General features: G+C 39.0%; 1 protein-coding gene across 1 annotated transcript; it reads right to left on the reverse strand.

The window, feature by feature from the left end:
• Positions 1-498: 498 nt before the first annotated feature.
• Positions 499-34,422, reverse strand: GPR156 (G protein-coupled receptor 156; the record flags this gene model as incomplete). The annotated part of the gene is made up of 10 exons (XM_083353466.1): positions 499-717; positions 1,774-1,923; positions 4,162-4,326; positions 6,873-7,109; positions 9,617-9,712; positions 19,610-19,756; positions 23,808-23,918; positions 28,993-29,128; positions 32,763-32,968; positions 34,288-34,422. The coding sequence occupies 10 exons, from the start codon at positions 34,420-34,422 to the stop codon at positions 499-501; spliced, it is 1,602 nt and encodes a 533-aa protein (XP_083209592.1).
• Between the last annotated feature and the right edge of the window lie 16,392 nt (positions 34,423-50,814).

A 50,814-nucleotide genomic window follows, 5' to 3' on the forward strand; every position in this document is an offset into this window, starting at 1 on the left:
CGAATCTGGTAATTTTGAATTATATTTCTGTCTTCCATGGTATTCTCCCTTTCAATTTTCTATCTGCAACTTTAATAATTACTTCTGCCTCTTCATCCAAATCTTTAATCAAAAGACTGAAAAGTAGATCCAGAAATTTTCCTTATGGCTGTTCACTTGATGCCTATCTCTAATTAGTCAGGAAAGACTTCTTGATAAACCATGCGGGTTTCTGGTAATTAACACATTGAGAGTAATTTTAGTTTGCTCACAAACATGCTTCTTCCTTATGCACAGGCATTAGAAAAAAGTAATGAATGGGTGATGGATACTGAACTTTTTGGAAGAGGTCTAGCAAATCACAAATGAAATTGGTGTTATTCTATATAGAAAATATATTACCTAGGTTTCTATGCAACTTAATTTTTACAGGCTCAAACAACTTACAGGAGAAGCCATGCTTTTGAGGATATTCTCATTTACTACCAAAAAACAGAAATGTATAGCAAACTCAAATTTTTATACATAAGTGGGTTCCAAATCTTCATTGAAATTCACAATTTGTTTAGCTTTGCTATAAAGTTTTGCATAATCTAATGTACTATATTCAGGATCTGTGTCAATCATGCAGCTGTCACTAGAAGAAGAGAGACTGCAATGGCAAATTTCACAAGCTTGTGTTTGGTGGCAATAGGCTCCCTCCCCAGAAGAACTGCTGCCAGAATCAAAGTAAAAATGCTGGAAGGGAGAAAGACCTGGAATAGCTCTTGTCAGAAAATCTTTCTGCTGATAATGAAAATTCCTCGTGTTTGTGGGATACAATGTGGATGCATAGTTCTCTACTAGATGATTGTCTAGCAGCAAGCCATAGCCTTCATTATATAATGATTCAAACCCACTGTCAGGCTTAGTTTGCAGTGGGTTCTTAAGCACCAGTGATGGCAAAGGAGGAAGCTGATGCAAAGAATCTCCATCCTTGGTGCCTCTTGGTGCTGATGAAGGGTATTCTATTAATCTGCTCATTCTTTGCATTCTGCTGGCTGATTTATTCACATCACACTGAATACTGGAAGCCGTGGAACTAGAAAAATTGAAGGGGACTTTCTTTTGAATCTTCTTTGGTTGCAACATCATTCTCCTTTCATAATTGTATTTGGGTCCCCTGGAAAACGGCTGCGTTATAGTAATATGATTCTCACTCAGGTCCTGCAAGATTTCTTGAATTTTTTTATTGTCTGCAGAACTTACTTCTGGGCTTTGCTTTTGGTTCAGTGCTGAAAAATGTCGTTGCCTTGCTCCTTTGCTCAGCGTGCTGAAATTGTGTTCATGTAGCCTCTCCCTAGTAAGTAAAGTGCTGGATTGGGAAAACCATTGATCTTCATCATACTTAGCACCTGAATTCTTCTTATTCACTAGTTTGCACTTAGCAGTAATGTCTAATGATATGCTCTCTTGATCTGTATGTTCTAGGTCATCAATAGACCTTTTTTTACTAAGTAATCCTGCTAAGTATTGTGAATTTGAGAGCTTAGAATTCTGCCATGGTTTCAGCTCCTGGCTAAATGAAAAGGGTAGATTTTCAGTTGCCACTGAAGAAAAATTATCTGTAGAATGAGAAGGCAATAAATGGGATGTAGAAAGAAATGGAGAACCAGCAACACTGTGGTAATGCTCTATAGCAGAGGTCCCCAACCTTTTGGGCACCAGGAATCGGTTATGTGGAGAGAGTTTTTTCCACAGACCGGAGGGGGCAAGGTTTTGTGTGCTGCCTGCATCCTGCAGATGGGGCTTTGCCTGTTTTTGCGGAACGGTTGTGGCATGCCACGGCCCAGTACTGGTCCACGGCCCGGGGGTTGGAGAGTCTTGCTCTATAGCCACCAGTCTCATCAACTTCTCCTTAACGGTGTTCATTTGTTCTTGAAGATTTGCAATTGCTGTATCTTTCTGTTTTAAATAAACTATAATAAATATTTTGACTTAAAATGCACCAAAACACAAAGTTTGCATAAAAGGAATGTCTGAAAAAAACAGACAGGCCTGCTATGCAAATGAATGAGCTAGAATAAATAATAAATGTCATACTTCAACAAAAATTATCACGTTGGCTAATAATGATACACATAATAAAAGCACTTAACAAATAAGAAACACAGGAGGAGAAAAGCAGAATATTGCTTATCAATCTTATATTAAAAGCCTTTCCAAACACAAAACATTAACGTATGCACTGTTAATGAAATGCAACTATAAGATACAATGGTACCTTGGTACTCATTCTTAATTGGTTCTGGGAGGCAGGATAAGTACCAAAAGTGATGAGCGATTTTTCCCCATGTTATAATATAGTGAGTCAAAAGGCAGATGATATCAACAACTTCTAGCTTATGCACTGAATACCAAACAAATGATGAGTACTGGGACAAATTGTTCACGTCAAAATGCATTGCATACCAAATTTGATGAATTTCAAAGCAGTTGAGTAAAAAGGTACCACCATTTTGCCTTTTAACCTCAGTCTTCAAATATTTGGCATGTACTGGAAAAAAGTATTCCTTTCATCTAGACCTAATCTGAAATGCCACAAAATGGACTCTATTACTTCAGACTAAATGGCAAAGCAAATGCTGAAATCTCCACTTAATATGCGAGGCTATGATTCCTCTTTATGAAGTGCTTCATTTATTTCATAAGCCAACTAGATTTGCTTGATTAAAGTGACATAAGCATGCAAAGATTTACCTACAGTACTCAATTGTCCCAAAGGTGCTTTTTCAAAAAGCAATTGGACTTTTGTTTTTCCTTGCAGACGTTTTGCTTCTCATCCAAGAGGCTCCTTCAGTTCAGAATCGGAACTGAAGAAGCTTCTTGGTTGAGAAGCGAAATCATCTTCAAGGAAAAATAAAAGTCCACTTGCCTTTTGAAAAAGCACCTTTGGAACAACTATGACCTGAATCTCAATTGATAATGACTCAATTTTTTTTTAGTATTTTAAAAAACTTTTAAAAAGGAAAACACAAGATAGGAACATCACACAGCTCATATGTAAGATCAGGTTGCATGGCTTTGGGGATTTTTCCCCGCTAAAAATTACTCAAGTATTCTTCTGACATGTTTCAACCAAATGCAGCCAAAGCATATTCTAAGAATGGTTCTGCTTGCTCAGGAGAACTATCTGTTTAACCTAGGGTTCTATTCTTGGAAATGTTGCTGTAAAAAATACCTTTCTACTTCTTTTATTCCAAGGATATTCTATCTTGTTTACTAAGTGAAGATAGTTGATAAAATCTTCAGTGAATTGGTTATATGCCATATCTGCCAGAGAAGTGGCTATATTTAAACCATTTCCATCTTGGGAGCAAAAAACATAGAGTATTTGCTCAATTCCTCTCATACTACTGGAATGATAATGAACTATTTTTTTCAGTATTCATTGAAAGATCCTATAAAAGGCTAACTTCTCAATTTTTCCTCCACTTAATAGGTATTGGGAAATATGAAAATAGTCCATCTCCATGCAGAGATAGGTGTGCACAGCAACTGCCTTCTTGCACAATTTCTTATTCAGCAATTTGTATCTATATCCTCTTTCAAATGAGCATGTACTTTTATGATTTATGACATCCAGATAGCATTTTTTTAATAATATAGATTTCTGGTCACCTGTACATTTTTCCTACCATTCTAAAATGTCTGACGGGGGAAAAACAAACCATGGACTATAGTAGTTTTTCCCCTTACGTTTGCCATACTTATCACTCCCGTTACTTACTCCAGCTCCTGCCCACCTAGCAGTTCGAAACAATGCAAATGCAAGTAGATAAATAGGTACCACTTTGGTAAGAAGCTAACAACATTCCGTACACCTTTGGCATATAGCCATGCTAGCTAGCCACATGGCCACAGCAATTGTCTTTGGACAAACGCTGCCTCCCTTGGCCAAGAAACGGAGATAAGCACCATGCCCTAGAGTCAGACACGACTGACGGAAAACTTTACCTTTTAAATCAGTAGTTTAAGGATGAGGTAGACTTAATCCTTTTTCTTGTTTTTATCCCATTTTATCTGAAGCTCAGTTTTTATTCTATGAGATACTTTAAATATGTTCATACAGCATGTGAGAATGGTTGCACAGTGAGGAGCTATTGTATTTTCATTCTTTTTACTTATTTAAGTATTTCCCACCTCTGCAAGCTGCTGCATCATAGTATTTTTTTCACCGAGCAGCTGGTATATCTCTTCATCACTATACATTGTAGAATGGAAATTCTTGTTGGAACCTGTAAAATATTTGGCCACATTGCTGGTATCAACTTCTTGTTTTTCAAAAGTCTTCCACTGTCTGATCTGCTGAACATTGAAATAGAATTTTCAGAAGTAAGAATCAAGATAGAGTACAGTACACAAAAAGTGAAAGCTATGGAGAAATAGGGGGGGGCATGTCTTGAAACTGCTGGGTTGTTTTATTCTCATAATAAAGATCTCATTCCTTTGTACACATGCACACATTTCATTTGGAAGGCAAAGTTCATTTCCTTTGTCCACATCTCACTCTCTGTCTCTTGAACACACCTTTCTGGGCCAAAGTCTTTCATTGCAGGCCTTTTCACTATTTAAAGAAAGAAGGCAACAAAGCAATGGAGCAGCTTTGTCAGTTGGCAGCTATAGCATCAAAACGATTCACAGTACAATATAAAATGTTTGAATCACATATATGAAATAAACTCTTACAAGTTTTTTAATCACTGTGGAATACGGGCATGCTATCCTAAGTTTGGGATAAGATTAATATTACTTATTTATTACCTGTGTTATATCATTTGTCAGTTATTACCACACAAATTATGGAAAGAAAAGATCTACCTGTGATCCCAGATTCAAAGATGGCCCTCAAAGCCTCTCCAGGTGTTTTGAGGTGAAAACACATCAAACTTGTTGTGAAATAATTTTACTACAAATTTTTAAGAGTATAACCCCTATGCCTCGCCTCAGTATACTCTCACAATGTGGCCTCTCACATTTTGCATCTTTGCCTCACTCACCATATCTCCCAGCCTCCTAAAACTATTTAAATCTGCTTCCTCAGCATGAGAAAATTCTAAGCTAACTCTCACTCCTAGAAGTATTTTTGCTTTAGAATCCTAAAACGCTGCTTTAGCTCTGCTTCAATTTTCAATCCACCTACTCTAGAAAGATTGCCCAACTTTTTATAATCTGCAAGGTCCTGGAATCTCTTTTTTTTCCTATTTCACAGTGGTGGTTTTCTAATAAGTAATTTGTTAAATCTAATATTTTAATTTAAAATACAAAAATCTGATCATAAGGAGAAAAATATTCTGATATTCTATTGAACATGATGGTGGAACATGACACCCAGAATGTGGCTGGGTGAAGAGAGATATTTTTCTGTTGTTTTGTTTTTTGCATTATTCTGTAGTCTTAGTTTATAGGCATAGTTATTTTTAGCTGTTTTTACTTGTTTGATACTGTAAACTGCCCAGAATCTTCTCTACTGGGCAGCCACAATACATTTATTAGAGTAAATATTATAACCTATCGTTTGAATAATACTAAAAGTTATATACTGTTAGGGATAAAAATTGTTTATCAAATTTTGACCACAACATAAATTATGAACAAAATACTGCTGAAACTGGGAAACAAATTCCTTAATTGCTTTCTAGAAAATGAGCTCACAAACTCATTCTAGATTTCACTGTAACCTCAAATTCAGTGGGATTCACTCATATTAAACAATCTCCTGTCTCCCAAACTTTATTGCATTTTACAGATACAGGACATAAAGCCAAATATTTAAGACATATTCAGATAAAATAGGCCACACTAAAATACATGAATATCTACACTGAAATCAACTGAGGATAGCCCATGGTTTCCATTAGGTTATCTGACAGTGAATTGGAATTGAACCTTCTTTCTGCCAAAGCTCAATGCAATTTAGTTGCTCTTAAGCAAGTAATGTCACATTTTATAAAGGTTAATGACTACTACTCACAAGTAGCATTCAAGGAATTCTGATGTTATAAGGAGGCACAGACTGCTTTGCAGTATAATCATGACTGTTGGATTTAATAGGACAGATTTCAGGTTTTAAATGATTTTTTATTATTAGCAAAACTCTAGATTTTTGCCGTTGGTATCTTGAGCTGACCTGAACTTTACTTTTGCAAAATTGGTTCAACCTTATTTCCCTTTACAGTGTGGAAGCACTGAACAGAAGAGTACTGGCTCATGAATACACAGTCCAATTCAACTGGCATATTATTTCTTTCTCTTTCTGTGCTTTGTCTATCCTTATCTTACAAGTCAAGGACAGTTGCTCACAAGAGGCAAAGTGTGTGAGTTTATGTGCTCATTTAAATTGTATTTGCATTTTTTTTCAGGCTAAAAGAGATACTTCACCTTTGGAGAAATCATACTCCAAAAATGGTAATATAAAGGAACAAGAACTAGATTTAAACTATTGTAATGAAATCCTGACATTAAAATCAAAAAGGTGTATGCTATGAGGGTTTTTAATTATTCCTCTTCTTACCATTCTACAATTCTACAACTATCTATGTAGTACTAAAATAGGTTATGTGGTATGGCACCCAACCATATAAGTCCTTGAATCTGTACAGCACAGCTAAGAAAGTGTATTTGCAAGTTCCAGTATGATGAGAGTCCTGCTTATTGGAATGCGAAGCAGAATACATTTATTATGAGCTGAGGATATATAATTGCATTTTCTTGCCAAGTAAACTATAGTTATCTTACCAATGAGATTAACCATTTTTAATTAATTTGTATATTTATTTTATGTATCAGGAATTCCATGTATATGCAAAACTCTGGGGAAAAGTAATTTGCAATACTGCTCATCGCTTTCTTACCTGTGGGATAAAGATCAAACAATTTATTGAAGACATACAGACAAAGATTCCTCCTGAAGTTAATCCATATATCAAATTGTGCCACAAATAGAAAAAACTATTAATCACCAGCATAATTCCAATAAAGAGGAAAATAATGGCTACTGCACTTATGAGTGTCAGGGATTGATTAACTGGTGGGCAACTGAGATTATCTGTTAGACCTGCAAGGTAAATTCCATACATCAGTAGGATTCCCTGAAAAATAACACAGAAATTTTTTTTAGTAGGTTCAAACATGAATTAAGTCTAAAGTTCCATTTTGTTAATCTAATCCATACATTGATAAAATTTAATAAAATATCCTTACTGCTCACTTGATTCAAAATCAATGATGGAACAATAGCAGCCATACTCTAGTAATCATCCCTGGGTAATATTAGGAGGGATAGGCACCCAGTTCACGTGTGATGGAGCTGATGCTGCCCTGAACCATATCCTCTTCACTGAAATTGCCACATGGAATGACTTCCAGTTCACTTTGCAAGATTCTACTTCTGCCAGGTTCATACAAACTGCCCATACAGAGCCTAGACTAAATTTGATCCCTGTTGTGGCAAAATATTGACCAAATTTTCATAAGAACCTGTAGGCAGACCTTGCTAACTCTCAGACCCCCCAAAAAGAAGTTACTAGAAGGATGACGTAAGAGTGTTTCTCTGCCTTTTATCACCTCCAGGTAGGCATTCATACAAAGGTTTGGTCAAGTTCCAGTCTTTCTCCATCCCTCTTATTTTCCAGTGCTTCTTGTTGAACCAAGAATCCTCTCCATATTTGTGGAAGGGGATAAGCCACCAAGGAGCGTTCTCATCTTGCACCCCAGTTACAGGGGTTAACTAGGTGCTTGACAGAACTGTCTGCAATTAGCAGGAAAACTCTCCAAATGCCTATCAGGACCCTAAGGGGTCTGGAGATTTAATAGAACCTCCCAACTAGTAAGGATTCTAGGCAATCATTTGCCTCAGACTAACCAGGGAGTGATTTGAATACAGCAATGGACTCTTCATAATGTCCTCTATCTTCAAATCACATAATAGCTGCTGTAATAAAGACTAGATCTGAAATAATGCCATTACATGCCCAACACATCTGCCTAAGATAAACTAGTTCAAACCTATGACTGCCATGAATTTCTAGATTATCCTAGAAACCTAGCAAAGAAGTTCCACAACATGGTAACTGAAGTCCCCTGGCAGTAAAAGCTGGAAGGACTCCAACACCAGCCCAGCCATGAGATTTGGACAGCCAGACAGCGACTGTTTTGCAGAAGCCAGGTGATACATGAGTAGAATTCCTAGCTTGTCTGTACTACCCAATATCACATAAAGGTATTTACAGCCCACCACCATATGATCAGTACTCCTGAATGCCACCAAACCTTTCCCCCTATCCTGGCATTCAAAGCAGATGTAAACTCCGATGTGGGCCAGCAGATTTCAGAGAGGGTGATTTTGCTGCAGTTGCTGAACCAGGTTTCAGTAATGCATGCCAGATCCATTGTTCATTAATATGGACTTGGCATTTACTAGCATCAACCAAAATCCAGGGCCTCCAGCAGTCTGGCCACCTGGCTCTTGTAATAGGTTCTTTTATTGCCACATGGAAACCACTTCTAAATTTTGTGCTTGTGATGGGGAAAAATGAAATTTTGATTGTGGGCTTTACCAATTGAATAGATTTGATGTTATTGAAATGGCTAGCTTATATTATTTTGTAAAAGTAAAAAGTTGAGGTTCGAAGTTGATACTCTATTGCACGAAAGAAAGTCGGAAGTCAATGTTTCCCCCTTTTTTTCCTCCCTTACCTCACTTTTCTACTCCCTTTTCCCTTCCCCATCTTTTCCACTATTTACTTTGTATTTCGACTGTATCCTATATTATAAACTGATAAAACTTTGTAATAGGTTCAGCAAGTAACTAGCAGCCAACTGAAGGTAGCCTTTCCCATGACCCATGTTTTTCTGATAAAATAGCATTCTTAATGCAAAAGCAAAAGGATACTTTCCAACAACCATGATATCTGAAATAACTCTCCAATTTGATGATGGAACCTGGGTACTTTGGGTAGTAGAGGGCAGATTGGGAAGGAAATTACACTGCAGTCCCATAACTTAATGCTTTTGCATTATGAATGCTATTTTACCAGAAAAACATGGATCATTCCAAGGGAAAGGATACTTTCAGCTGGATGCTAGTTACTCACTGAACCTATTTCAAGGGCCAGGTGGCAGATTGCTGGAGGCCCTGGATTTTGGTTGATGCTGGTAAATACCAAGTCCATATTAGTGAACAAAACACAGTTTTGTCTCTAAATTTTGGTGCTATAGTTTGGGGGGGGGCTACTTTGGTGACCTATTATTCCCCTGCCCTTTATATAACTTACGTTGTAGCTGGATGAAAAAGCTGGATGGTAGCAATTATTTTAAGCTTGTCTTATAAAGTTTCAAGATATACTACAAGTTGCTTTGAATTCAATGTCCGTATAGAAGTAGAAGGAACGAAGCATAAGAAGTGTTTCTCGTCTTGAGGAAGCAACACCTTCATCAATCAGAAGTAACTTTCACAACTGAGCATAATGAATATAAGAATATTTATACAAAAAGATTGTCCCTAAATTAAATAAATCTAATCTTTAAATATCTAGGTATAACGGACAATGAACTTGTAAGCCTTTCTTTTATCAGTGAGATACTGGAATGAATGTACCTTAAATCCCAGAAGAAGAATAAACCAAAATTCAGAATAGAGCGATTTACAGACGTATCCATAACTCAGTGTGCAACTGAAGCCTTTGTCAGTGACCTGCCGAAGATTAAAATAAATAGCTAAGAATCTCTTAGTTTGCAAAATGTTCAAAATCATTAACACTTTATTTCCATATTCTTATCATAGAATTTAATTCTAAGATATTGTTTTTAAAGAAAGAAATTAAAAACTTGGGAAGGAGGACTTCCGGTTTGCCATCGCCGCAGCACAGACGCTAGAAGACGTATCATAAAAACTTTGGACTTAAAAAACTTTAAATGGCATCAGTGACATCTTGTGGTGATGTATGGTATTACAACTTGCTATTGCGTAAAAGAGACTTGGCTTGAAGCCCAGACTCTAGAAAAAAAACTACTCTGACTGACAGCTACCACCTGTGAAAAACTCAGTTGCAAAGAAGGAACTGGTTATTTTAACATTCAGTCTTTATAGACAATCAATGTCCTAATTAGTTTTCCCCAATTTTTAGTTTTCCGTTAATATTTAAATTTATTTAATATTTATAATTTCCAAGTTTTAAGTAACCAAAGTTCCCTTTATCACAATTCATCACAAAGTCTAATAGGATACACGTCTTATCTATTTGAATATATTCTATTTCTCACCATCTTACATTATCTAATTAATAATATAGTATTTTCTACTAATTTCCAAATGTCTTAAATTTAGTAACCAAAATTTCCCTTGTTTCAACATCAAATACTTTCTCTCTTTCTCTCTTAATGTCTACTATCTCATATTTAAGCTAGTACAGTTATTATATTAGCTAAGTAAAAACATGTTTATTACATTTTTCAATAGATTTTTAGCTTATATATCTTACTTTTACATATTCTATTTTAATCCTCACTAATGTCAAAACCCCAATTTTCTTCAGCCTTATTCTAGCTTTCTTTGTCAACTCGCCTTCGATATCTGTGCTTTTAAGTCATCAAATAGATATCCCTCTGCTATTATATATATTATTTGAGATAAAAAAGGCCGTCCAGTTGCCAATTTTTGGGAGGGCTAACAAATCTTCTAATATTCCATCTCGACATAGTTGTCCTGAAATGTTTATTTTCCCTTCAGTCTGTTCTTCTTAATCCTCAGGTTTCTTCTGGTTTATATAGAAAGTCTTTTCCATTTTCAGTGTTGTCAGTCCCTTTTCTGGGTTTTCTGGTTTTGTTGATCAGTTGAATCTTCTGTCATAGTATTTGATTGATCCACTTCTTCTATTATATCCTGAATAGTTGATTCTTTGGTTGTAATCAAAGTTTGGGTTCGAATATCTAGGCTGACATCTTGTTCTTTTCTGTAATATCTTATTTCATCAGAAGCTGTAAGAATAGTTTCATAAATTGCTTTCAACACAGAGAGAATCTGTTCCTGATCTTCATCCATGTTCTCTTAGTGGTGTGTTAAATTAAAAGCTTTACAATCAAGAGAATGAAAATATTTTTGTCACTGAGTATAGAACACAGCTGAACTTCTCACAGCTGATATCTGCCAAGGTTGCAAAAGCCTTATCTATAGTCTGGGCTTCAATAACAAGTTGTAAAATTAGACAATAACAAGTTGTAAAATCAGGTTTAGCCACAAGATGTCACTCATACCGTGTGTTTTTTAAAAATTCAAGTCCAAAATTTTTATAATCCTTTTTCCAATTTTACTTTTTTGTAAGTAAAAACCCAAATCTTCAATAAGAATAAAATATATTTTAGTCCTCAAATTTTAAAAAGATAGAAATCCAGTTAAAATCAGGTTATTCTTTCAGCGTTTTAAACTCCCCTGGATAGTCAGTCGCCGCTGTTTATCGAGGGTGGGATAATATTTCCCTTCCCTCTCTCCACGGGGGGGAGGAATACTTTGGGCAGCTTATACAGGTAGAAAAAATAGTTAGGATTGAAGAGAGGTTCAAATCTCACCCAGTTTTATCCGCACTGCTTTATAGGTGCCTGGTGGTAAGTTTGACTTCAGCTGTCTGCAGCCTAGTGACGGGCAATATTTCTATGGCCAGTCTTTCATCTGCCAGTTTGGAGAGCTGCCCCGGATTGAGCGGAAGGGCTACTACTCTCCCGCAATCAAGCGGGGATCCCCTCCTTGCTTGTCACCCCTATAGGGTGACTTTCGACCCTTTCCAGGGTCCCCCAGTGGTGCGAAATCGGACGTGGAAGACAGAGCTTGTTTTGCAGCAGCTGCGGCAGCAAACTAGAAGTCCTGAAATTCTAGTCTTTCCTGCTTCCCTTTCAAGTCAATCGACTCCTAGTCATTCTTGTCCTGTTAAGTATTGAACTGATCTTAGGCCGCTCAGATTTAAGACCATATAACATGGCTGACAGATGGCTCACCAAAAAGGTAGAGGTGACCCAAAATAAAAGGTTAATTTGGGCCAAAGTTGATACTAAGGCAATATTAGAATGCCTTAAAACAGAGAATGCTACTAAGTGGGCTAGAACAATACAGTCATCTACTACTGACTGGATGTCAGCCTTCAATGCATTTTCCAATCTTTGTAACATACTGAAGAAACACCTAACAGCTAAATCTACTACAAAAAGAGCCCAAGTGGGTAGACCTCGCTGGTTTGATCCTGATTGCCAGCGACAGAAAAAGAAATTGAAGGCAGCCATGAGGCTTGCCCAGAGGAATCCTACTGCCCATATACAAGCTAAGATGCTGCACACAAGAAGGGAATATAAAAAAAACCTATAACATTAAAGAAAACGTTTTGCCATTTCAATCTGGTCAGAACTTGAGTTGGCTGCCAGAAGTCATAATTCAGTATTATTTTGGCACTCTGTAGCAGGTATTCTGAAGGAACGGAGATTTGCATTTGACATACCAATCTCTGCTGCAGACTGGGAGAATTATTATCAGTGCTTGTTTGCCCCCACCGAACCGGTAAAGAAATTATTTTTAAACAGTGATTTGGTAAATCCTAGAACTCTCCCCCCTTGGCCACCAGTCTCAGAAAAGGAGATACAGTCCATCATTAACAGCTTAAAGAGCAATAAAGCCCCAGGCAAGGATTTTTTACCAGCAGAATTATTTAAGAAATTTCCCAACTGGTGGGGCCCTGTATTAGCAGGTCTTTTTACACACATAAATAACACCTGCCATATACCAGACGGGTGGAAGATGGCAATAGTTGTCCCCATATATAAAAAAGGGAATAAAAAGGATCCTAGTAATTATAGGCCCATCAGCCTGATTAACATTGTAGCAAAAATATATGCTAGGTACCTTTTGAACAGAATTGAAATCTGGGTAGAGGAAAACAACATCCTCACAGAAGAACAAGCAGGTTTTAGACAGAACAGATCTACTATTGATAACTGCTTTGTTTTGAACCATCTAATTGCCAAATATGCCTATAAGAGGAGACCCCTGTTTGCTGCTTTTATAGACCTTACAGCACCATTTGATATGGTAAATAGAGACGTACTATGGAGTAAATTGACATCTCTTAAAATAGAGCCCAGACTTCTGGCTTTGATTAAAGCCCTTTACACAAGTACCTGTTTGAGGGTGCGGTATGGGGTTAATGGGGCCCTGACTAACAGGATTCACACAAATAAAGGGATAAGGCAAGGGTGTATCCTGGCCCCATTATTATTTAATTTATACATCAATGACTTGCCAGGGTTACTGAAGGATACCATGGTACACATGCCGATGATCCTAAATACTTACTGTAACAGTTTGCTTTATGCTGATGATATGATTTTATTATCATACTCACAAGTAGGATTATGTAGGCTATTAAGAAGATTCAGCTCTTATTGCCAGGATAACTCCCTAATTATTAGCAAATCCAAATCAAAAATAATGGCGTTTGGAAGAAACCATCAGAGACATAAGTGGCAATTAGATGGTGAACCAATTGAGCAGGTTAATACCTTTGTATATTTGGGAGTAACTTTTTCCAAGACTGGATCTTGGGCCTGCCATCATCAACGAAGTACATTTAGAGCAAAAGCATGTTTGAATTTATTGCTCAAACTAAAGAACCATAGTTACCCAGGGTCCCTAGCTCCACTACTCAAAGTTTATAAGGCTAAGGTTACAACAATGCTCTTGTATGGTGCAGAAATTTGGGGTCTTTATTCAACCACAGCTTTAGAACAAACACAGTCCCAGCATCTGAGATGTATTTTGGGTGTAGATCCAAGAACATTTGCTGCAGCAGTTAGAGCTGAATTGGGAATTCATACAATTCAGGCATTATCTAAAATTAGAGCTTATAACTACTGGTGCAAAGTTAATGAAATGGAGACTGATAGACTCCCCAAATTATGCCTACTAGAGCAAATAAAACTGCAATCACAAATCTTCTGGATCACCAAACTAACAAATTTTGTAAGAAGCTGTGGCCTTCCTGTTTCTTGCGTGACAGGAGAACAATCTAAAAAAAGAGATGCCCAAAGAATTAGAAGCACAAATTGATATAGCTATCCTTAGTAAGGTGGGTAACTTGAAATGGCTAAGTAAATACAAATGTACTTTTCAAGTGGACAGTTATTTGAAGTTACAACTCCCAAAACATCTTAGGGAGATATTTACGAGAGCGAGATTCGAACAGCTTGATACAATGGTCAGATATGGGAGATTTCATGCTATATCGTATAATGAGCGTCTCTGCATTTGCGGAGCAGCAGAGGTAGAGGACCTGGCTCACATCCTATTTGACTGTTGTTTGTATAAGAGGGTGAGAGACAGGTATCTTGGTCTATATACCAAACGAATGACCCATTGGGATCCCCATATCAAAATAACTTACCTTATGTCCGGCCAGAACTTGAAAATAACATTCAACGTAGCACAGTATTTAAACAAAATGATCCAGTTAAGATCTGCATATGTGGGACTGATTGGTGTAGATTGTAAGGGCGACTCCGAAATATAATGTTACCATATTTTATCTATATTTTAAATTTGTATTTTATTACTATTTTAACTTAAATTGTATTTTAATTCCATTTTAAATTGTATTTTATCAAATTCCATTTCGGATTGCTTTTATCTAGTTTTGGTGACGGTTTGTTGCTGGAACTTTGTACTTTGATATGGCCCAAGGGCTAATCAATAAAGTTGTTGTTGAACTGATCTTGCTTCATGTTTACCTAACAGTTCTGTCTAATCTGAAAATACCTAATCCCTACTTCACAAGTTTTACATGTCTATGTAAACTATGTAAACTACAGGCTTTTGTAACATGTTGTAACATTCTTTTCACTCTTTTCCAAGCAGCTTTCACATCCTCTTTCATCAGTCTTCCATTCATTCTGCTGAATATGAAAGATCTTTTACCGGTATTCCTTTTCTATACACAACATGCTCTTTCTGTCATTCATTCATTTTTAAATCATAAAAAATCAATTGAGGCAACTTTATTCCAGTCACTGATCAACATTTTGTAAAATTACTGTCAGTTGTTACAAAACTGATTAAAAAGCAAAGTATTTCTAAAATCTTAGAAATGAGTAAAATCTATAAAAACAAATGTAGTATTAATACCATAACACTATATATGCAGACATATGATACTAAGAAATATAAATATTAAAGATATTTTGTGAATAAAAGATTGATATGTGTACTAAATACTGAGCTACTGAGCATATGTTGAGGCAGAGGGTTAGTAGGAGAGAACTTGCATAGCATGTTATAGAATTTAGTTTCTGGCTGAGCTATCAAGTTGATTGAAGTGCTTGAAATTATTTTCCAGAAAAGGGGTGGCATTTCTATCCTTTGTAGCTTGAAAAAGTCATTCCTATTTATGTGTATGTAGCACATAAAATTTTGATTCTTTTTATTTGGTTTTGTAACCTGTTTTAAGGTCAAATAGCTGATTCCTGAGTGGGACAGTTACTGAATTTGTAATGTTTGAAAGTTATCACCAGATCTACCATAACTTGCAGACAGTTCTAGTCTAGGGTTTCTGCCTAAGACAAAAGCTCACAAGATGCAAATATGTTAATAATGAACTTCAGAGGTTGTATATCAGAACATTATATTAGTTAAGTCATCATGCTGTAAGAGATAACTGGTTCCTTTTCAAAAGGACCAAGCAATATTTTCTTTGTGTTAGTGAAACATTTATCTATACTTCCTGCTGTCAAGGTCAGAGATAAGGCAGAAGAAATCTGACAACTGTCCAAAGTAGAGAAGGCATCTTGAAGTGTATGAGCTGATCTAATGTTATTTAAAAAGGTTCTCGCATTTTGATCTTAAGGACCCAAACGGGGATAATTTCAAAAATCTTCAGAAAGATCCTCATTTTTAAACGACGGATGATGATGGTAATGTTAGATTTCTAAAAAAAACCATCTGAATCATTTGCCAATTATAGTTCAGTTTAATATAAACAAAGGTCAATGGCTATGAAATACTTGGCTTAGAAAAAAAGGACAAAGTCTTTGGATATTCATCTTCTTAGTTATACCATTATTACAAAAAGGCAGAACTTAATTTTATTGTAGTGTAAATTTGTTTAGGTGAGATGGGTGGTGTAGAAATTTAATAAATAAATAAATGTTTATATTGATATATGAGGTTCCTTTTATTATATGAGCTTAAGAGAACACAACATTTGGTGTTTACTGGCTGCTTATTAATTAAAGGGTTGGGAATAGTTTGCTTGTATTTTTCTTGAGAGTATCCTCTAAAGACATCAAAGATTTTCTTGAGATTCTCTCCCCACACACACACACTCAAGCAGGAGACCCTGTATCATTTCAGACAAGTGGCTGTCCAGTCTCTTCTTAAAAACCTCCAGTGATGAAGCACACACAACGTCTGAAGACAAGCTGTTCCACTGGTTAATTGCTCTCACTGTTAGGAAGTTTCTCCTTAATTCCAGGTTATTTTGTTGCTTTGACTGGTTTCAAATGTCCAGAAGCTGGTTCTTTGTTTCTTTTTCCTACCCATAGTGTCAGATGCTTTTAAGTTGCAGGTCAGGAATGAGAAAACAATAACAGAAGCTGAATAAAATGAAAATATCTCCAGAGCTAGGTAAAGAAGCTGCTAGTCCAACACTATTTTAAGGGGGGGGGAACCAATACTTTCCACCTCATTCCTTGCCCAAATGTATGCATGAGATTTTTGTTTAAATCATGTATTCAAAACCAAAAGCCCTTTTTCTAAGTTTTGCCAGTCACAATTCTCATTTATTCTTGGGTCTACAAATGGCCTAATGACTTTATTTTTGTATTATCTAGTTTTGTTGTATCATTCATTCGTATCTTCTGAGTACTTTTTGATTCTTTCATTATCATTCATTGGAGTACAGCAATACAACTATGACCAACCAATAGATTCCTTCTGTCTAATACTCACAAGAACCTAGATGACACCAATTTATTATTTCAAGCATACGTTTAGCCCTTTCATTCATAATTAAAACTAAACCTACTCTTTCCTACATGTATTCAATCTCACTCCTTAAGACCAGACTACCTACATTGAGATTTATTATATTCTCTCCCATTCTTTTAGATCCACAAACACTATTTTTCATTCATACTCCTTATCATTTACTTGCCTCATTATATGATAGTGATTTCTGTAATTTGTTATTAAATGTTCAGCCAGAGAAAAACAAAACTAAGTACTGCACCTTTCATTTCAAAATGAAGCATTCTAAGGAAGAAGTATTGTACCTTTTCTAGGCCAATTATCTTTAATAGTTATATAATGTTGTTAAAATCCTTCATTGGATTTTACTGTGCTCAAAACGTTGTTGTTTTTTTGTTTTGTTTTTTGGCTTTCTGTTTGCCACTGGAAATCCTCAAAAATAGCTTTTGTGATTTACCAATTCTTAGCCCAGAAACAGGTGTCTAAGTGTGTTCCTTGGGTTCTTCCTCACTACATTCAAGAATGCAACTAGTCTCATCAAGCAAGATCACAAGGCTGCTACTGAGTTTTTTGAGCTTGGTTCAAATAGTGCACAGCACAATTTGTTCTTGCAGTTGGAGGGGATTCCTTGGGATTATGCAATAGTGATTGTGTACTACCAAGCCAGGTTTAACTCTTAGTGACCTTATAGATATTCTCCATGAACTCAGTAATGACAGAAAAATCAATATAAACATTAAGATCCAGAAATTTTAAACAGGGCATTTTCTTATAGAACTGCTTCACAGATTCTAAAATTTAAGCTTAACATTCAAATTATTTTTCTCACAGCTCAAATGTTCTGCAAATCTTGGTTTACAACTGGGAGAAACTACATTTCATAATTAAAAATTAATTTATTCTTGACATGTGCAAAGGCATTCAGTTTACTATACATATAACAACATTCAGTCCTAACAATTGAATTTCTTCACAATCCCAAGTTTAAGAACGCAGAGACCCATCATCATTAAAAGAAAGCCTAGCTGTGAACTTTCTCCTTGAGCATTTGATGGGACAATGTAACTTTAAAATGTTCGCTTCCTGGCAAATGCGGAGTCTGCTGGTCAACTAGTTTTGTAATTGTTCTGGGGAAGGGTATTTTGTAATCGGGGATAATTGATCCAAAGGATTCATATCCCTCACCTCTCTGTAGTTATGCAAAAAGCAGATCTGTAAGGTAAAGGTAAAGGTTCCCCCGCACGTGCGTGCTAGTCATTTCCAACTCTAGGGGCCGGTGCTCATCTCTGTTTCAAAGCCGAAGAGCCAGCGCTTGTCCGAGGACGTCTCCGTAGTCATGTGGCCGGCATGACTAGATGCCAAAGGCGCACGGAACGCTGTTACCTTCCCACCGTAGTGGTCCCTATTTTTCTACTTGCATTTTTTACGTGCTTTCGAACTGCTAGGTTGGCAGAAGCTGGGACGAGTAACAGGCGCTCACTCTGTTATGCAGCACTCGGGATTCAACCCGCCAAACTGCCGACCTTCTGATCAACAAGCTCAGCATCCTAACCCACTGAGCCACTGCGTCCCTTTTCCCTGTACTATTTCAAATGTTTTTCCCCCTGAGATTAGTAATGATCTATAGGCCTTTTTAAAATCTCAGTGCCTTTTATACTGCTTAAAACTGAATTCCGATGAACTTATATTTCTTTGAATGGGGCTTCCAGGGTGATGTAGCAAACTGAGGAAGGTTCTGCAAGGGCAGAGCAGACAACTATGGCAAAGACTGGTGAGTAGACAAGTTTCTTGGAACCTTCCAATAAAGACTGCCCACATGTGCTCTAGACAGCTGTTCCTTGTGAGGTTTTCCACACGTTTGAGCACCAGGAGATGATAAGACCAGTAATCTTTCTGACAATCGCAGTGGAGCTTTTTAAAGGCAAGTTTAAGTTCAAACCTTACTTTCTAATCAATTTTGGAATTGCCTATTAATTGTCTTAAAGCTATCAGAAACCTTTGGAATGACAAGTTTGAAAAGTCTTCATCAGGTAAATTTACCTTCAACTCTGAACCAAAAAAATTAATTAAAATTAAGCTTGCGAACTTAAAAGCGTTTAAAATAAACAACAAAAATCTACATACTTTTTTGGTCTAGGAAAGTTATAAATGGATTAAGGCTCCAAATAAATTTGGGATATTTTTAGTCTAAACTTTTGGAATTTACTATAAAAATTAAATCCTGGGAAACAGTCTTATTTTGGCTATTCTAATATTGCAAGTTGTAACGAAATGTGATGATTTTAGAAACTGGACACCAAAGGGTACTAAAGAGTTTAAGCAGAATACAAGCCTGATGTTAGCTAATACATAGAATAAATAAAATGGTATATTCTTTACTGTGTGTATGTGTACATGTCTTACAGATAATCTCTAGTTTGCCTTGTCAACTTTTAACTCAAAAATTATCCATGAATAACTTATGTTCATAGAAGCTTCTCAGACACATGGGGAACAGAAATATCCCATTTTTTATAGTAACAGGGCAATTTGTACATTTCCCATCATGATCCAAACAAAAAGACTAATATTTATTATTTGCTATTCAATCCTCTAATTTGAATCTTTCTGTCTTACCTTCACATCTGCATTAAGATTTTGGAGACACTGGACTGGGTCCAAGGAGATCCATATGAACAGCAGGATAATATCAGCCATAACTAACAGTGATAACATTATCAGCAGCTGAAAATCTTTGATAATCTGCAATGCAAGTATTCAATATGCCCATTTCATGATGTGTTCATAATTTATTTACAAAATACTGTATTTTTCTTTAGATTTTACAACCATTAGTCTGATTGGTTTTTTAGCAATTCAGTCTGCTTAAGGATCAATGTGAATTGTTCATCTCCTTGAAGCCTTCCTTCCAAATTCAGTTTTTTTGCATAGAATTACAGAAGTTAGAAATATAGAGTGATGTGGTATAGTGGAATAAAATATAATTCACACATACAAAATATAGGATTAATAACAATAGCAACAATAGCAAAAACTGATACAAGCATAGCTACTCTCTTTTAAGGGACAAAATATCATAGTTTTATCAATAATAGTTTTATTTATCCTTTTTGCAAAGGAACAATGAAGTAAAGGAAACATTGGATATTTGCTGAAACAGACCACACCATTATATAAACTAAAGATCAAAACAACAAGATATGTCCAAAATAGAGAGAAGTGGAACATCAATCTAAGATTAGATTGTAAGAAACAATTCTTGTTGACTTTTACTAGAAATAGTTTTTAAAATATTTTTTATTAAAATTATTACAAAGAACATAAAAACCATCACAAGCAAATAAAAAGAAAAACTAGAAAAGAAAAATACAAGTGCAAAAAGAAAGAACAAAAAGAAATAGAAAGATAAAACTTTGTATTGCCTTTCCAGCAAATATAAGCACAATTACTAAATTATCTCTTGCTTTATAATCACAAAAGAAAGCACACTCTTTTCTATTATCCCATTTTTTCTAATCAAAACTACAAATTATGTTATTTTTCCACTTTATGCAAACATTCTATAAAGGGGACCTAGATGTGACTTACTAGAAATGTTGATGATAATCACACATATATGAATAATAAGGTAAAGTAAAGGTAAAGGTTCCCCCGCACATGCGTGCTAGTCGTTTCCGACTCTAGGGGCCGGTGCTCATCTCCGTTTCAAAGCCGAAGAGCCAGCGCTTGTCCAAGGACGTCTCCGTGGTCATGTGGCCGGCATGACTAGACGCCAAAGGCGCACGGAACGCTGTTACCTTCCCACTGTAGTGGTCCCTATTTTTCTACTTGCATTTTTACGTGCTTTCGAACTGCTAGGTTGGCAGAAGCTGGGACGAGTAACAGGTGCTCACTCTGTTACGCGGCACTCGGGATTCGACCCGCCAAACTGCCGACCTTCTGATCGACAAGCTCAGCGTCCTAACCCACTGAGCCACCGCGTCCCTTATATGAATAATATGGGATATAATAAATAAAAATAAATTTAGAAATTAATTCCAATAAGGTTTATCATTACCCAGTTAGACCATAAAATTGTAAGATATAAAACAGATGAAACCTGTCATGATTTGCTATTCGGTTGGCATGCATACCTATTGTATGATAAGGTGGATAATGTGTTCAAGGTGCATATTTTAAGACATGCTCTGTTGCGAGTTTGGAAAAAGTATAGACATAAGCTAAATTATAAGATACCTTTATGGGTAATACCGAAACACGCAATAGAAAATATAAGTGTTGGGTTTAAACATGATGTGACTACATATAAGGAAATTTTAAGTTTGGAAAGGAATGTATGGCATTTGAAGCCGTATAATTTTTTACGAGAAGGAAAGATTGTTCAAACTTGGTTTCAGTATGGGCAATTACAGGCCAAGTGGAAAGAAGATCAGAAAATTGGTTTCTCAATGACTGATGAAAATTTGGTAAAGCAAATTAGAAATCAAGGTCAAGCACATATCAAACGGATATATCTTGCGCTGATAGAAATTGATTCAGAGACAGAACTTGTTAAAGACTGTATGATAAAGTGGGCTCAGAATTTTCAAGAAGTCATGGATACTTGGGAAAAGATTTGGGTGAGAAATGTAAAATTTACGCAAGCTCAAAATTTAAGAGAGAATTTTTATAAAATGTTTTATAGGTGGCATTTAGATCCTAAAAAATTTTCAAGTATGTATCCGAACTGCCAGCCTAAATGTTGGAGGTGTGGTGGTGAAGATACAACGTATTTTCATATATGGTGGACCTGTAAGAAGATTAAAGCATTTTGGATTAAAATTTGGTGGAACATGCAGAAGATATTTAAGAAAAGGATAAAGTTTTGTCCGCAATTGTTTTTACTGGGTATTATTACAGACACTACTGTTGTGGACACTAAGTTGATGTTGAATTTAAGTAGACTTTTAGTAGGGCAATATTGGAAGAAGGAAGAACTGCCGACTATAGAAGAATGGACTTTAAAACTTTCCAACTTGGCGGAAATGGCAAAGATTTCAGCGTATTTGAAAGACCATTCGCAACAGAGATATATTGTGGAGTGGAAAAAATGGATTGATTACATCCAGAATAAATATGGGACTAAAAAGTTTCATTTAGCATTTGAATAAGTACTGATGTGATATTTATATTGCTTGTAGTCATTTTATAAGAGTTAAAGTGCGATAGATTTAATAGTCTATTGTTGTTTGCATATGGTAGATTATGATTGTTTCTACTTTTATACCTTGTATTTAGCTCTGGGAAGTCGGGGAGGGGGGAGGGGGAGGGAGGGAGGTGTTGGGGAGGGTTGGGAAGAGGGGAGGGGGTTGGGAGGGGTTTTGTTTTGTTTTTTTATAAATAAAATGTACTGTAAAACTTTTCAATAAAAAAAACAGATGAAACTTATCAAGGGACCATACTCCTTAGACATTGATCTAACTTTTTGCGACTGGCGAGCAAAGGAATCTATTTCTATAAGTTAGTGCTGGCATTTGATGCAGACTGTAAATAATGTCACTGAGATAAACTGGAATTCACCACTAATATGCCTCAAACTGTATGATTCAACACAGTGCTAACAAATAGTTTTCCCTTAGGATGACAGTAGAGGAGTTCTAAAAGTCAGTTTCACAAGGCATCTTGCTCTCTCAAATGCCACAACTCCTGGACTAACAAATTTTCTCCCCTCCTTTCCACAGAAAATTAAAATAAATTGCTAACAACTCCATTCTTATTCAGTGTATTTTGTGTCCATTTATCTGTTCATTTGTCAACATAGTATGAAAGCACATCTTCCTTCCTCTGTCCTTACCACTTTCTACAGAGGGATGATCAAGACCATCCTGTCATATTGCATTACTGTCTGGTTTGGAAGTACCATTGCTTCAGACAGGAAGGCGGTGCAGAGAGTGGTGAGGATACCACAAAAGATTATTGGTAATTCACTTCCTTCTATCCAGGACATAGCATATAAGCGATGTTTGAGCAAGGTCCACAGGAATGTCTGGGACATTACACATCCTCTTCATGACCTATTTTCCTTGTTATCTTCTGGGAGGAGGCTTCATGATATCTGAAGCAGAACATCCAAATTCAGCCACAGTTTTGATCCATAAAGCGTCAACCTGATGAACTCTCAATTTTCCTCTTTCCACTATGTATTCAAAATGGACAGTGATTAATATTTATGTGGATATGCATGTATGCGGGTATATACATACATATGTATATGTATATAGTATGTATATATGTCTGTTGTGTATGGGTAGATACATATTTTCTTTTGAGAGCAGGCAACAGAATTTCATTTTTAATGTGGGCCAGTGTTCTCATAGTAAAAAATGACAATAAAGATTATCTTATCTCTTATCTTATTGTGGCAGGAAACCATTCTGCTGGGCAAAGCGCTATTGTTGCTTCTTTTAGGCTTTCAACCAGGTATCTTTTGTTTTTTGTAACTACTCCAGTTTTGAATAACATGATAGAGCCTTCCTACTTATGAGGGGAAGGAAAGTAATGGCTTGCTTGAACCAGTGACTGGGAGGAAGGATGAAGCAAAAATTGAATATTAAAACCACGATGTCTAATCAAGCCTGGTTTCTCTGTGTTTAAATAGAAACAGGTTGCAGTAGATGCTGATCAAGTTTGGGCCCAGAAGCGTGCTCAAGCAAGAGCAATTAAAAAAAACACAGCCTGCACACAAACCTCAGCAGGGCAAGAAGAATACCACCAAAAGTTCAGCTTTGCTCCTCTTTCTGTGTGCAAGACTTACCACTCTTTTGTCTGGCATCTTTTGAGTGAACACTCTGTATAAACGCCAACTCTTTCCCAGGATAGGGCCCAAAGCCAAGGAACCACTTATGTACAATATACAAATTCTCACCTGTTGGCATGGGAAAGATCCATCAGTCTAAATGTAAAATTACATGGTAGGGGAGATTTGTAATATTCCTGGATGAGTGATATGCAACCTATTCTAGAAGACACAGCACATTTTCAAAAGGGCAAGTACAGTATACAAACAGAAGATAACTGACCCAGCAAATTCATAATTAAAGCTTCAAGTTTTTCTAAAATTCAAACTGTAACCATAGCTCGATAGACAGTTACTGTAATCTGTTATAGAGAAAGCCACATTTAAAAACTTGTTTTAAAAACATGTACACCTAAGTCTGAAATGGTATAGGGCAGGGGTAGGCAACCTTGGCTCTTTTATGACTCATGGACTTCAACTCCTAGAATTCCTGAGCCAGCCATGCTCAGGTTGCCTAACCCTGGTATAGGGTTTCCTGTCTGAGCACAGGGTTGGACTAGAACAGGACTTTTCAAACCTGTGGTACGCGTACCACCTGTGGTACATTAGCACATGGCAGGTGGTATGTGGCCCTGCCCAGCCAAGTGTATTGGGGGAGGGAACGAGCCAGCACAGCACAGGACGTACTGTGAGAGAGTCCTCTGGAGCTGCAGAGTGGCTGGGGCAAGGCAAAAGCCCCAAGATTGGCACTTCCAGCTCACCCAGAAGAGAAAGGAGGAGGAGAGGGGTGGAGACAGGAGAGGCTATAAAAGGAGGCAGCTTGGGCGTGACAGGGAGAGAGAGAAAAAGAGGCAGAGTCAGCTCTAGTTGCACCAAAGGGAAAGAAGAAGGAGAGTGGGGGGAGAAGAGAGGAGATCAAGCAGGCCGGCCATGAGCCGATCTACAACTTCTGTGGCAGCCACCTGTGCTGGCAGCAACAAACAGGCAAGAAACTCAGCGGGTGAGGGGGTCACCCTTCACAAGGAATGAAGAAAGGCAGCAATGAAGAAAGGCAGCATCGGCTGGAGGTGAGGCATGGAGGAGCTGAGGCATGGAGGGAGGGAGGGAGGGAGGGAGGGAGATGGAGAATGGAAGGATTCTTTTGTGTTTTTGTGACTTTGAAATTCTGGGACGTGCAATGTGGATTTTATGTTCTTAAAGAGTGTTTGGCAATTTCTATTTGGCTGATGTCTCGTGTTAGCTTCTATTGCTCTGCTATTGTTAGCTGCAAGGGATTTTAAAGTATTTTTCTCCTGAATGGATTTTGCCTGTAGTATTCCTTTACTTTTGAATGGAGCCATTTGGGAAGGCTCCTTAGCCAGCAACCAGTACTTACTACATTTCTTTTTCTTCCTTAAGTGCCGGCTTTTGGCTCCTTAACTTTCCTTTCTAGCCAGTAGCTAATTCTTAAAGGGGAATGCGCCTTTTTAAGCTAGTTCTCTCAGTGGCTTGTCTTTTCTGTCTCTGGAGGGTTTTCCTTGTTTGATGAATATATGGAAAAGGGGGGGGGAAATTTGGGGGGGGGGTGTTCAAATTCTTCCTTCAGAAGGAGATGGGAGTGAGAAAGAGGGAGGCAGGGAAGGAAGTCCTGCCTTAGCACTTGGCCACCAGCAGCCCTGCCATTGATTTTGCTTTTCAAAAGGTTGCAGAAGGGGATAACATGACCCTGGGATACTGACCATCAAAAATATGAATCAGTTGCCAAGCATCCAAATATAAATCACATGACCCTGGGCATGCTGCAATGGTCATAAGTGTGAAGAATGGTCATAAGTCATTTCAGTGCAATTGCAACTTTGAACAGGTTTTTTTTTTTGGTCATCAAGTTTTTGACACCTTGCTAGGTGGTACTCGAATATTGCCATATCCTAAAGGTGGTACAATCGGTGAAAAGGTTGAAAAGCCCTGGACTAGAAGACCTGCAAGGTCCCTTCCAACATCATCATCATCATCATCATCATCATCATTATCATCATCATCATCATCATCATTATTATTATTATTATTATTATTATTATTATTATTATTATTATTATTATTATTATTTTCACGAGGGAGGGTTAGGGACAAGGGATAAAACAGGAACCATAACTGTGAGTCACCTATTTGCATCAGAACCTAAGTATGAGGTGAGGGGCTGCAGCACAATATATCTCTGTTATCATCTGACTGCCTGAATGTTTATTCCTAAAGCTTCTTGGGATGAAGAACCTACTGGACTATGTTCACCCAAATATTAAACTTCCATTTACTAAACAAAACCAGAATGACTGGATTCACATCAATTATAAATTATCATTACAAACTATAGTGGCTATAATTATGTAACACCAAAATTTAGTTTGTTTGCTTGTGGCCTAGTAAATTATCTGAGCCTAGCCAATGATTTAACAGATGACCAGGCATAGGAAGTGGCAGTCCTATATAAACCTGTTTCATCTGATCACTTGCTAGGACAGGAATTCTCCAATTATGAATCTGAACTCCCTCCCAGGAGACACAAGCAATTTCAGCAAAGGGTTACAATTTTTAAAAATCAGATGAGGCTTGCCCAGGCAGAGTGGGAGTCGCTCAAACCTTGCTCTGAACTTTGTCCATTACTTCACTTATGCAAATTTGAAGTAGGCAGATGCAATATTGCAAATTTGAAGAACTGGGATACACAGATTAAAGATTAAAAATAAATGGTATGTTTGATTCTCATCCAACCCCATCTCCAAAAAGATCATTAACTTTATTCAGGGGGTGTACAAAGCCATTTATTATTTTAGCAGTTTACAGTACTGTGAAGTTTAGGCTAAATTAATATTTCCCTTGTTCTTACATTATGGACTGTTCATATACTGTAAATATGAAGCTTTAATTTGTGCACCACCTGCACCTGACTATGGCATAAACACACCATAGCACCACCATTTTCCTGCTGTGTCCCAGTTACTTCATCTCATCCCCAACCCACAAGTGGCAGAATCTTACATTCTCTTTTTGTTTAAAGCCTCAAGCTATATAAAATGTGCAGACTTTGTTACCCATTTCTTCAATGGGTTGAGGGAAAGCTTTCTGCCATCCTCTCACAAGTGTCTGCACCAAAAAACTGAGAACAGCTATGTGATATATTGCCGTATATCTACCCACATTCTGGATAGAGAGGGCCATTAGTTTGAAAGAAAAGAGGTCATTTTAACATCAAGCAGCCCTCTTGCAACAGAGGGAGAGGGATAAGACACATCTTCTGTCTACAATGCCATCCTTTCAGGAGTTCCAAAAGATTTCACCTCATTTTCACTCTGATACAGATGACCCTGAGGGCACAGATAAATCCCCTAGTGCAGGGTTTTTCAACCAGTGGTACAGGTACCACCTGTGGTACATTGGCACCTGGCAGGTGGTACGTGACCATCCTAGAAAAGTGGTAGCAGGGGAGGGGAATGAGCTGAACCGGTGGCAGCACCGCACAAGCCTGAGCGAGAGATGGCTGGAGCTGCAGGGCTGTCAGGGCTCAGCGGAAGCACCAGGATCAGCGCCAGGCTTCAGCTGGAGCTCGGCGCTGATCCTGGTGCTTCTGCTGAGCCCAGTAGAAGTGCCAATCAGATGGAATGTTGCAGCATCCCCAGGGTCTTGTGATTTACATTAAGATGCTTGGCAACTGATTCATATTTATGACGGTCACAGTGTCCCAGGGTCATGTGAAGTGACCAAAACCTGCTGCAACCACCCAGCAGACAGGGTGAATAAAAACCAAACACCCCCCCCACCTCACCCCCACTGCCAATTCTCAACAGAAATGCTCACAACAATCGAAACTTTGGACAGGAGGAAAAGCGCCGCCAGGCGGGCAGACAAGTGTCTTGCTCAACTGTGGCTTGGGGGGCACTTTTTTCAGGGCCATTGTAACAGTCCTTTTTTTGGTCATCATGTTTTTGACACCTTGCTAGGCGACTGGTGGTACTCGGATATTGCCATATCCTAAAAGTGGTACAATGGGTGAAAGGTTGAAAAGCCCTGCCCTAGTACAGAGGTCCCCAATCTTCCCCAGTTCCGTGGAAAGAGGTTTTTTCATGGACTGGATGTGGCATGGTTTTGCATGCTGCCTGCATCCTGCAGATGAGGCTTCGCTTGTTTGCATGGACCGATTTCTGGCAAGCCGTGGATTGGTGCCAGTGGCCTCAAGAGCTCTCACGGAGAATGCTAACAACCAGATGACTGCAAAGAAATATGATCCTTTTAATCCTATCGCCCCCACCATCCTGCCAGAACTGATGAACCTTCTTGGATGAGAAGAGAGACTTCTTCCTCAGGGAAAAAACAGTCCAGTTGCCTTTTGAAAAAGCATCTTTGAGACAACTATGACCTGAATAAACTGAGAATCTCCATTATCTAGGATTAGCATACTTGAGCTGCAACATTGCAGATAAACACCAGATGGCAGCAGAAGATACAGAAAACTAAACGGAGCTAAACTGTGAAGGGTCTATTGCAGAGGTCCCAAACCTTTTGGGCACCAGGGACCAGTTACGTGTAGATTTTTTTTTTGCGGACCGGAGGGGGCGTGGTTTTGTGTGCTGCCTGCATCACGCAGATGGGGCTTTGCTTGTTTATGTCTTGTTTATGGTCTATTGGCATAACAGTACAAATACAAAGAAAACACTAGGCAGGCCTGAAGAAAATGGGGGGAGGGTTCTCTGTATACTCCCAAATGTGGCTCTTGACCCGGTTGCTGTGATTATGTGCTGTCAGATTGAAAGGTAAGGAACTACTCGGGTTAATATTAAGCATATTTTACAAACCCAAGCATGATTTTTGTGTTGAAATTCAACATGAATTTAACAGGAGTCTCTCACCTTAACTCACTAGACACAATCTACTTAGCTTTTGGAAAGGCTTTTTTCTTTTCTTTTTCTCTTTTCATTTTTTTAAAAATTCTTTTTTTTCCTTTTTGCTTATGTGCTAATAGACAAGAACTTGGAATTTTAAATGTTAGAAACTTAGAAAAAATGTTTAAAGGGCTTCAGAAAGGTTGCTTCTGAAAGGAAAATACTGAAAAAAAAAATCTTATTCATTTCCACATATTCCTCTGTATATCAATAATCTGCTATGTAACTATATCACTAAGATCAATACATAGTAAATCTCACAATTGTTCTCAAAATATGCATTCACCTACTTGAATCAGCATCTCTAAGGATGGTCTGCTCAGTGGATTCTGTTTTTCAATTCCAAAGAGATACACACTGCCGTAAGTCAAGCCACTGCCCAGGAGAGTCACAACATTCAAGTTTGGACTAGACATTTTCACAATCCTGCAGGAGATAATGGATAAAGGAGAAAACATGAGAAAAGGAGTTATTGAAAGAAGTAACTGTATTTTCTTTATCCTTTCCTTTCCTTCCAACATGTGCTACAACAGTTTGTTTCTTGACACACTGAACCTGGATTTCACTAGTCTGATTTTCTTCCTGACTAAAAAAGTATCAGCCAGAACCAAAATGCTCCCTCCTTCCAAGTTAATTATATTCCCTGAAGTATCATCCTAAAAATGACACTCTTCCACTAGGAATAGAATTCTGAAGCATAGTGTCCCTAATCCCCCCCTCTAATTCTGGTGCAGAAGGGTCCTATTGTCAAAGGTTTCTAAAGTTGTCAAGAAATTCAGGATAATTAACTATTGTACTTAGTAATTGTTTCCTCAAGCTTAAATGATCTTTTATGTCAAGAATGATTCTCTTTTCACCTAGTTTCTTCTCTGCTCTCAACTTGACAACAATAGGAAGGTGGGTGGTTGAATTGTCTGGGGTGGGAATGGAATGCTAAGAATCCATCTGCAGATCATGAGGTCCTGCTCCACTCTTCAAGGACATGCTGCACAGGTGTTTGAATGATCCAGACAGTTCCCATAACAAATGGAGCGTAGGTGATTGGACAATGCAATGGACTAAGGTGAGCAGCCAAATGAGAAATTCATGTTTAATTATATGGACCTTTGAGCAGGAAATTCAGAGCTGGTTTTGCTTCATTTAAGCCAACGTAGTGTATTCAATAAAAATATTACTTTTGGGAAGAACAATGTTCCAGGAGTTTCTTTCTTGGATTCGCTAGCTGGACATCTGACATTTTAGAGCAATGATGCAAAAACTGTAAACCTTGTGCAGCCTACCAGCACCTCTTTTTCATTCCCAAAATGGACAGGGGGAAAAAATGCAGCCCCTTTTTTGTATTTTGGTGGCATTTTATGGGGCAAAATGTTCTTAACTCTTGCATAAGCTCACATTATCCATGTTAATCTTTGAAAAACTCATCCCACTAAGCATAAGTTAGATGTTTTGCTACTTGAGGAAATAGGAGGCTCCTCACATGCAACAGCTGATTAGATTGGCAGCTGAGTTTTTCTTCAGCAGCAGTAAGGAGACAATCTTGTCATTCAAATTTGAACACAATACCCAGGCTCTAAGGATACAGGTCAACACATCAAATACCTGCTACCACTATTCAGCATTTGGCCTGTGGAGTGATTGGCTCATTCTGCTTTCAATTACTTCATATAATAATTTATTCTGAATCTTTCAAGCCATTTCTTTGTCTGGGACTATCTTGGAAATTATTTTCTGCTATATATGCAATTCAGAAATATAAGAATTAATGAAATAAACATATTGTAATATTTTCTCTAGGGCAGATTCCCAACCTTTTCTGCACCAGGGACCGGTTCTGTGGAGACAGGTTTTATCACAGACTTGACAATGCGTGGTTTTGTGTGCTCCTGCATCCCACGGATGGGGCTTTGCTTGTTTGCGCAGACCAGTTGCTGGCATGCTTACGGCCCAGTACCGGTCCACGGACTGGGGGTTGGAGACACCTGCTCTAGGGAGAATAGGCACAACAATAAATATAAAAACCTACTAATTCCTTAGTTTTAAATTTTCGGACGGTCTTGAGCATGTTATCTGGACTGAGTTCGATCCTGTTTCCCCTGATGATGTGGACAGGATCATGGGGAGGCTGAGCTCCACCACCTGTTTGTTGGATCCGTGCCCCTCCTGGCTGGTTTATGTAGCCCGGGAGGAGACACGAGGCTGGTTCCAGGCAGTAATAACTGCTTCTTTGAAGGAGGGTGTCTTCCCCGCAGCCTTGAAGGAGGCGGTGGTGAGACCCCTCCTCAAAAAGCCTGTCCTGAACCCGGCTGTTTTAAATAATTATTGTCCAGTCTCCAACCTTCGCTTTTTGTCGAAGGTTGTTGAGAGTGTGGTGGCGCATCAGCTTCCTCTGTTCCTGGAGGAAACTGATTATCTGGACCCGTACCAATCGGGTTTCAGGCCCGGACACAACACGGAGACGGCATTGGTCGCGCTGGTAAATGATCTCTGGCGGGCTCAGGACAGGGGTTGTTCCTCTGTCCTAGTCCTATTAGATCTCTCAGCGGCTTTTGATACCATTGACTATGGTATCCTACTGCGGCATCTCAGGGGGTTGGGAGTGGGAGGCACCGTTTTACGGTGGTTCTCCTCCTATCTCCTGGGCCGCTCGCAGTCGGTGTTGACAGGAGGGCAGAGGTCCACCCCGAGGCCTCTCGTTTGTGGAGTTCCTCAGGGGTCTGTTCTCTCACCCCTCCTGTTCAACATCTATATGAAGCCGCTGGGTGAGATCATTCGCGGTTTCGGGGTGGGGTATCATCAGTACGCTGATGATACCCAACTTTTTCTTTCCACCCCAAACCAACCCAGCAATGCCCTCGCCGTGATGTCCTGTTGCCTGGAGGCGGTTCAGGTCTTGATGGGGAGAAACAGGCTTCGTCTCAATCCCGCCAAGACTGAGTGGCTGTGCGTATCGGCATCTTGGGCTAACCAGATTATTCCACCTTTAACGATGGGGGGTGAGGTGTTACCCCCTGTTGATAGGTCTCGCAACTTGGCCGTCCTCCTGGATTCACGGCTCAATTTTGAAGATCATATAGGAGTTGTGACCAGGGGGGGCTTTTGCCCAGGTTCGCCTGGTGTGCCAGTTGTGACCCTACCTGGACCAAGATGCCCTACGCACAGTCACTCATGCGCTCGTGACCTCCCGTTTAGACTACTGCAACGCTCTCTACATGGGGCTGCCCTTGAGGACCACTCGGAGACTTCAGCTGGTGCAGAATGCGGCCGCGTGAGTTGTGATGGGGGTTTCCCGATACTCCCATGTAACACCTCTACTCCAGGTGAGATTCAAGGTGCTGGTGATGACCTATAAAGCCCTAAATGGCTTGGGTTCGGGATATCTGAGTGAACACCTGCTGCCAGCATCAAGTTCCCTTCGTCCAGTGCGCTCCCACAGGGAGGGTCTTCTCAGGGTGCCGCCGGTAAAAGATTGCCGGCGGATAACACCCAGGGGGAGGGCCTTCTCAGTGGGTGCGCCTGCCCTCTGGAACCAGCTCCCCGGGCAGCTCAGGACTGCCCCCGACCTCCGTTCATTCCGCTGGGACCTGAAGATCTGGCTCTTCGAGCTCTCTGGCCCAGGCTGAGAATTTTAATTTTAATTTAATTGGGGTTTTTACTTTTTTCAGGGATTGATGTAATTTTTTTAATTGTTTTTAACTTTTGTATTTCTTGTTTTAAATACCCTGTAAACCGCCCTGAGTCCTTCAGGAAAGGGCAGTATATAAATCAAAATAAAATAAATAAAAATAAATAAAAAATTATGTGAGCATTTATAGAAAATCTGGCCCTTAAAACTTCCAGAGCCTTATCAGGGCCCATTTATTGCCCTCTCCATGTTTGGGAGGTTTGACCTCACCCTCACGAATGACAATAAGGAATCCACAGCCATGCAGACCCTGAAAGTCTAAAATGTATAAAACTGCTGTAAACAAAAACAAGATTCTTCTCTTGAGAAATTCTTGAATGACAAAGAATCAGAAGATCTTGCCCAGAGAGCAAAAACATAGGACTGACATGGCCTTACCTATTTTTTCTGAAGCGAATTGTGAAGACGATGAGGAAAAAACTGAGCAGAACTCCACTGGTGTTAAAGGCCCAGACAATTGCCAAGAGGGCCACTGAAAAAGAAGAGGTGCTCTTACAGCGGGTTTCTGGAAATGGCTGAAGAAAAAGTAAGGTGAAAGAAGTAAGAACTCTTTGGAAATTTCTCTCCAAAAAAGGTGGGGCGGCCTGCATCATAAGAATTCATTGTGAATCCACTGTAATAGTTTATATCTCATTTACCAAGATGTGCCTTTGTCATAGCCATTTCTGGGTAAACGAAAAAAATATACTTCAGTGTGGGAAAACTTGTGTTTTCTACTTTTAAAGATTACGTATTTTATAACTGAGTCAACAATTTGTATTATTTCTATAATACTGGATATGTTTCACGCAACCCTTGCATTTGTTTACAATGTAGACTAAGTATGATGTTACACCACAATTAAGCCAATCTCTAAATTGACCTGGTGAAAAACAGAGGCAACATGATTCAAGTCTTACAAAACAAAGCATGTTTTGAAGTTTTTAGGGCTTGATTATATGGAGAAAATGCTGCATATTAATTCTCTATCTCATTTCCCTGCATAGTTTGATGAAAGGCTGATATAAAAAGTCCACATTGCCTGTGAAGAAATTAATAACTCTAAATATAAAAAAATAAATATAAAAATCACACTGAAAGGATTTTGGTGGAATTAAAAAAAAATAAAAATAGGAATTTACTACTACCACCTACCTAAGCAAAGGATAATATGTTCCTGAATCAATCTGTCAAATTCTCAAGAAAGCAACGTGTAATGCTAACAGAAGATTTTAGCTGCAACAGTTACTTTATCTAGAAGCAGGAGGTCCAACAGATTTCAGACCTCTCTTGCTGGGAGATTACAATGAACAGATGCTCCAAAAGCTCCATATGTGGCCCAGTGCTGCTTAACAAGTTTATCAACAAGAGAAAACTGTCACATTTCATGCTGCATTTTTCTTCTGGATGTTCTTATATTTTTCATCGTATGTCTATACAGTATACACTGACTTAACGGTTAGATTTTTTAACTTGTTTGAATGATGTTATATAATTACCATTCTATTTTGTCAGAAATGGCTTGTACCCAAACAGGAAAAATCAAGAGAAAACCATCAGTATTATAACTCCAGAGACGGCAGCCAATACAGCTGATATTTTCCTGTTATTTTTAAATTATATAGCTTAAGATCCTGCAAGAATGTTTTATTGTTCTATGCAGTGCTTTTTTTGTAAAAGAAAAAGGTGCCGGAACTCACACATGTCATACAACCCGCCTTGCCTACTCTACAAGGTTCCACCCCAAAAAAGGTGCCAGAACTCCGTTCTGAGCACTCTAAGACAAAAAAAAAAGCCCTGGTTCTATGAGTACTGCAAATTACTTGCACGCACATACACACACACACACACACACAATCTGAATGAGCCAATTACACAGTTTGTGTGTGTTTGGCTTTATAGTTCATTATTCATAGATACTTACAATTGTTGAAGTACAGAGATCCTTCAGAATCAGTTGTTGTCGATCTTGGCTCTCATAGTCAAAGTTATTCTCATATAACTTGGAATAATTGAACCCCATCTCCATAGCACATTCTAAGCCTTGATTCAACCACATGATCTGAGCAGAGCTTAGTTAGGCCTGGCGTAGGAAGCAAGGTTGATCTCAAAAACTGAGACTCAGATATATGCAGCAACAGATGAGAATTACTTGACAGAAATTTCTCTACCCTTAAAAGTCCTGAGTTGACTGATAGGAATCATGAGCAAAATTATTAGACTGTAATAATTTAACTCACATTGTCTCATTTAGTATCTATCTATCTATCTATCTATCTATCTATCTATCTATCTATCTCATAAATTATAACATAGGCATATGAAAAGAATGAAAATAGCTGAAGGAAGTCTTTGTTCACCCACATGCCACAGCTATATCCAAAATACAGCTATTGTACACATGTATTTTAAAAAAATACTGATTTTTGCAAAAGTGTGAAAAATGAACTACAAAAATCAGATATTTTGAAACTGAAAACTAATTATTTGCTGTACTGTCAAATGACATAACATAAAAATGATGCCTGAGTAATGCCAGTCAGGAATCCAGCCTGGCCTAGGAATGGCGATTAAATGTGACAGAAATTGTGCACACGCTTAAACCGATACAATTGTCCTTACTCTTGAGTGTTATTAATGAGTAAGCAAGCTAGAAATTGTGTAAACATATTTGTAAAAAGTATTCAGCCTACCACAGCATGAGAGAGAGAAAAAGAAAAAGCCGGTTTTACCTTCTGTAGCTGTACACACTCTCCCCGGGTTCAAGTTAGGTTTTGGTCACAGCAGTCCTTGTCGGACATGCGAAGCTCCCTATGTAATCCTTAGCGCTGCTCCCTGCTGCAGACGTTTGTCGTGCAATTGAGGGCCAAGGCAGGAGAGCTCAGGTGGAGGAGGGCCGTTTGGGCAAGCCCGTCCCTACTCCCTCTCCTCACCCTGCAGTCACCAAAAGGGTCTCTGGCGTTGGAAGGCACCAGCCCAAGCTTTTCTCAGGGCAGGGGCGTGTAACAAAACTGGAGAACTGCTCCTATTGGTCCCTACAACTGGATAGCTGACGTTGAGAATGCTGCTTATAAGTGAAGATGTCGTTCTCAGAAAGAAACTTTTTTTTCCTGCTGTAATTTACCCTGACTTGATATGCGAGAATGGAGGGTATTCAGACAAAGTATTTTACTTGATATCACGCTACCAGAAGGAACAAAAGAGAGTCCAGCCATGACAACGAACTTTGTTGCCGATTAATCCAGCGTTTCCCAACCTTAGGAACTTGAAGATGCGTGGACTTCAACTCCCAGAATTCCCCAGCCAGCTATGCTGGCTGGGGAATTCTGGGAGTTGAAGTCCACGCATCTTCAAGTTCCTAAGGTTGGAAAACGCTGGCATATTTGGAGGTTTGAAGGAAGACGGTCTCTGCAACATTGCAAAACTCAGGAAAGACGGGTCTCCGCCATCGCTTAAGTGTTTATTCCATTCTCCACCCCGTCCGATTTCATTTTCTTTAGCTCGCTCGCCTGAAATTTGCAACGACTTCGTGGAACGTCCCCTCCTCCGCCTTACAGCAGAATCGCCTCTTTGCATTAACTTTCTCTTCTAGCAATCTGGCTCCCCTCGCTTTGCGTTTGTCTGATATAATATCGGATCGATAAAAAGGGGAAAGGGCACGGACACCTCTTCCTCGTCTTCTTTTTAAATGGGAAAAAAATCATGCTGACGCGGAGGGCAAGATTGGGCTGAGTCTATTGCTCTCACCCACGCGATCTGACCAAAGCTAGGCAAACGCAGGCAAGCGGTCCCCTCCTGCCGCTGTGCTGCGTCTTCTTGCCGGTTCTTCTCAAGGTGGCTGGCCCGGGACTGGAAGACAGGTGCTCCGACCCAGATTGTTGGGGGCAATTAAGCTGACTTTGTAATAATGCCGCTTGGGGTGTGTGTGAAAGCCCTAACAAGCAGGCATATACATAGAATGAAGGCTACTGCTAAGCTTGGAAGCCGCCCTGAGTCTTCGGAGAAAGGCGGGATATAAATGGAATTAAAATTTTAAAAAAAATTCCTTCTGTGCGCGAAGCTGAGTGCGCGCTTCGGCGAATCCGATTCGGCGACGATATTGCGGGCAAAAGCATCAACTGAACAAGAGGGGCTTGACTCAAGCTGCTCGGAAGCGGCTGGCCGCTTCTTCAGAGGAAACCAAAGGCTTCAAAGGGGGGCTGGTGGAGTCAAGCTGGAACATCAAGCCTGAAGCTGGGTTGCTATTCGAAGAGAAACGAGCAGCTTCAATAATGAATGGAAGTTTTTTTAGATATACGTGACCTACAGAATCGCGTTTGCCTCTCGTGTATTTTTATGACTAATGGCTGCCCCGTTTAGGCTCCACAAGACTTCTCTCCAAATAAAGTGATTGGTTTTGTACATATTCTTTCCTATAGAGTGATGCATGAGACGGAATGGAATTCGGGATTAATTAAATCATGCCTTAAATCCCTCCGTGGGTTCTTTCCTTACAAAACACTTTTAAGAGCACACAGCATTTAGCCAAATACTAGATGTGTGTGCAAGACATTGACCTGCCTCAACTAGATCTCCCAAGAAAGCAGAACTCTTGAAACAGGCATTGTCCCAGAAGGAACTTTTTATTGAGTGATGGCAAGAGAGCAAAGCAAGGCCTAAAGATTTAGCATGTAAAGGATTACATAAAAAAGGCAATACAGGATTCCTCCCCCTCCCCCCACCTCATGTCCAACTGCCCGGATGAAATCCAATCAATTCACAGATGCCACCTTGTTATGTGAATCTGGAGATTTAGCCAGCTTCTCAACGTCTCTCTCGGTTTCATTTCCCAATGGTCCCAGGTTCCATTGTCTGGAGATAAGGCATATGTTGTCAGGTCATATTCCTCTCATCCAGAGGGAGGGCACCCTGTGCAGAGCAGAGCAAAGCAGATAATATTCCCCCTCCCCATGCAAATACCCCACCCCAACAGAATGGCAGGTCCCGAAAATGAATACATAAGCTCAAGCAGGGAAGGAATAAATGAAAGAGGTGAGGTGGAGACAAATACATTTGAGGGGTCCTGACAAGTGGTGAAGCACTTCCAGAGGATCAACTGTACCCAGCAATACCATTTTTCATAATTGTAGTCTTAGTCCTAGTATTAGCTGAATTGTGAATTGGAATTGCTATTTTAATTAACTCTTATTGTGGAGAGAGGAAAGGAGAGAGAGAGAGAGATCCTCAATGGAACTGCATCTACATGGAGGGAAGTGAGTATTGGGGTGCCCCAGGGCTCTGTTCAAGGCCCAGTGCTCTTCAACATCTTCATCAACGAGGGGATAGATGGGGAACTCATCAAATTTGCAGACGACACCAAGCTGGCAGCAATAGCCAACACTCCAGAAGACAGGCTTAAGATACAGGAGGATCTGGACAGACTTGAACACTGGGCGCTATCTAACAAAATGAAATTCAATGGTGAAAAAAGTAAAGTTCTACATTTAGGCAAGAAAAACCAAATGTACAGGAATAGTATAGGTGGTACCTTGCTGAATAGTAGCAACTGTGAGACGTATCTCAGAGTCCTAGTGGACAGCTGCCAAAAAAGCCAACACAGTGTTAGGCTGCATTAACAGAGGGATAGAATCAAGATCAGGGACGTGGTGGCTCAGTGGGTTAGGACGCTGAGCTTGTGGATCAGAAGGTCGGCAGTTTGGCGGGTCGAATCCCAAGTGCCGTATAACAGAGTGAGCACCTGTTACTCGTCCCAGCTTCTGCCAACCTAGCAGTTCGAAAGCACGTAAAAATGCAAGTAGAAAAATAGGGACCACTACGGTGGGAAGGTAACAGTGTTCCATGCGCCTTTGGCGTCTAGTCATGCTGGCCACATGACCACGGAGATGTCCTCAGACAAAGCGCTGGCTCTTTGGCTTTGAAATGGAGATGAGCACTGGCCCCTAGAGTCAGAAACAACTAGCACGCATGTGCGGGGGAACCTTTACCTTCACCTAGAATCAAGATCATGTGAAGTATTAATACCACTTTACAATGCCTTGGTAAGGCCACACTTGGAATACTGCATCCAGTTTTGGTCACCACAATGTAAAAAAGATGTTGAGACTCCAGAAAGAGTACAGAGAAGAGCAACAGATGATTAGAGGTCTGTAGGTTAAAACATATAAGGAATGGTTGCTGGAATTGGGTACCGTATTTTCCGGCGTATAAGATGACTTTTTAACCCATGAAAATCATCTCAAAAGTTGGGGAGTCGTCTTATACACCCAGTTGTCTTATACGCCGGAAAATAGTACATAAATCAATCGAGTGCCCCCGTTCTTGCAAAGCAACTTCAAGCCTCCTTAGTCCAGTCCCCCCTCCAATGTGACTCTCCCTTCCCACCCCCAAGAGCCTCTCAGCCCCTTCCCCTCCCCTTTGCAAACGCCAGACCCCGGGAGCTCTTGCGTCTATTCCAAAGGGTGGGCGGAAGGAAAAGCCCCTTTCGGCTCCGGCTTGGCTGCAAGTCAGCGAGCCCAGGAAGGCACGCCCTCCCCTCTCACTGTGGAGGAAGCAGGGCAGGCTGGCGTCTGGTGGCGTCTGGCGTCTCCTTAACAGCCGGGGAGCGCGTGCGTGTGCAGGACTGCCCTGCCGGCTCCCGCCTGACGCCGGATGGCTCCGCCGATGCTGCATCAAGAGGGAAGAGCGTGACGCGCCTGCCATGGCTCCCCAAGGACTCCTTAGGAGCTGGGGAGCACGCACGTGCGCAGAACTGCCCTGCCGGCTCCCACCAGACGCCAGCCTGCCCTGCTTCCTCCACAGTGAGAGGGGAGGGCGTGCCTTCCCGGGCTCACTGATTTTCCGGCGTATAAGACGAAAAATCTTGAAAATCATCTCAAAAGTTGGGGGGTCGTCTTATATGCACAGTCATCTTATACGCCGGAAAATATGGTATGTCTAGTCGGAAACGACTAGCACACGTGTGGGGGTACCTTTACCTTTTTAATTTAATGAAGAGAAGGACAAGGGGGGACATGATAGCAGTGTTCCAATATCTCAGGGGCTGCCACAAAGAAGAGGGAGTCAAGCTATTTTCCAAAGCACCTGAAAGCAGGACAAGAAGCAATGGATGGAAACTAATCAAGGAGAGAAGCAACCTAGAACTAAGGAGAAACTTCCAGACAGTTACAACAATTAACCAAGTGTTACAACCTGCCTCCAGAAGTGGTGAATGCTCCAACAACACTGGAAGTTTTTAAGAAAAGACTGGACAGCCATTTGTCTGAAATGGTATAGGGTTTCCTGCCTGAGCAGGGGGTTGGACTAGATGACCTCCAAGGTCCCTTCCAACTTTATTATTAGTATTGATCATCGCACAGTCAGCCAGATGTTCAGACTGGATTTGGCATTTTTGTCTACCTCTCGAGTCCTTACCAAGGACCTGGGATAGGCAGATGTGGATGTTTGACGGTATTACAGATATCGTCGCAGGATAGAAGCAGTTCCTAGTAAGGCCGCCTTTTGCAATTGACTAATGGTGAATTTGTCAATGCCAATGGTGGTGCTCTAGTTGTTTTGGGATTGCACCCAAGGTACCTATTACTACTACTACCCTTGCTTGCCTTTGCCACAATCTTTCTATTTCTATTTGTAGGTCTTTGTATTCTGTTATCTTCTCCAGTTCTTTCTCGTCTATTCTGCTGTCTCCTGGCACTGCCATGTCCACTATCCAGACTTTTTTGTCTTTCTTATCAACAATTGTTAAGTCCGGGATGTTATGTTGCAAGTGCTTGTCTGTTTGAAATCTGAAGTCCCAGAGCAGTTTAACTTTATCATTTTCTACGACTTTTCTCTATTTTATGATCCCACAAGTTCTTGCTTACAGGCAAATGCTATTTCTTGCAGATCTTCCAATGCACCATTGTTGCTACTTTGTCATGCCACTGCTTGTAGTCAGTCTGTGCAATCAGCTTACCAGGTGGTCCACTGTTTCTTCAGCTTCTTTGCATAGGCAGCACTTACTGTCTGTTGCTGTTTTCTCAGTTTTGACTTTGTATGCATTTGTCCTTAAGGCTTGGTCTTGTGCAGCCAGAATTAGTCTCTCGGTCTCTTTCTTCAACTTTCCTGCTCTTAGCCATTGCCAGGTCTTGTTATTATCTGCTTTCCCAGCTATTTTTTTAATGTACTGGCCATGTAGTGCTTTGTCTTCCCATGTTCTTCATTTAGTCTTTTTTTAAAAAAAAATTGCAAATTTTATTATTTAAAACTTTGGACAAGGTGTTAATGGTCTGACATTCCTTCTTGTCTTACATCATTTTTGTGTTTTATATACATATATACATTTTATGTACATATCATTCGTATACAGTTATACAATATTCAATATTATCAACCACCTTATTCTGGTAATATGTGAAATCAGCATCCTGTATATTTCTATTGAGACCTTCCTTTCTGTTCCCACCATAGGTAAAACCTATTCCAAAGTTTGTAGTAATCTGACTGATCTTTATTTTTAATTTTGAAAGTTAACTTGTCCATTTCTGTGCACGCCCAAATTTTATTTATCACTTCACTCTCGTCCGGTATTTTACTATTTTTCCATTTCTGGGCGAACATTGTTCTCGCTGCTGTCATGATGTGTATCATTATATATAACTCTTCTTTGGTATGCTTCTCTGTTGTTATGCCTAGTAGGAAAAATTCTGGTCTATAATCTACTCTCCCTCCTGATATTTCTTCTAACCATATCCATATCCTTTGCCAATACTTTTGCGTCTTACTACCAAACATGAAAATAAGTACCTAATTCTTCAGAACATTTCCAACAACTAGGGGATATTGTCTTGTACATTTTGGCTAATCGTGCTGGGGGGAGATGCCACCAGTAAAACATTTTATATACATTTTCTTTATAAACTGAGGCCAGTGTTATCTTTTTATTTCTATCCCAGAGAGTTTGCCATATATCAAGATCAATGCCATGTCCCAAATTTTTAGCCCATATCAGCATTGGTTCTTTAACTTGTTCCACAATCATTTTATACCCCAATAGCAAACTATACAATTTCCTTATTTGTTTCTCATCTGGCCCCAATAAAATTTTATCCAGTGCAGTTTCTTGAATATTTATCCCCCACTCTTTCTTATCTTTCCCATAAAGGTAAAGGTAAAGGTTCCCCCGCACATGCATGCTAGTCATTTCTGACTCTAGGGGCTGGTGCTCATCTCCGTTTCAAAGCCGAAGAGCCAGCGCTTGTCCGAGGACATCTCCGTGGTCATGTGGCCGGCATGACTAGACACCAAAGGCGCACGGAACGCTGTTACCTTCCCACCGTAGTGGTCCCTATTTTTCTACTTGCATTTTTACGTGCTTTCGAACTGCTAGGTTGGCAGAAGCTGGGACGAGTAACAGGCGCTCACTCTGTTACGCGGCACTTGGGATTCGACCCGCCAAACTGCCAACCTTTTGATCGACAGGCTCAGCATCCTAATTCACTGAGCCACATCTTTCCCATATCGCATTCCAATTTTATGCCTTGTTGTTCTAGTTCCTGTCTAGATTTCAATTCTCCCACTTCATTCGTAATATCTTTGTATGTAGTGCTGTTTTCCAAATTAAACAAATTTGGGTAAACTATTGCTAATTTTGTTTTCTAATTTTATTCCAAATTTTAAATAGCGCTTGTCTAATCCGATGGTTTTGAAAATGTTGATATAGTCCTTGTTTCTCATTCCATAGGAATGCGTGCCAGCCTAATTGCAGATCATGGCCTTCTAAAGTTAATAATCTTTTACTCTTTAAAATTATCCATTCTCTAATCCAGGTTAACGCTGCTGTGTGATAATATGTTACCCAGTCCGGTAGTCCAAAATCCCCATTTTCTTTAACATCCTGCAGATGTTTCATTTTAATCCTCAGTTTTTTCCTTTGCCATCCATATAAAATTTACTGTCAATTTGTTCAGGTTCCCAAATTTTTTTTGATCAAGTTGTATAGGAATATTTTGGAACAAGAATAAGATTTTAGGTAGTACATTCATTTTTACGACAGCAATTCTCCCTAACAGCTCAAGTTTCCTCATCTTTCCAGGTCTTCTTTTATTTGTTTCACTATTTTGTTATAATTGTCTTCGACTGAAGTGCATCTGGCCATAATAGTAATTCCTAGATATTATATCTTTTTAACTATTTGTATATCCATAATCCTAGCCAAGTTTTCTTTCTGTTTATTCGTCATATTTTTAACAATCATTTTAGTTTTACCCTTATTTATTTTCAGCCCAGCGGCTTCTCCATATTTATCTAGTTCTTCCAACAGTTTAGCTCCTGATTGTTGTGGATCCTCCATGATAAAGACCAAATCGTCTGCAAAAGCTTGAAGTTTAAAAATTTCTTTTTAAATTTCTAATCCTTTTATATGCAGTTCATTTCTAATTATCCTTGTTAGGACCTCTAGCGTAAGTATAAATAGTAATGGGGATAAAGGGCATCCTTGTCATGTTCCTTTTTGTATTTGAAATTTCCTGGTTGCTTCACCATTTATTATTATTTTAGCTTCCTGATTAGTATATATTGCCCTTATTATATTTATAAATTTTTCACCCATATCTATATACCTAAGTTGTTGATGTATAAATGGCCACTTAATGTTATCAAAGGCCTTCTGGGCATCTAAGAATAATAACGCCATTTGTTGTCCACTATGTATTTCATAATATTCTAGCGTGTCCAATATTATCCTAATGTTGTGCTTAATTTGTCTTTTGGCTAGAAATCCATTCTGATCCAGATGTATAAAATTATTTAAAAACCTTTTTAATCGCTCGGCTATAATTGTTGTGAATATCTTATAGTCAGAATTAAGTAAAGATATTGGTCTATAGCAGGGGTTGGCAACCTGAAACAGTGACAGAGACACTCGGAACCGGTTCCCTCACAAAAGGAAAAACTGGGAGCTGCAAAAAATGTGTGTGCATGCGCGCTCATACGTGCATGCGCACAACAGGGTTTGACTGAAGAGTGGAGCCTAAGGCGAGACATGCCCCCACCCTGCCCCCTCTGCTCTCATTCACTCACATTTTGTTTGCAAAAGCTCTTTCGCTCTCTCATTCACTCACTTTGCTCAAAAAAGCTTCCGTCTCCCTCTATTTACTCACACTTCGCTTGAAAATGCTTCTCTCTCACTCTCATTCACTCAAAAGGCCAGCCACGGCGTCACCATTGACTTCCATGGAGACGCTTGGCAATGAAGGGAACGATTGAAACCGCTCCCAGTAGTGCTGCTACTGCTAATTTTTCCACTTGCTGATTGGTTCTGATGAAACCGGAGAACTCCCGGATGCCACTGCTGGGGGTGGAGGAGGCTGCCCGGGTTCGGCCATAGCGGAAACTGATGACAGTAGTGGTGGAATCGACGGCGAGACAGACACTGGAGGTCTGCCACATCTCCGTCAGCCTCTGCCTCCCCGCACAAACAAATTCCTGTGCCAGCCCCAATGGCAGCAGCGGGCTGGGCAATCGCTCCGGTGGTGGTGGCTGCTGTTGGGGCAGCCTAGTGTGCTCACTGAGAGACACTGGAGGTGCTCCAGGCTCGGCATGGGGCCGCCACGCTTGCCGTCTTTGGCAGCTATGGCAGCACCACCTGCCTGCCGGGCATAAGCAACAGGAAAGTGGGGATGGCTGCTGTTGCAGCAGCCTAGTGTGCTTGGCAAGAGACGCTGGAGGTGCTTCGGCTGTAGCAGAAGCCAACGACACTAGCGGTGGAGGTGGCAGTGAGAGAGACGCTGGAGGTCTGCCGCATCTCTGTCAGCCTCCGACTCCCAAGAAGCAGGTTGTGGTCTACTTTGTCAAATGCCTTACTGAAGTCTAAGTAAGCTATGTCCACAGTATTTCCCTGATTCACTAATTTACTCAGCTTTGTCTGGCATGATGTTTTTGACAAACCTATGATGGCTTCTGTTAACAGCTTTGCTTGTTTCTAAGTGTTCACAGATCTGTTACTTGATTAACTTTTCCAAGATCTTCCCAGGTATTGTTGTCAGGCTGATTGGTCTGTAGCTTCCTAGATCCATTTTTTCCCCTTTGAACAGCTCCAGGATCTTTGAAAGATATGGTTCAGTGGTTCCAAGATGACATCTGCCAGCTCCTTCAGAACTCTGGAATGTAATCCATCTGGTCCTGGTCATTTGAGCTTGCCTAGAGTAGACAGGTGTTCTCTTACCATTTTCTTGCCTATTTTAACTTGTATTCCTATTTTGTCTTCTGTGGGATTGCTTTTGATAGGTTGATCTGTTTTTCCTTTTGTCTAAAGACACATACAAAGAATGAATTAGCAGTTCCGCTTTCTCCCTGCTACCCATCACCTCTTGCTATCTTCTGCCATCTGTGGACCAATCATTTTCTTGACTTTTTTTTCTTGTTTGTTACATGTTGAAAGATCCTTCTTTTTTATTATTTTTGACATTTGTTGCAAATCTTAGTTCATTTTGAAGCTTAGCTTTCCTGACTTCCAATCTTCCCCCAGATCATTCCCCAGTCTTTTTTTCTATAGGCTAAACATACCCAGTACCTTTAAGATGTACTATAAAGGACTTGATTTTCAGACTTCTAATCATTTTAGCAACTGTCCTTTGAACTTGGAACTCACTTCATTCTCTTAATGTATTTTTTAGGCTATGGTGCCCAGAACAGAGCTCACTGTTAATTTACCTGCCTGGTAAAAGAGGAATATACAGAATTAAAACTTTCTTTGATTTCTATACTATCTCCTCCTTCCCAGACTCTGTGAATACCAAAACTTTACCCCTTCATCTAGTTCATTAATAAAAACATTGAACAGCCCAGAACTGAGAACAAAGTCTATAGCTATCCACTTAATAATATTCTCAAAGCTGATATGAAGTCATTTATGAGTACTCTGAGGAATATCATCTAGCCATAATTTAATATTTTTATGAGAATTTCATTGGAATTCATGAAACTCCTCTGGTCTGTTAAGCCAATAACTCTTATATGAAATAAGATTTCTGTTTGTGTTTTAGTGCCTCTGAGTCAGTGCTGACTCTTGGCAACTTCCTGGGCTAGTCCCTGCAGTTTTCCTGGCAGCATTTTTGGGAGTCCTGTGCCACTGCCTTCTTCTTAGGGCTGAGAGAGACTGTCCTAGGTCACCCTCCTGTCTTTGTTCCTAATGTGAGACTACAAACTCACATTTGTTTAACTACTCTGTTTAACCATTATGCCAAATTGGCTCTTGAGGTAAGGTTAGACTGATATAATTTATTTATAAATAAGCCATGCTGGCTTTTCCAATTCTTATCCAAGTACTCACAAATATGCTTTTTAATAATCTGCTCAAGGATATCAAGCTGATACATCTATAATCACCTAGGTTCTCCTCCCCTCCCTTCAGTTTTTTTAAAAATAGGAACAACTTCTGCTCTCCTACAGTCTTGTGGGAGCTCACCAATTTGCCGGCAATTCTTGAAGATTACTGAGAGCAGTTCTGCAATCATTTTGCTAGCTCCTTTAGTACTCTAGAATGTACAGGGCCAGTACTACATCTGGCCCTGGAGACTGAGCTCATTAAAACTTTAAATCCTCAGATTCCATCAACTGCTGCTAAATTACAGTTTATATGTAAAAAAGAAGAAATTATTAAATATATAGGGAACAATCATGTATAAATGTGATTAAGCTTATATTTAATTCCTCATATCAACTTTTTAACCAGTCATGTTTACTTTTTGGAATACAGCACCACTTTTCATGGAAGTGCTTATAGTAACTGCTAGAGCAAATCAGATATTGATAAAAAAAGAAACGAGAGTCTTGTGACACTTGAAGACTAACTAATTTATTATTTATCAACTTTCATGGATCACATTCCACGTCATCAGGTGTATAGAGGATGGTTTTGAAAGGAAAAATAAGAGTCAGAATAAATTATTACTATTAACAGAAATGTGATAGTTTGGCAGGAAAGAGATACTCTTGCACTGATGAGCTAGTGTTTACATTTTCTAATGAATTCTAGCTCAATTTAATCATTTTCCTGAAGGATGTTTTCCTTGAGAGCAGTAATGGAGCATTGTAAAAATTGGAAGCCAACATGCTTATCAAGCATCACATTGACAAAAGCTTCAAATGCCTGAGGTCCAGATATATAAGGGATATAACTTACTCTTACTATACCCTAATGTGACATTTGTATTCTCTAAATCCCAGTGCCACAACTACAGATATAAGAAACTTTCCAATCTAAATATGGTGCACATTTCTATAGAACAACAACAAAAAATAACAATCAGGGTGCACCCTTCATGTTGCTCTAAAATAATGTGAGTAGGTTAACTCATTGTTCTGCTTTGTTCTGAGTAGAGCAGACCAATAAATATTTCAATAAACCACTTAAGGGGATCAGAAAGGAAAATATTATATTTTCTATTAATGAATGGGTGATTCAAGTTGCTATGAGAGCAAGAAAATGTTTTTACCCAGCCCTTAGTAAATAAATGTTAATAAAATTATTTTGAATAGTGGGGTATCAGTATGGATAGATTATATCAGGAGGAATATTTTTGGGAAAGTATGTTTCTTTATAATTAATACTATGACAAACATATAATTAGAAGAACTGTTTGAGAGAAGTTGATACTGGGTAAAGTGTGCAAAATGTATCAATAAAAATAAAGATGGGATTAAAACATTAAAAAGTAGCACTGGGTTTTTAATTTATAGTGATACATAATATAGTACTACATTGATAGCACTACATAATATTATGTATGGTATAAAATGTGGATAAAGAAAACCTTTATCCTGTTTTCACAGTATCACATCTTAGGCCTTTTAAACCACAGTAATTGTTCAAAGTATCCCAATCATTTATAATTTCAAAACAAGTTGTATTTGGGCAACCAAAAGAATCCCTTATTCAAAGTTCTTAAGGTATTCTTATTTCCCTTTTCATACCAAGATAAAATATTCTGATTATAAACCCTAGCTATCTAGTTATAAAAATGCTTCTATTTCTAACAATCTATTCTTAACCATATTCAAACCTCTACTCCACAGGTCTGCAACCCGCGGCTCCGGAGCCGCATGCGGCTCTTTCAGCCGTCTCCTGCGTCTCCCAGTCCTCTGCCATGTGCAGTCCCCAAAAAAAAGTGGGACTAAAAAAGTTCAACCAATCAATTCAAATATGCAAGGTAGGTGCATATCTCGCCTTGGCTCCACTCTTCAGTCAAAGCCTGTTCTGCGCATGTGCGCATGTATGCGCATGTGCACACATTTTTTTGCAGCTCCCAGTTTTTTCTTTTGTGAGGGAACCGGTTCCGAGTGGCTCTTTCACTGTTTCAGGTTGCTGACCCCTGCTCTAATCAATAATATAGCAGTCCCTCTATTAGGTCAAAGCTCTGCTTCTTTCAATCTTACTCTAGCTTTCTTTGCCAACTAACTTTCCAAGCCAGTGCATTTGGATCATCAAATAATTCTTCCTCTATTTTTATGTATATTATTTGGAACGAGAAAACAATTTGGTTATCCAATATTATTGTTATATCTTCTGTGTTTTCATTTATCTGAGTCTGGTCATTTGTTTCCTCCTTTGGATCATCAATGTTTGTGTCAGCATTCTCTAGTTTTCCTTCTGTTTTCTGGGTTGCTGGTTCCTTCTCTGTAGTTGTCTTCTGAGTTTGTAGATTTGAATTAGAAAATTGTTCTTTCATCTCCTTTGTGTTTTTAGTAACCTGCTCACAAGCTAGAATAATTGTTTTTCTATTAATTTCAGCATGGGGAGACTTTCATCAGTATTTTCTTGATGATATGGCAAGTTAAGGCTGCTGGAAACAGATGTTAAAGATGAAGTTTTACTATTTAACGCTGAGTATGTAACATCTATTTTATTTTATTTTATTATTTTATTATTTTATTTTATTATTTTATTTTATTTTATTATTTTATTTTATTTTATTTCATTTTATTTTATTTTATTATAAGTAGCTTTATAGATTTATCCAACCGACTGTCCGTTCCTGAATCTCCCCTAAGCAGATATGAGTAAAGTTCAAATTTTTCTGTCCAATAAAAAATATATACTTTCTGTCCAGGGAGAGAGAAGAATCTTTAAGGGTTGTTTAACAATCAAGATTTATAATCCAAAGTGCTCCCCAAAAAAATCCACAATGCAGATCTGAAAGTCAGTATTTATGTTCAAAATTCAGACAGGCCAAATTTAAAATGTTTATCATCTCTGCCACATAGATAAGCAGCCCCCAAGCCTGTTCCTTTTTTTTTCTCAACTGTAACTCTCAATAATAAAAGAGTTCCAAGGCCAGCCAAAATCTTATCTAGGTCTGGGCTTCAAAGCCAGGTTTCTTTTAGGCATAAATAAGTTGTAGTGCTGTAATTCACCACTAGATGTCATCAATGCCACTTTCCAATTTTTAGATCCCAAATTTATATTGTTAACTTTCACGTCTTTTTCTTTAGAAAAATAAAAAAATAAAAAGATCTTAAAAACACTTTTGGTCCCGGACTTCTGGTTTGGCGTTTGACGAGACGAGTGGAAGAAGCTGGGGCTCCGGTTTGTTAGCCAGATTTCTTTCAGCCCAGCAATCCCAAGGGATCAGAAAGTTGCCCTGGAGGGGCAACAAAGAAGGAGGGATGCTTCGGGAGTCCGGACCAGGCAGCGGTCAGTCCAGACGGACTGAAGAAACCCTCCAAAAGGATGGAAGAAAGGCACCTGGTAAGCCCAGACAGCCCAAGTCATGGCCAGCCAGAAGGAAAGTGAGGAGCCATGGCGCTCCGCTAAACTGCTGTTTGTCAACAGCATACTGAAACTGGATGAGGCTGTTCTTTTATTCCTTATGGACTTAGAAAAGTTGATCCCCTGATTGGGAAGAAGCTATAAAGTAAAGACCCCAGAAGGACTAGGGGAAAAAAGAGTTAAAAGGGGCGAGCAATTACAGGAGGGAAAAGAATTTTAAGGAAGACAAAAGAATTCTTAAAACTCGAACTCAGATTGATTCAAAGAAAGACTGCTTAACTTACAGGATGTGGACATTTTTTTCTTTTTTAGATTTAATTTCTAGGGTAAATAAATTATAAAGAACTTTAAAAACTTTGTAACAGACTTTTAAAACCAGATACTGACAAAACAGTGTATGACAACACCTGGTGTAAACAAGGTGCCTTTATGAGAGAAAAGACTTTCTACAATTATATCTGTTGACTCTGGATATAACCAAAACAGGAATTATTTGGAGACAGCGGGCGTTTCACATCTGTAATTTGACTGGAGGATTGGATCTGACCTAAAGTAGTTGGCTTGATTTTTTTGGTTGGATTTTAGCCTAAGATAGTTGGCTTTTTTCCTTTTTTCTTCTTGCTTTTTTTTACCTTGTTTTCTCTCCTGGAGAATTTGGATTTAGCCTAAAGTAGTTAGATCTTTTTATGGTTTGGATTTTAGCCTAAGATGGTTTGAAAAATGAGTGCATCAAATCTCACCAGACTTATGAAAAAGACTTCCTCTGCACTCTCTATTGGAACATCCAGCCCAACAAGCCAGTGATCTATTGAAACAATGTTGCAGCGTGAGAAAATAAGCACTGCTCAAAACGAGATGCAAACTATATTAAAATTAATTCAAGAATTAATACAAAAAACATGAAGAGACAAAAAGTAATTTTGATAAATTAAACAAACAAATGTTGTATATAAAGACACAATTTGAAGTCCACCAACAAATGATTGTTAAAAATGAACAAAGAATTCAGAAAATGGAAAATAAATCAGATGATATTGACAAAAAATGGAAGTACTAATACAAGAAAATGAAAAATTAGAACAAGCAAATCAAAATATAGAAGGAGCGGTGGCAATCTTAGAAATGGAGAAAGTGGAACACTATTTAAGATTTTGAATCATTCCTGAAGACAGAGAAGAAAATATAGCAGTTGTGATTATTGATCTTCTGGCAGAGGCTTTGAAAGCAGACCCAGCAGACATTCAAATGGAGATAGATGAAATTGTTTGAATGAATTCAAGCTACACAAGGAAATATAAACTACCCAGAGAAGTTCATGTAAGATTTATAAAGAAAACAACAAGAGATGAAATATTGAGAAAAGTTAGAGATGAGCCATTACAGTACAGGAATAAATAAATTGTGGTGTTAAAGCAGATCCCCAAGAGAGTAAGAGATACCTGAAGACAATATCACTTCCTAACTACAAAGCTAATTGCAAAAGGCATAAATTTCAGATAGTTAATGCCAGAAGGGATCTTAATCAACTGGAATCATACAAGATACCAATTGGGCTCAGTTTGGAAAGCAGAAGACTTTGATGAAAGAAATCGAGCATTTTTAGATGAAGGAGTCCAAAATCGACAAAAGGAGAGAAAAGATCAGAAACAAATAGAAGAAACAACTGAAGAAGCAACTATACAAACAGTAGAATAAAAAGAGAAATTT

Source organism: Vipera ursinii (genome assembly GCF_947247035.1).
Source record: "Vipera ursinii genome assembly, chromosome: 2".
Classification (NCBI taxonomy): domain Eukaryota; kingdom Metazoa; phylum Chordata; class Lepidosauria; order Squamata; family Viperidae; genus Vipera; species Vipera ursinii.